Source organism: Hippopotamus amphibius, chromosome 14, assembly GCF_030028045.1.
Source record: "Hippopotamus amphibius kiboko isolate mHipAmp2 chromosome 14, mHipAmp2.hap2, whole genome shotgun sequence".
NCBI classification, from domain to species: Eukaryota; Metazoa; Chordata; class Mammalia; order Artiodactyla; family Hippopotamidae; genus Hippopotamus; species Hippopotamus amphibius.
In genome coordinates this window covers 35,849,790-35,921,878 of record NC_080199.1, presented here as the reverse complement: position 1 = coordinate 35,921,878, position 72,089 = coordinate 35,849,790, and the positions used below count along the sequence as shown (strand labels likewise).

The window sequence follows — 72,089 nt, the reverse complement described above, 5'->3', positions numbered from 1 at the left end:
GAGCATATTTCCACTCTGGCGAAGTCAGATAATTTTAAAAGCCATTTTATGCAGCACACACTGAAAGTGACGTGAAAGGGACATCTATTTTATGTACAGGATTGTACAAATTTACCTTTTGTGAATTCCTTTATTCAGTCAACCATTTATTATTTGATCAATATGAATTGAGCATCTATTCAATACAACATGCAGGCATTATTCTAGGCACAGGGCAAAGCAGATGATGAATTTCTTCCTCCATGGAGCCTACGTCTTAGAGCTTGCTCCTCATCCTGCTCTCTCTGCCTCCCAGAGGCCACAGGCTTGCTGCCCATCTTTGGGCCTTCAGATTGATATCCAATCCTGCCTGTTTCAGTTTGAAACCTCAACTCCTCTGTCTTCTCTCCTTTTGTCTTTCTTTCGTAGTTTTGTATACTATTGGAGAACTTCCAGAGTAAGACCGAGGCTCTCAGAGGTACTCCTTTTACATCCTAGCCTTCCTGAAGAACAGTTCCAAGTTGGTCTCAGTTTCCTAAATTGGGCCCAAGCCCAAGACCTTGTTAGGGTTGGGAAAAAAGTCACTGGAAATTAACCTACTTTATTTTGAACAAACCAGTGATAATGTTGATTAACAGCTTCTATTTTAAGACATAGTAAGGATTTTCTATGACATAGGTAGTATAATGCCCCACAAAGTTTTCCCTCAGTCCATTAACTTAGTGCCTCCTCTTTCATATTATCTCCTTTGTTGAAATAAAGCAACAACCAGAAAGCCATCATACAATTTTATTGTTTTATTTCTCTTTTATAGGAGGAACAAATAATGGTAAAATGAATCCTAATGTTCCCTGAATTGTTATTTCTTGAGACTGAAACTTCAGTATAATCCTGTACAACTCCAATTCAAGATAGATCCCAAAGCGACAGAACATAGCATTGCACTTTGATCTTCTTGTATTCTTGTATATCAGTGACCTACATGTACATTTCAAGAGAAGCTCTGAGCCAGTAGAGTCCAGTGCTGAAAGCAGAGCAAGTGACTCATGGCTTATGAAAACTATTCTTTGCTGGCTTGATTTTTAGAAATCAGTTTTATCTTGGGCTGACTGTACTGATATCAGTACCTTGCCTGTAGACTTGCAGGCATAGTGAGAAAATAATCTCACGTCGTGTTCATGGACAGGACATAACATTTAGCCCATTCAGTGGATTTTCTATTACTAGTGGCAAAGAAGTTTTCATGGCAAAAAGAAACCTGTATGTAACCACATTAATTTAGTTGAAATATCTTAACAAGTTTCATAAAAATATTCTAAGTAACAGTGGACATGCCAAGAAAATATTTATGAGGATGACAAATTATATTTTACTTTCATTTTTGAAAAAGGGATAGTTTCTGCTGTAAATGAAGAACACATTCCAGAGTAAAATGTCTGAGTGGAACATTTAACATCTTCTGAATCTTAGCTAATATGACTTTTAAATTTCTTTTTTCACAGTGGGCCTTATTTTCTCCTTTATATCCAGGATCTATAAAAAACATTCAACTGTATAGTTAACAATAAGATTTTGTGCACTTTATTTTTTATTGAAATTTTTTTGATGTACAATATTATGTTAGTTTCAGGTGTACTACATAATGATTTGACACTTGCTTACATTATGAAATGATCACCACAATAAGTCTAGGAACAGCCGTCCCCATACAAAGTATTTATAACGTTGTTGTCCATATTCCTTATGCTGTATATTACATCCCCATGACTTATTATATAACTGGAGGTCTGTGCTTCTTAATTCCCTTTCCCTATTTCCTGATTCCTAACCTCCCTCTTTCTGGCAACTACTCATTTGTTTTCTGTATCTATGAGTCTGTTTTCATTTTGTTCTGTTTGTTTTGTTTTTTAGACTCCACAAGTGAGAGCAGCGATATTTGTCTTTCTCTGACTTATTTCACTTAGCACAATACCCACTAGATCCACCCATGTTATCACAAATGACGAGTTCATTTTTTAATGGCTGAGTAGTACTCCATTGTATATATATAAAACACATCTTTATCCATTCATCTGTTTATAGACACCTAGGTTGCTTCCATATTTTGGCTATTGTAAATAATGCCGCAATGAACACTGGAGTGCATATATCTTTTCAAATTAGTGTTTGTGTTTTCTTTGGGTAAATACCCAGAAAAGAAATTGTTGGATCATATGGCAGTTCTATTTTTAAATTTTTGAGAAATCTCAATGCTGTTTTCCATAGTGAATGCACCAAGTTATAATTGCACTAACAGTGTGTGAGTGTTTCCTTTTTTCCATATCCTTGCCAACACTTGTTATTTGCTGTCTTTTTTACAATAGCCATTCTGACAGGTGTGAGGTGACCTCTCATTGTGGTTTTGATTTGCATTTCCTTGATGATTAGTGATGTTGAGCATCTTTTTATGTGCCTGTTGGTGATCTGTATATCTTCTTTAGAAAACATCTATTCAGGTCCCTCTGTCCATTTTGTAAGTGGGTCGTTTGTTTGTTTGATGTTGAGTTGTATGAGTTCATTGTATATTTTGGATATTAATCCCTTATCAGATACATTGTTTGCAAATATCCTCTCCAATTCACTAGGCTGCCTTTTCATTTTGTTAATAGTTTCCTTCGCTGTGCAAAAACATTTTAGTTTGATGTTGTCCCATTTCTTTATTTTTGCTTTTGTTTTCCTTACCTGAGGAGACAGATCAAAAAAAAAAAAGAAATGCTAGACATATAAAAGAGCTTACTGCCTGTGCTTTCTTCTAAGAGTTTTATAGTTTCAGGTCTTACATTTAAGTCTTTAATCCATTTTGAGTCTTTGTTTGTATATGGTGTAAGAAAGTAGTCCAGTTGATTCTGTTGCATGTAGCTGCCCAGTTTTTCCAACACCATTTATTGAAGAGACTGTCTTTTCCCCATTGTATAATCAATGATTAATTGACCATATAGGTATGGGTTCATTCCTGGGCTCTTTATTCTGTCCCATTAATCTATGTATCTATAGTACTGTGCCAACACTATACTATTTAGATTACTATAGTTTGATAGTATAGTTTAAAATTAGAGAGCATGATACCTCATGCTTTGTTCTTCTTTTTCAAGCTTGCTATGGTTATTCAGGATGTTTTGTGTTTCCAAACAAATTTTAGAATTATTTATTCTAGTTCTGTGAAAAACACCATTAGTATTTTGATAGGGATTGCAATGAATCTGTAGATTGCCTTGGGTAGTACAATCATTTTAACAATATTAATTCTTCCAATCCATATCTTTTCATTTTTTTCTATTGTCTTCAATTTATGTCATCAATGTCTTTTCCAAGTATAAGCCTTTTACCTCCTGTGTTAGATTTACTCCTAGGCATTTTATTCTTTTTTGATGTAATTGTAAATGGGATTATTTTCTTAATTTCTCTTTCTGATAGTTCATTGCTAAGCTATAGAAATGCAACAGATTTCTGTACATTAATTTTGTATCATGAAATTTTACTGAATGCATTTATTAGTTCTAATGGCTTTTTTGATGGTGTCTTTAGGATTGTCTACATATAGTATCATATCATCTGCAAACAGTGATGGTTTTAATTTTTCCTTTCCAATTTTGATTCCACCACTCAGTTTTCCAATTCATTGATCTGTTTCTCTATATCATCTAATCTACTGTTGATTTCTTCTAGTGTATTTTTTATTCCATTTTTGTATTCTTTAGCTCTATTTAGTTCTTTATATTTTCTAGCTCTTTGTTAAATTTCTCACTGTGTTCATCCATTTTTCTCCTGAGTTCACTGAGCAGCATTACCTTGACCTCTTTATCAAGTAGATTTCCTATCTCCATTACATTTAGTTCTTCTGGGTGTTTAATTGTTCCTTTGTTTGGAATATATTCCTCTATCTCCTCATTTTGCCCAATTATCTGTGTTTATTTCTATGTATTAAGTAGGTCAGTTATGTTTCCCGATCTTGGAGAAGTGGCCTTATGTAAGAGATATCTTGTATGGCCAAGCTGCATACTCCTCTCTGGTCACCAGAGCTGTATGCTCTAGGGGTGCCCTCTCTGTGGGCTGCATTGGTCTTTCTGTTATGGCAGGGCTGATTACTGTGGGTACCCTGGTAGGCAGGGTTGCCCCTGGGCCAGTTGGCTGCCAGGCCCTGCCTTGTGTTGGAGTTGCTGGCTCACCGGTGGGTGGCCATGCCCCAAGGTGGCTGACCATGGGGACTGGTAGGGACCCGAGGCTGCTCTTGGCCTGCTGTTGGGTGGGGCTGGGTGCCAGGGTGACTGGCTATAGAAGCTGTGGGGGGCCTGAGGTTGGTGCTGGCCTACTGGTGGGTGGGTAAATCCCTGGAGGACTAGAGGGAGGACTCCAAAATGACACTTATCAGTGTCCTTGTGGCAGAATGAGCTCCTCAAAATGGCTGCTGCCAACAGCTCCATCTTCAGCTTTAACACCAACTGGAGTCTCAGTTCCCTACTGCCTCTCCGGGAGGCTCTCCAAGATCAGTGAGTGAGTCTGATCCAGGGTCCTTTCAAATTACTGCCTCTGCACTGTTACCAGGAGTGTGTGAGTATTTGCACACACACTTTAAGAATGGAGTCTCTGTTTCCTACGGTCCCCTGCCTCTCTCACATGCAAGCCTCATCGAGCTTCAAAGACAAATGACTAGATCTCATCTTCCTAGTGCAGGACCCCTGAGCTAAGAAGCCCAATGTGGGGCTTGAACCACTCGTTCCTTGGAGAGAAGTTCTGCAATTGTGATTAACCTCCCATTTGTGGGTCTCCTACTCAGGGTTGTGGGTCTTGACCAAACTGTCAACTCTGCTCCACCTACCTGCCTAGTTGTATCTTTAGTTGTGGTAAAATCTTTTCTGCTAGTTTTCAGGTAGTTCTCATGGATGTAGGTGCTCCATAAATAGTTGTAATTGGTGTGTCTTGGGAGGAGGTGGATTCAGGGTCTTCTTACTCCACCATCTTGGCCACACCTCCTCGTGCACTTTAAAATATGTTAAGACAAGAGATCTCATGTTAAGTGTTCTTAACAAAACAAAGCAAAACAAAAACCCAACAATAATAACAGCACAAAAGAACACAAAGAAATTTTGTGATGAGGTGATGAGTATGTCCAGGACCTAGATTGTGGTGATGGTATCACAGGTGTATACACATGTCCAAACTCGTCAAGATGTAGACATTAAATATGCACAATTCTTTATATATCAATTTTACCTCAATAAAGCTAAAAAAATGCAACTGCATTTAAATCTACCTGACTTGATCAAATGGTAAAGTTGTTATTCAGTAAAGACAGTAGAGATGACTCAGGGTTCCTCATTATGAAAAGCTCTTAGAACCCGCAAACCCTTATTCTCCAATTTCAGATCTCAGGCTACCTCAATTCTGTCTTACTGGCATGAGTGGGATGCAGGAAGCCTGAAAATATAGTCTGCATTTGCAGGATGGCATGTCTTCCATTAGAGCAGCCTACCCCATAAAATATTTCGTAAGTATGAATCCAGTGGAATTAAGAAGGGGAAGTTAGATATATAAACATGATGGTCATATATTGGGTTATCTGACCTCCTTTCTTAGGGATTCATCCTTTATCTTCACCCACTCAGTCACAGGGGCAGCAGGTTTCTGACAGCCATCCGTATGCATTATGAAAATGTCCAACAGACTTTAATTTTACTGGTCCAGGAATAGGCATCTGAAATCAGCTGAGCTTACCAAACTCCCTTTCTTAACAATTTTGAATAGAGTCCAAGAGAATCCAACCTCAATCTAGGCTGGTGAAAGAAGATGTAAACACTGGGTCATGTTTTCTGCCACGTAGACCAGAGAGAGAAGAAAAAAAAAAAAGTTTGGAAAGACAGAGGGAGAGAAAGAGAAGTAGAAAGATGGTAAGACAACTTTGGCAGGGAGTTGAGGGCTTTATGACTATCCCCTGTCTGGCATACTGTAAATGCCCATAATATGTTTTCCCCAGAATCCATATAATAAATTCCTTTTTTAACTTTAGCTATGTCAAGTTGATTTATATGATTTTGAACCTAAAAGTCCTAACCAATACAAGAAGAAAATTTAATCCTAAAACAAAATTTCTACTACATTTAAAGAGTTCATTAGCTATGTCCATTTTTCCTATTCATGTCAGGTACATTCCCTTTGTCTAATTCACTTGGGAATTTCATGCCCTAGACTTGTTAAGTCCTTCTTGCCTTAACATGCCCTTCCTTCTGCTTGTAATGCCTCCCTTTTTCTACCTAACCATTAAATCTGGGTCAAACTTGAGGTATTCCAGGAAGTCATCAAGACAACCCAGTCTATCTGGTTTCTTTTTAATTCTGTTTCTAACATGTCTTCACACTTGGGAGACCATATGATATTACTTGCTATGTGTTTAAGTGCTGGCTCAAAATTATTCTTAAGTTTTTTTTTATTAATTAATTTACTTTTATTTATTGGCTGCATTGGGTCTTCTTTGCTGTGTGCAGGATTTCTGTAGCTGCGGAGAGTGGGAGCTATTCTTCCTCATGGTTGCGGGCTTCTCATTGCAGTGGCTTCTCTTGTTGCAGAGCTGGGCTCTAGGCACACGGGCTGCAATAGCTGCAGCACATGGGCTCAATAGTTGTGGCTTGCAGACTCTAGAGCGCAGGCTCAGTAGTTGTGGCACACAGGCTTAGTTGCTCCACAGCATGTGGGATCTTCCCAGAGCAGGGATCGAACCCATGTCCCCTGCATTGGCAGGCAGATTCGCAACCACTGTGCTACCAGAAAAACCCCTTAAATTGTTTTTTGTGCAAATATTTTTTCTCCAAAGTGATAAATAATTTGAGAAAAGAGATAAAATATTTTACTCCATATTTTACAATTTAACTGTAAATAATTCCAGTACTATGAATTATATACCACAGGTGCCCATAAGGATATGTGAACTGTCTCTAGCACATCCTAAATGAGTCACCAAAATCTTAATTTTATAATACCAGAACCAAATCTTTGAAAACTATTGACTTAAAGAAAATAAGATAGCGATGACATCTGGAAAGGCCAAAATGTTAATCCTCTAAAGTTTACCTATGATGCATTACTTCACTCGCAGATTTCCATTTCTAAAAGAGAAGCAAGGCAGGGTTCTAATGCAAATTCTTTGATGCATAATATATTTGAATAACTAACCACAGAAGTCCCTCCTTCTAAATGAAGCCGAGCAAAGTGCAGCTCTCCTACGAGTCTAGTGTACAGTACTGGATTCGTTTTCCCAGGTCTCACTCATCAATAGATGGAGTCATTGATGATCTCTGTAGAAAGAGCACACAGCAAAACTATGAAGATGGTGAATGAGACATCACAACGTCTGTAAAATTGTTTGAATAAAGCATTGGGGAAAAATTTTTAGATTCTACTTTATCATCTACAGTGGGTCATTAAAAAAGATATCATCCCCTACTAATGAGACTATTCTTTCATTTTTGTCCTAAGACATTAAAAGAAAGTATCAGTCATTAGGGAATAACATACACTCTCTACAAAAATACTTAATCTTTTCCGAGGATCAGGAAGAAGCTATCATTTAAGGCTGAAATACAGAAATGTTCTCTGATGAGTCTCAATTTTTATATTGTCCCATGCCCTGAAGCTGCTGGGATGAGAACATTTTTGCAAATCTAAAATAAATAACTGGAGTAGGTCTGTTACTCACAGAAAAACACAGCGTGTTTACATGAATACTTCTTCTCCTTGATTCCTTTGACCTGAGAACTTGAGTGAAACTCAGAAAAAGCTGCCAAGTTCCAAAGCTGGGAACAGACCCAGCCCAGCATGATTTTTATTCTCTTCCTCTAACTACCTGGAAACATTATCTTGAGTAGATAGGTGTTAAAAATTTACAATTCCATTTCCACCAATCAATATTTGTGATACTTTGGAGCCTGCATACACACCTAGAATGACAAGTTACTCTGCCTTAATCAACTGTCAGGTGTGAACAGATTAAATATAACCGGTCTTCTTATTTTTTCTTCTTAGTTCTCCATCTCCACCTTCTCAAATCTAATTCTCCTTGGATTTTGACTCCATGTTTGCCTTTGCCCCAACATATTTTGCTTTGTCAAATCTGCTTCTGCTTAAACTTGCAGTCTGCTAGTTTTCCCCCAGCTGTGGCCCTGATTGAATGGCACCTCTCATCCTCTCTCAGGTCAAAGGGCCTTCAGAAGACTTGTCTGGTTAGGTAAAGCCAGGAGGGAGCAGGCAAGGGTATCACCTGAGGATGGGCTATGGAAGATCAGTGGAGGAGATATGCTGGCACCTGGTTCTTCTCCGGCCACAGCTCCTCCTTTATTCCTGCTGCCCTGAGACCCTCAAGGCCTCTCTCCTTTCATGGAGTCTGCTCAATGGCCACTGTACCCACAGGTATGTCAACTGTTCCTTCTTCTGGTCTTACCTCAATACATTTGATTTCACAATCAGCAAACCAGACACCCTTGCTGTCTGACTCAGAGGGTACTTTATTTTTTTACAACAGCAGTTCATTACTTCTCCCAAATTACAGCCCTTTTCACTAACTGGACATCCATCAAAAGGCTTGCCTGGTTCTTACTCGACCAACCATAAATTAAGATGTCTCCAGGCAAGGTTTCATATGAGGGGCCATGGAGTTTTTAAGCAAAGCCAATCCACTGCAGTCTAGCAACTCTTAGACAATGTTCAGAAAAATCTCTCAAAGATATTTGCCCTCCCTTCAAGAATAAAGCCCCCAAATACTCAATATTCAATTCCTCTCTCCCTTCCTCTCTAACTCTCCTTATCTTAACCTATCTCATGAAAAGCTCATGAAAATGTAGACATTTCTTTTTTTTTAATAGTTGTTTATTTTTTAATTTAATTTATTTTGCTGTGCTAGGTCTTAGTTGCAGCACTCAGGATCTTCGTTGCGGCACGCAGGCTTCCCAGTTGCAGCATGTGGATTCCTAGTTGTGGCGTGTATGTGGGACCTCGTTCCCTGAGTAGGAATCGAACCCGGGGCCCCTGCATTGGGAGTGTGGAGTCCTAGCCACTGGAAGTCCTAGACATTTCTTATGACGTACTTTTGGCTTAGGGTCACGGTAAGCTATAATGATGAACACATAAATATTAGATCTTAAAATAATCTAAATAAGCAAAATGTAACTTTGGCTCCATAGACAACATCTCTTTTCTTTTTTGTTCTTTGATATCTCCTTTCGTTGGGCCGCACTGCAGCCTCATTTCAGTGGAATTTCTTTTCTTCTCATTGGTTTCATCATCCCCATATTTTGTGAAGGATCTGCTATTTTTTAGTATATGTTGGATTTCACATTTTTAAAAAACAAAATTATCTAATTTGCTCTTTTGATAAAGTTTTGAGCTATCATGCCTGTAATAATATTTTTCCCATGTGGGTCATTACACTCTTTATAAAAGGAAGAAATAACTTTCAGATGTAGGGAGTCTTTGGAATGAAAGTTTGAGTCTTTTAGAAATTCAAATAACCCCAACTTTTGGATGCAAACAAAATACAGAGACTTGAAAATGTTTGTGACTTGTAATAGAAATGTGCCCTCTCGTCCAAAGAATTTTTCGGCATTTAAAAAATGCTGGTGAGAATGCAAAATGGTACAGCCACTTTGGAAGACAGTTTGGCAGTTTCTTACAAAACTAAACATACTGTTATCATACCATCTAGCAACTGTCCTCCCTGGTATTTACCCAAATGAATTGAAACCTTATGTCTCTACAAAAACCCACACACAAATGTTGATAGCAGGTCAGTTAGTTATTGTCAAAATTTGGAAGCAACTAAGATGTCCTTCAATAGGGGACTCTATAAACAGTCTGTGGTATTGCCACACAATGGAAAATTATTCAGCAATAAAAAGAAATGACCTATCAAGCCACGAAAAGACATGGAGGAAACAAATGCATATTACTAAGTGTAAGAAGCCAATCTGAAAAGGCTAAATCCTACATGATTCTAACTATATGAAATTCTGGAAAAGACTACAAGACAGTAAAAGTTTGCTAGGAATTCAGAGGAAGGGGAGGAGGAATGAAAAGATGGAGCACAGAGGATTTTTTAGGAAAGTGGAATTATTGCTATATACTCTGCAATGGTGAATACACGTTGTCATACATTTGTCCAAATCCGTAGAATGTATAGAAAAAATGAAGCCAAATGTAAACTATGCACCTAAGTGAAGAATAATATATCAATATTGGCTCATTAATTGTAACAAATATACCAGAATAATGAAAGTTGTTAATAGTAGGAGAAACTTTGGGAAGTAGGGGTGGGGTGGAGAATAAATGAGATCTCTCTGTACTTTCTGCTCAACTTTTCTGTATGCCAAAAACTGCTTTAAAAAATAAGTTCGATTAATTACTTTATATTTTTTAAAGTTTTATTAATTTAAAACAAAATAGAATAAAAATGAACTTGCTTCTTCTAGACTATGACAGCATAAGAAAGTCTGAAGGGCTTTCAGGGGCACTTTTGGTCACCTCATGGCCCTTTAATAGAATGGTGGACAAAACAAACATGAATGGGTAAGTGATCTCAGGGGCCAGCCCCTTTGCCAGGTGTTTTCCATGCATTACTTCGTGGAGCCCTGTAAAGTGGGTGTTATATGAGGCCTTGAGGCTTACAGAGATTAAATACTTTGCTCAAGGCCACCATGACAGGAAACAGCAGAGACAAATTTCAAATCCAGGTCTTTCTGGTTGAAAGAAAAAAGGAGGCAGGCTCCCTTTCCACTCCTGCGTGTTGGGGCAGGGATGCCATGAAGGGCCAAGGAAGAGTTAGTCACTATCCTGCAAAAAGCCCACCCTAGTTGTAAGTACATGGGCCTTCAGAAACCAGCAGCACAGCAAGGCCTATGACTGCCCTGTCCCCTCCTCAAGGGTCCCCTGCTGGGCAGGGTGCAGCTGGGATTTGGGGTGCCTCCTTGAGGAAGCTGTGAGCTCCTGAGTCAGGAGGAAAACGCAGGAGGGGAAGAATATTTATGCGGAAGGCCTGTGTAGATGATCTGGCATTAATATTATATAATTCAGAGAACACTTGCAACATCCTTTACGATCCTCTCAGGATATTTTTATTACAATTACGGGTAACAGCCCTTGAAAGGTAACGCCTGCACTTCCCAATTTACCCAAGCAACTGCCATATTCTTTTCTTTACTTCTGCTCTTACATTAGAGAAAAAAAAAAAAGTTCCAGGGCTTCCATATTACCTTTGCTAATTTTGAAAGAGAAGGAAAACGTTGCAGAATCAAAAGCTCAAATAGCTCACTTTAAAAGCACTTGAGAACAAGAGAAAGTTTTATGTGATTACATTAATAGCAGTGACAAATGCATGTAAAACACTTAACCATGGTCTGTGATGCAAAGAAAACCCATTTATGTGTCATTCATCTTTTTCACATTAGTACAATGAGTACTCCCTGCTTTATCTTTTTCTCAGACAACACTTGAATTAGAATGCTCCATTTTTCCAGAAACTGGCATCCTAACATCTCCTTCTCATGCCCGTCTATAGACATGGTTAAGACTCTGAAACCCAAAATATAAAACGAAATCTTTTTTTCCCCTCCAATTCCATCTCTCAACAAACATTGTTGGAAATACTTTCTCTTTGAAGAGACATAATTTTCATTTACCAATTGGTTATTTCTAGTACTTTTCCTCCAAGAGAAATAAAACTATGCAAAATAAATTCTAACTCCTGATTCCAAACTCAGAATCTGGAACAGAAGGGACATAGGGAGCAGAAAGAAATCAGCGATGGGACGTGGAGAGATGAGGCTGAGGGAAAGAGGAGACAAGGGGGGAAGAAAAGACAGAGGAATGAGAACTGGTTGCCCTGAACGTGTTTCCTACATGCCCTGAACACAGCTTCCTGCAGTCATAGACTTGTGGAGCATCAAAATTCCAGAAACATAGCAATTGTCACCCCTCCACCCACCCCCTACACACACACTCAAGCTTCACAGGTGAGAGAAACTCTATGATGCAACGAAATAAATTTCTTTTTTATTGACAGTCAGGAGACCCGTGTCTAACTAACCATGACCTTGGTAGGTCACTTGACTACTCCAACCTTCCGTTTCCATACTGGAAAGAGTAAACGTTGGGCTTGAAGATTCCTTGTTCCTTTCATCTCTGGCTTATCTGAAAACCATTCCTGGAAAAGTCACTTGTGCGGAGTCGTATAGCTAGTTAGAGGCAGAGCCAGGCTAGATCTAAGGTCTCCTGAGGAATCATTAAGATTTTTATAGCTTCCTTTGGGTGGAGTGGTTTGTGAGGATGTTTATTCCGTGGGCTAATGTAGGCGCCCATCTTTCTGAGCTGTCCTGTGTTCCTCCAAACTTCTTTACAATTTTGTCCTGTTTTCAAATTTTCTTTGGCGGATCAAGTCTGCCTGTACAAGATATCCCAGTACAAGCAGCCTGGCTCATTTGTTACTGTGAAAGTGAGAAGCATGGAAAGAGCAGTCTGTTTACTAATGGGAGCAATGAGGCAGAGCAAAAAGAGGAAATCAGGCAGGTAAGTGAGGCAGAGGTAGAGAATCAGACCCTCTGTCTCCCCAGGCCAACCCCATCCCATCCCCCATAGCTGTACAGAGAGACTCTGGGGCTCAGTGGACAGGAGGTCCAATGTTGGCAGTCTCTCCTCTCTACCCTCCAAATACACATTTAAAGACTCCCAAAGGGGTTTCTTGCAAACTTAAGTTTCTGATGTGGAAGGAAATGTTTCCAGATATTAAAAAAAAAAAAAAAAATCACAACAAGCTCCAGCATCACATAAAAGAAAAGACTTCAGTTTGAAACTTTGAAGAAATAGTAAATGAGAGATAGAATTTTGGTTATGCCAGCTATGAATGCCAGTCCTATAGGAAAGACCCTCATAAAACATTATCAAGCCCAGGCAAAAATAAAACAAGCAAAAATAGAATATCATTTGAACTATATAGCAGGCCCATAAATTCAGCTCCAGAATTACAAGCCAACACACATACCATATTGTACAACTGAGCCTGAAAAAAGGGGAAATTAGCAATAAACCAAAAAGCTTTTAAAAGTAACATAGTGAAGTAGAAAAACAAAAGAAGTCAGAATAAGTACTATCTGGGAAGAAACAGCAACAAAATATGCGATTTTCCTTTTTAAAGATTCTGGACTGCATAGCACATCTGAGACGGTGGATGAGTCAATTTGGGTGGGTAGGTTCAGTGTGTTTGACAAATAAGTTTCTCTTCTCACCAGGACATTTGGATACTACATAAATAGAAACCTTCTTTTCATCTAGAGAAGCATAAGGAAGTGCTTTCTCAGAGCGAATATTTTCCTCAAATCACTTGGAAAAGAGAAAGAACATTTATTTCCATGTTTCTCATATCTAGCAAACTCTATTGACCTTAGGTTGAACTTGAAAACATTGTTCTAGTGCAGCCTCTCTATAAATTCCGAACTTGCCTTACTTTACCATCTGTCCCTGGTCTTAGAAACATCAGCTCTTGCAGTACCTCCTACATTTAAGAATGTTTTTTGTTTGTTTGTTTGTTTGTTTGTTTGTTTGGGGGAGGGGAGGGGAGGGTAGACTCCCCTCTGGTGTAAATGCCAGTGTATGTGTGAAGTTGGGCTTCAGCAAGAGAAGGTTCGGCCAGCTTCACAACAGTCCTCTGGTGGAAGCAGGGGGCTTCGTGCTGGCTGCTCGGGCTCTGGTTCTGAATGTTGAACATGACAGTCTGCCCCAGCAGCTGCTTATTAAATCAAGATGTTCTTGGTACTTGATTGAGCCTATAGCTCATACTTTCTGCGACGTGGAGAAAACAGAGAACCCTTCTAACACTCACGTGAGGCCCCAGGGCAGATCTCACGGTGTCAGGGTGCCGTGTCTCGGAAACGCTGAGCTACCCTCACATCCGTTTCCGCCCTGTGTAGACAGCAGTAGCAGACGCAGCTCCCAGGCTGCCATGTCACTAACCTCCTGTGGCAAAGCCCAAAGTTTGTGTGCAGGAGGTGGAGTTATGTTTTCGGAAAATGATACTCTGCGCTCCGGTTGCTACCTGCTTCTTAGCGGCAGCGTTCAGAGCCCTAAGAAATTTAAAATTCAAATTTGCTGATGACATCTGGTGTTGTTAGACTTGATTTCAAAAGGGATGGGAAAGAAGATGAATGTATACATGCCTTAAAGTCTGCAAGGAATTGTCTGAAGGAAGCAGATCAGGTGCCTGTGTGTTTCAACGTATTTGTTCCTCCGCTGCCCTTCTCTGAGTTTCTCTTCATTTCTGTCCCGCAGTTGGATCTGGAATACAGATCGGTATCCTTAGAAGGAAACTGAATAATTAAAGGTCATTCAATATACTATCATTCTTTTATATAACCTCTAAAGGAAAGGCACTTAGAGCTAACAATGCTGTATGGTTCAATTTTGTAAAAGAATTTTCATTGTAATCCTAGAATGTCATGCTTTCTACTCGTAGCTCCAGATGCTCAGACAAATAGTTGCCTTTACACTTATTTGCCAGCGTATGTAATAGGGTGAACATTCTAAGGCATTTTCTTTCTTCAAATGCTTGAAAATCTCAAATATTTGTACTTACCTTAATTGTCAAATGTATATATATATATATGTAATTGGCAAATATATATATTTATTGCCAAATATATGTGATATATGTATATCATATATGTTTTCCCCTACAACACACTCCGCTTTCAAAACAAATTTAGATTTCCTCTGTTTTCTTTTAGATCAAATCTTAAAAATAAGACACAAAAGCACTTGTTATTCACCTATTAAATACAGAGACTTCATGAGTAGTGAATATTCCGTGGGTATGGTGCTGAACATAGGAATTCCATGGCTTTTGCATGGCAGCCATTTCTTGCCTGCCTGTAGGAAAGGTTGGGACTTACACACGCATATTTCTCCTCCTGGGGAATGTCTGGTTGAGTAGAGCAGCAGGATTTCTTCACTTTGGGGCTGAGAGCGTACACTGAATGATGGGGAAACTGGGATCTAAGCTCTCCTGACAAATCTAGGTACTTTAACTCTGGGTTGGGCCATGTACAGTAGAAATCTTCAATTTTACATTAGCTCTTGGTTCCTGTCTAGAGGGCTGCCAAATTTTTTTCACATGGTGCTAGAAAATTGTGCTATTGTAGAAAATAAGAATATTTGTATCACAAACTTAAGAGTATTTGAAACACAGCTGAGGATCCTCTATGCTACAAGTGACTTACTCAAGGACTTGGGCCACCTCTGACCCTACCTGATTGCCCAAGGGCTCAGTTTCCTAATTTCGCAGCACACCAGTTGGAATCCAAACTGTAATTCAGCAGCCCTGGCGAGGCAGGTTTACAAAACAGGTCAAGATTTGTGTTATCTCCCATCTTGATCAATTCTATTAAATACTATGAGTACTGAATCAATTTTATTCAATACTATAAATATTGGATGAAATTCTAGCAGACACTGTCACTGGACTGTTAAATGTCTGCCATGTAATGATCAGAGCTGTGCAAAGTATGAAACACAAATCTGGCAGTTGCATATCTGGAATTATGCTTATTTATCTTTAAAATGTATCAAAGAGAAAAATGGATTATTTTTCATCTTTCCCTCTGGTACTTCACATCCTGGTTGTCCCGCACATCTTACCCAGGCTTACCACTGTTCAGAAGTTATCCCTTTATTGGCTCCAGTTTAAATTTCCATTCTCCAATAATTAAAGTAACTCAGATTAAGATGAGAATAAAGTTTAACTCCATCCATCTAAGAGTTTGTGGCCATAAATCAATCTTTAATTATTGGAACATGAAGTGAAACAGCGGGTATTCTTCATTTCCTCACAGACTCTCTGGGACTCTCTTTCCTTATTTCATTTTTCAGGGAGTAGAATATAGGGAAGCAGTTTTTCTGTGCCAGAGACTGTCATGAACTTCCCTGCCCTTTCTGCCTGGAATCCCTCCCTTTCTTCCCAGGTTCAGGAAGAAAAGAGTCACCAATTTGAGAGCATATGCGTTGGCACAGGGAGCTGAATTTGTAAAACCCAAGTCTGAATTGAGTGAGAGGTGTTTCTTTCATGTCTTCTCAAATTGTATTCAGAGGTTTACTTTGGGGCTAAAAACACCAGAGTATCTGAAAGTTTATCTCTGTGCTCAAAAATGGAGACAGTGGTCATAGTGTCCTGGAGACAAAACAGGTTGCCTCTTGCCCACAGCTGCTGTTGACTGCTTGCTGGCAGCATGGCAGGATGGTGAGGGCTGCTGTGCAGGCTCATAGGAAAAATGGGCCTCAGAATCGGAAAGACTGGAGCTTAAATCTTGATTTGGCCACTTCCTAGAAGGGTGATTTTATTGTGATTACTGAAGCTCTCTGAATCGTTTCTGCTTCCTCATCTGTAAAATGGGCTATTAATCCCAGCTCAAAGAGGTCGATGTGCCAATGAAATGAGATGGGAATGTTGCTGAGCACAGAGAATCCCATCTATAAGAACTAGTCTGAAATTAAATGGCTGATGCTAAACTGTGGTTTCTCTAAGACATTTCTCCGGCCTCCACCCTGCCACTTGGTTTTGAATTTTGATGTCAGGGAGTCCGGAGGTAACTGTTTCTTTCCATTCCAGTCTTGGGAGAAGGGAAGAGATAAAGTAGGACTTGTCTCTACATCCAGTCTGGCCCCGAATTCATAATATCAAGCCAGGCTTCCCCAGAAAGCCAGAAATCCCTGCAGGGCTGGTTCCTCCCTCCTGGACGCTTGCTGTCTCAAAAGCAAAGCCTGGGGTCGAGAACTTGGGGATGTCTCTTGATCCCTCTTGGCAGGACCCGATCTCTATTCCCAGGGCACATTAGAATTTTATGTGGAAATTTAAAAAATACTAATAACAAGCCTCTAATCCCAGAGATTCTGATTTAACAGGTCTGAATTAGGGCCTCAGCAATAGTAATTTTTTAACTGCCTCAGGGGATGTTATTATACAGCCAGAGCTGAGGACCACTTCTCTAGATATTGCAGACCTAAGTGACCTGAAGATGTTAGAGGTCAAGGTTGTAGCTGGAGAGGTCAGATGATCTGATACTGGAGACCCCTCGCTTTCTCAGATGCTTCAAACATGGTGGCAAGGACAAGAGAGGAGGAAGTGGGGTAAAATTAGCTGCCCCTGGAGCAAGTCTTGGGCAATGATAAGCGGCATTTTCTTATCTGCTGTGGGTTCCAGTTTTCTGAGTAGCTGTTGAATAAGAGAATGCTGCAGGTTTTTTACAACATAACTCCAGAAGCCTCATTTAAGCTGATATCATTATGGACTTTTAAATCTCCTGCACGCATTTAGTTCCTTTATTTCTGAATTAAGAAGTACTTAAAATGTAATGACTTACTTGAATTGCTATTCTCTAATGGTGGTTACAGAGCTGTGCTCTTAAACCCCTGCACTTGGAGGATATTTTGATCAAGTCAGAAAGAGCAACGTGAAAGCATTCAAATTATGGGAACAGAACCAAGATGTCTTGATTTCCAGTTCTCTTATTAAACCCCATAATAAAACTCAGAGAGGGCTGCTTCGCTCCTTGAAACTGTGAGATGTACATGTTTTTTTCTCTTTTGTTTTTACTGAAGTGGATCTCTGACCAGAGTAATGATCCCATTTTTCCCAGCCTTATCTGATGAAACTCTTTCTCAGCCAGTGAAATCCAATTTCTACCTTCATTCTTGTTTATTCACACCCCAAATAAACTGAGAGTCCTTTCACTGGATACCATGGCTCCTCCTCTCCTTCCTGGTGAAAAAAGCCTCAAACTGAGTTAATAGTCATCTTAAGTATCTTAAGGCAATAGAAACAATAGTTACTCTGTCATTGTTGAATAATTAGGATCTACCTTAAGGACTATATCAAAACTAAAATTTAATGCAAAAACAACTATTTCTGATTTAGATATCTGCACAAGGAGGGGATACATTTAATTACCTGATCCCAAATCAAAGTCAAGGGCTTCACTGTCCTAATACTCCCCCCGCCCCGCCCCACTTCCAAAGGGATATTAGTATCAATTGTCAAGGAGAAAACTTATAACCCATGGAGTTCTGATATAACCAGGATGGATTTAATTACCTGAAGTCAATTTGGACAAGAGAGCATAAGAATAGTCGTGAAAATAAGCTCCTACTAAATCAGAACCTGTTTCTAACCCTAATGACAGAAGGACTAAAGAAAAATTTTTAACATGTAACTTGAAGATGGTGGCTGTCATAGGCAATGTGGGTGACATTCCCATTGAGGAGAGTGTTTCAGAAAGTGAGCTCTTCAGGCTAAATACTGGTTCACTCTGCATAGTGGATTCCTTCATTCCACAAGTATACATTGAGTGCTAGGCACTTATTAGACACAGCACAATGAGTTTGTTGGTGGTGTAATATCGCATTAGGCAGAAGTGGGTTACTCTGTTAAGCAGATCAGCTGGACCTGCTTGGGCTTCGTGTACCCTGAACTTAAAATGATGTTTGAGTCTGTGGTCCCATGGCAGCCTTACAAATTATCTCCAAGTTTCTTGGGAAATCATCCATTTTTTTCCTCTTTCAACTTTATTTTCATGGAGTTGAGCGCCCTATAATTAAAATTCTTTACATTCTCTATTTAGAATTCCTTCACTGATCTATTTCCTTGCTTTTGTGTTCTCTTCTTATATTTGCTAGAGGCTTACCAACATGTTGTAGTATTTAGCAATATAAAAATTAGTTATATATACAGATCATTGTATGTCATAAATATATAGCGTATGTATTATTAATTAAAAAACAAGGAGCAGAACAATATGTATATTGTAATAGGGAGTGTTGGAGAACCAGAGTAAGAAATTAGGTTTTTTTCCCCACCTTCTGTACCATTTATATTCATTACTATGATTAATAATAATTTTTTAAAAATACCTATTTTAACTGAGTGAGAGACTCCAGACTGACATTAGACAGGGTTCATTCAGCGCATTGGGGCCCATTTTCAAAGTCCAGTGGTGTCAGCCCTGTGTACTTCGGCTTCAGTTCTGCTGAACTTGATTGTTCTTTTGATAACTGGCAGTGTGTCATCAGGGTGGATTGCCAAAACACTTAGGGGAAGTCACTTGATCAACTTGTCCTTGGCACAATGGCCATTCTGAAAATAGACATACTCAAGTGAAATGAGTTATACTAAAAACTGATTCCAAACATTCAGTTAACTGAGTGCATGTGGTGGTTGAAAAAACATGTTTTAAAATGTGGAATTGTTTCATGTTCAAGTGAAAACCCCTGCCTGAATTACAGTATTCCGTTTTGAAACATGTCTTCCTTTGATCGGGAGTGCCCTTCTGGGCTGGCTCGCTCTTGCCCTGGTCCATTTAGGGATTTCCAAGCGCTCAGGGCATATGCCAAAGCAGCAAGGAGTCCTGTGTCCGGAAGTGAAAGAAAAAGAACATGCAGACAAGTTTGCTGACACAGACACACACATACACAAATCTAGGAAAAATTTTTTTGCAGCAAATGTGACAAAAACAGGTTTACCGTTTTTATTGTAAGATACTCTTTTACAAGTTCATTCAACACAAAGATAAATGGACAAAATCTATAAACCAACAGTTCTCAAAAGAGGAAATATGGTTTGTTCATTCATTCATTAACTTAATACAGTTTTGGTTGAGTCCTTGAGACAGGGGCCTCACATATTTGTCATAAGGTCCTTAGCAAGACTAGAGTTCAAAACCAGGAGGGAAGAACCTCCCCTCCTACTCACTGGGAGCCTCTAGCAGTATTCCTGGTCTTGTGACCACAGAGAACATCATTTTAACTGCAGACAAATGAACTTGCTAAGAGCACTGATAACCGCCAACGACAGAGGAGTATCGTGTACTGTGCTCACTTTGGAGTTTTCAGAGAGCTCGACCCACTGTAACTGTCAACACAAAACATCAAGTCCAACCTGGTACCATTGCTTAGCTATGAGCCTCAGTTCCCACCCGCACCATTTCCACTGTACCACAAATGCCTGCTACCCTCCCCCACCTCCTCTTCGGCTGGCTAGTTCCTACGCAGTATTTAAGGACATAGAGATTAAGGGCATAATTCGGGACATAAGAGTAAGGTAGAAGCAATAGGGACAGAGCGAGGAGATACATTCATGAACTACTTCAGAGGCTGTCTTGACAGAACTTGGCAATGTATTGGATGGGGCTGTGGGTGAGAAAAAGGGAGGAGTCATGGATGGCACCCAGGTTTTTGGTGTGAGCGCCTGAGGGATCGTAATGCCAGTAACTGAAATGGGAAAATTGCAGGAGAACGAGTATGAGGAGATGAATTCAGTTCTGAACGTGTCAAATTTGAGAGATCTGTGAGATGCCAGAGAAGAGATGTCGCGTAGGCTTTGCTTACATTCATCTGGAGTTAAGCAGACAGATCTAAGCTGGAGATACATACTTAGCTGTCATCAGCATAAAGATGGGAATCAAGCCATCCCTGGGTGTGGATGAAATTGCTTAAGATTTGCTTGTGGTGTGAGATGATAAGTGGCCCAGGCTAGAGTCCTGAGTAACCCCCATTATTCAGGGATGGGTCAAGGAGGAAGAGCTCATAAAACAGTGAGAGGGGCAGAAGGAAAACTGGAAGAGTGCCTTTGTTCATACTGGTCCCTTTCCCTGGAGTGACCTCCCACTCTTCTTCACTCCGTTAAAAGTCAGCTAATCCTCCAAGACAACTCAAACGTCTCTTTGATGAAGCAAAATGTTCTTGATTCACTCTCTACTTCCTCAAGCGCCATAAGAACCGCTCTCTTTCCCCTGCTTCTGTAGCACTTCAGACAAAAGCCAAATTGTGACATAGCCCCCAAGGACACCTCCCGCCCCACCTCCACCATTTTCTGAGCGCGTATAGAGTAAGAATATGACAGGTGATTCTAATTTACTTTTGTTTCCTAGGACCAAGCAGCACATATGAAAAGGTCAGTAAGTGTTGAATTAACTTTGCCTGGCATTGAAAAGGTCCTCATTCTGACAAAGATTTCAGCCCAGTGGGACACATTATTCAGAAAAAATTTAACTTTTTAAGAACTCTTGCTTTATAATGAAATCTATTTCTAATACAACTTTACAAGTTAGTTTGTTATTATTCATGCCTCACCTACTTCCAAAAAGGATTTGTGATCGCTTGCAATGAGTCACATGAATAATTACATCTTTAAAAACAGCATGAAAGCATCTTGCAATGGAAAAAGGTGATAACATTTACCTGATAAGTTAGACCAAGGAAAGTTGCTGCCATTGAGATTAAGATATAGTTTTGCACTTCTTAGCAGATAAGGTAATACATTCTCTTTTTTTGAACAGCCTTAGGATTTTTGTGGGACTCTGTGTAGGTGGAGGACGGCACACAGGCACATTACTCAGAACAGCTAAAATTCTGCTAGTCTTAATTATATCTTTCAACTGTTTATTTGTAATGTTGTATATGATATGCTTATGAGTGGCCTGTGGATTAGAATGACAAAAAAATAACTCACTTGCATAAAAAACTCACCAGGCCTTCTGTCCTGCAGAATGAGGATTCTTTTTTGAGGTAAAACCATTTTAAGTTGTCTCATAGTTGTACTTTTAGAATATATTGCTTGAGAACATATGACAAAAGAGTGCCATAAATTTAGTAACCTCTGAATGCTTTCTGTTTATTAGAACACAATACTATTGGAATAATTCTTGAAGTGTTTTTGCAGTAGCTCCAGGAGTCTTCTGATCAGAGATTGGAAACCACTATCTAGATTAGTGGTTTTCCAAGTTATTAGTGTAATTAGCTTGTTTGTTTAGTTATAATTGGCTATGTAGCTCTCATATTCTGGAGATCAACAAATCCCAGTTCTGATTAAGACTGGAATTGGAGTCTACCTGATTGGGGCCCAGAAAGGTACTTATCAAAAAGCCTATGATCATCCTACCAAAATTATACTAGAGAGAAAATATTATTAAATACCACCACTGTTTCTGCATAATGATGAGGAACCTAGAATTTAATGTTAGTTTCATCATATTCATTTAAGTAGCCATGACTTTAAAATAGGCACTGCCTTTATTTCTGTATCTCCAAAATTGGGAATGTCTTCTGAGAACTTTCCAAGAGTCCTAAAAGAGTCTTTAAGTTTAGACATTAGTCAATCCTGTGGACTTTGAGGAAAAAATGATCCTCTCTAGGTATCTTATAAAATCAGATGGAATTCAGATTTTTCAAACTTCTACCAAAAGAAAGGGAACTTTGAGGTCAGTTCTTTCTCTAAGTTTCTAAGTTCTACCTGCTCTTATTGCATTAGAAAGTACACACTGTAATTTTCTTCTGTGACAGAATTTCCCTCATCTCAATAGTTGTAGAATTCAAAAGAGATTATTTTGGTTCATAATTTCTTTAGATTGTCTTCATCTATGCTCCCCCCCAATGGTATCATAGATTCTTTTTTTTATTGGCATAGTTGACGTACAATACTATATTAATCTCCAATGTACAGCATAGTGATTTGACATTTACATATAATACAAATTTAGGTCACCTTCATTTATTTTTTATTTTATTTTATTTTTTAATTTTTAGTTGAAGTACATTTAATTTATAATTTTGTGTTACTTTCATGTGTACAACAAAGTGATTCAGTTATATATATATATTCTTATGTATACATTCTTTTTCAGATTATTTTCTATTATAGGTGATTATAAGACATTGAGTATAGTTCCCTGTGCTAACCTTCATTTCTTAATGTTGGTAAAATGCAGAGAATTTGGGAATATCTCTTGATATGTTTTAAACATCTACACATACACACCCTCAAATCACATCTAAAATCCACATGAAAGAAAGATTATTCTTACTTCACAAACTGGCACTTCTGAATCAGCACTCAGTATCATTGTGGGACATCTCCCATCTCGTGGATTATCTATTCTCTGATTTGACATCTAGATCCTGGGTCCTGGGAATTTGCTACTGACTCAAGCTCCTTGAGGGCAGAGACAGTTTCCTAACTGAGCCTTGTATTTCTGGCACCGCTTCGTATAGTTTGTAGATTTTAATTCAATTAAATGCAGATCCCTATCCAAGTGAAAAAAAGGACAAGTGTCTTCTTGCTGTTCCCTCTACCCTTCCAATCTGATCCTCCCCTCTCTCATCCTCAGCCCCAACTCAACCACCAATCATCATGAACTTCCTTTAGTTCCCAGTATGCCTCTCCTGGGACTTGTCTTGACATTTTGCAAGTGCTGTTCCCTTCTCCTAGAAGATCCTTCCCCACCTTTGCCTGGCTAAGTCATACTTATTTTTCAGGTCTATGCTTTTGTGTCTCTCCTTTGGAAATACTTTACAACTCTCCAAGTCTGATTAAGTATCCTTCAAAATTTGCTCCCATAACACACTGTGACATCATAATATTCATCAAACTATTGTACTGAAATATCTCCACTAGATTGTCAACTTGAGGGCAGGCAGGATATGTTACTTTACCTGCATATCCTTAGGAACTTAACACAATGACTGAGACATAGTAGGTGCTCAATAAATACTTCAATGAATAAGCAAACAAATGAATGAATAAATGCAATGACCAGGAATCCTCTCTCAAGAATTCCTTCCCCCAGAGGAAGGAAAGATCGCAGCAAAGTGGAGTGCATCTCTCTCCACAGATGCATCGGGAGTACTTCAATAGATGAACCAATTCCCACAGAAAATGAGCTGAACCCTAGCAGAAGACCTTGGGCACAGAAAAGCACTACAAAGATCCCAGCATAACTGGGTAGGTCAAAAGAATTCCTTCTCCCGAAATCTCTTCGGCAATTACGACTTCATTGTAGCACAGTGGCATTGTTTTAGGTAAATCTCTGTTACTGTGTTTATAAAAGAAACTGCTGAAACTGCTCATGAAGCTGGAAGTGCCATAGAATCAAAATCTTGCAGCTGTGTTTGCATCATTCTGTTCTGTGTAGGTAAGGATGGAACTCAGGCACCTTGCCTTCCACAGGAGATACCAACATGGCCTTCCTCCTGCAGTTTCTACATTGTCAACTGCTATGCCACTGGGTATGGGGATATAGTCTTTTTATTTTCATTCACTCGGCAAGTATTGATTAAGGGTCTTGGGGGGAAAAAAACCCATGGACTTGGCAGCCACTTAAGAATCAGAATTCCACTGAAGCCTGTCATCATCCCAGCAGTCATGAGCCAACAAATGCCAGGCAGAGATGGGGAAAGGGAAAACCCTTACAAACCATCTGAGAGTGCTAAGTTATAAATATGTATTGGAAAAATCCTTTGATCAAGTCTCAATATGTGCCTTTCCTTATCGTAAGGAATCATCCCCACCCTCTCTTAAAAAACAGATGAAGGCACACTTAGAGCCATCTGGAAGAAGATGCTGGTTGATTAGGGTTCAGTCTCTCTCTTTAGAGAACAGCTTACACAAAATTACACTGAATAGAGTTTCAGAATCAAGCTGCTCTTCCCTTTTCCTTTTACAACATGTACTTTACAGAATACATAGTGCTCTCTCTTAAGACATTTTTCTCTTTTATTTCCTAGTCTCTTTCTGACAGAAATTCCTTTCTTTGCAGAGAAATAAGGCTTTTCTTTCATTGCCTCTATTCCCTTGATGACATGAAGTATTCAATCACAACCAATTTACAGATAATGTTGTGCTAGTTTCTCGTGTATGTTTGTCAGTTTCGTCACCTGTGCCAAATTGTCAAATGCATGCCCTAGATAACGTGGATACCTCAGTCAACAAGTTTCATCATGCTTCGAAATGGAAACGTTCTGGAAATTTTCCTCTTGGCTCTTTTCCTCTTGCCTGTACCTTTTCGGATGACTCTGAATTGGATGTTCTCTGCCTGGTCAGTGCCTCTCATTCCTTGGGTCACAGTAGGTATCAGCCGGGAAAGGAGGGCAAAACAAACCTTCCATCAACAGGTCAGAAAAGTGTCTGGAGGGTCTACGTTCAGCGAACCTTGCTGATCTGTATCAGTGGCAGTCAGCTGAGCCGAAGCTCTCCAGGTGGTTCCTACTTTTCCCTATCAAGGAAAGGAAAAATACGAATGATAGGAAATGCTGCAAAGAGTCTAACAATCCAATTGTTCAGTGTCATTTGGGTAAAGTGGTTTGATAAGTTTTACTCTCAAGTGCAGGCTGGGAATAATTTTGGTCCGGGTATGGGGAGAAACAAGCAGAGGGGGTAAACTTAGTGCTGGCTCTGTTGATCCCACCAATATTAGTGACCCAAATTACTTTGCTAAAAGTAAAGCAAAAGATAAGAGGCAAGGTAACTCCAGACTACAGATTTCTAATCTCTAGATCTCTATCCATGTATTTCTGCAGCCAGACTCTCATTTTCTCTTTTAGTCAATAGGACCTGCATGGGCATGCTTGATGCCTCTCCCTCCATAAGTCGACAACCACAACAGAATAGTTGGCATGTCCCTACATTGTGGCATGAAGGTGGAAACTCTGAGTTCTACGACCAGCCAATGATTAGTCAGTGGGAAGCAGCTATAATCGAGACAAGAACTAGAGGCAAAAGTACTGCGTTCATGGAGGGCTGACTTCATGCGTATGGGCTTAGAGGAACCCTATGCTTGGTTTAATACTCTGCTGTCACCTTCTTGAAATTCTTAATAAGTGTTGAAGAAGGGGCATCGCATTTCCATTTTGCACTGAGCCCAGAATTATGTAGCCAGTCCTGTCTTCAAGACATATTGTTGAGACATTAGAAGAGCAGTACAGAAAAGTGTGTATGGCATGTGTAAAACCCAGCTCTTTGGGCTTCCTAGGTGGCACAGTGGTTGGGAATCCGCCTGCCAATGTAGAGGACATGAGTTCAATCCCTGCTCCAGGAAGATCCCACATGCTGCGGAGCAACTAAGCCCGTGCGCCAAAAAAAAAAAAAAAAAAACCAAACAAAAAACCCAGCTCTTTGTACCTATGTTTTAGACCATTCCCACTGCTCTCTCACCACCACCCCCCGAGAAAAAAAAAAAAAAACACTTATCATGTCTGGAGAGACAATTTTGTGGGTAGCTAAGAGTAAAAACTGCTAGATCGCCTGGTTTTGAAATTCACCATGGGAAAGTTACTATACTTTCTGTTGCCTCGGCGTCCTCATCTGTAAAATGGGGTAAGGACGGCACCTGCCTCATAAAATCACTGTAAGGATTCAAGTGGTTTAATAAATGGAAAGTCTTTAGAGCACAGCCTGGCCTTTAGTCATGCTAAATTATCTATTAGGTTATTATTATTAAATTAGGTTATGTTGTTATTTAGTAAAGAGATTATCTCTGGACGGCTATACCAGCATACCTCATTTTATTGCACGTTGCTTTACTGTGCTTCACAGATATTATGATTTTTCCAAATTGAAGGTTTGTGGCAGCCCTGCGTTGAGCAAGTCCATCTGTATCATTTTCCCAACAGCATTTGCTCACTTTGTGTCTCTGCATGACATTTTGGTAATTTTCACAATATTTCAGACTTTCTCCTTGCTATTATATTTATTATGGCGGTCTGTGTTCAGGGACTTTTGATGTTACTATTGTGATTATTTTGAGGCACCATGAACCACGCCCATACAGGACGGTAAACATAACCGGTAAATGTGTGTGTTCTGACTGCTCTGCCCACCAGCTGTCCCCCATCTCTCTCCCTCTGCTTGGGCCTCCCTATTCCCTGAGACACAACAATATTGAAATTAGGCCAATTAATAACCCTACGGTGGTGTCTTACGTGTTCAAGTAAAAGGAAGAGTCACGTCTCTCGCTTTGAATCAAAAGCTAGAAATGATTAGGAAGGCAGGACAAAAGCTGAGACAGGCCAAAAGCTACCCCTCTGCTGCTGAAGCATTAGCCAAGTTGTAGATGCAAAGGAAAAGTTCTTGAAGGAAATTAAAAGTGCTACTCCAATGCACACACGAATGATAAGGAAGCAAACAGCCTTACTGCTGATATGAAGAAAGCTTTAGTGGTCGGCCTAGATCAAACCAGCCACCGCATTCCCTTAAACCAAAGCCTAATCTGGAGCAAAGCCCTAATTCTCTTCAATTCTAAGGAGGCTGAGAGAGGTGAGGAAGCTGCAGAAGAAAAGTTTGAAGCTAGCAGAGTTTGGCTCATGAGGTTTAAGGAAAGAAGCCATCTCCATAACATAAAACTGCAAGTGCTGATGCAGAAGCTGCAGCAAGCTATGCAGAAGATCTAGCTCAGATAATTAATGACAGTGGCCACACTAAATAACAGATTTTCAGCTTCCCTGGTGGTGCAGTGGTTAAGAATCTGCCTGCCAATGCAGGAGACACGGGTTTGAGCCCTGGTCCAGGAAGATCCCACATGCCGCAGAGCAGCTAAGCCTGTGCACCACAACTGCTGAGCCTGCACTCTAGAGACCCCAAGCTACAGCTCTTGAGCCTGAGTGCCACAACAACTGAAGCCCACGTGCCTAGAGCCCATGCTCTGCAACAAGAGAAGCCACCGCACTGAGAAGCCCGTGCACCTTAACAAAGAGTAGCCCCCACAGCTAGAGACAGCCTGCACACAGCAACGAAGACCCAACACAGCCAATAAATAAAAATAAATAAATAAATAAAAACCAGATTTTCAGTGCAGATGTAACAGTTTTATATTGGAAAAACTTTCATAGCTGGAGAGGCGAAGTCAATGCCTCCTTCAAAGGACAGGCTGAGTCTCTTGTTAGGGGCTAATGCAGCTGGTAACTTGAAATTGAAGCCAATGCTGATTTATCATTCTGAAAATCCTAGGGCCCTTCAGAATTATGCTAAATCTACTCTGCCTTTGCTCTATAAATGGAACATCAAAGCGTGGATGGCAGCACATCTGTTTACGGCATGGTTTATTGAACATTTTAAGCCCACTGTTGAGACCTACAGCTCAGAAAATAAGATTTCTTTCAAAATATTATGGCTCATTGACAAGGCACCTGGTTGCCCAAGAGCTCTGATGGAGATGTGTGAGATTAGTGGTGTTTTCATGCCTGCTAACACAACATCCATTCTGCAGCCCATGGATTAAGAATTAAGTTTGAGTTTCAAGTCTTATTTAAGAAATACATTTCATAAGGCTATAGCTGCCATATATAGTGATTCTTCTGATGGATCTTGGCAAAATAAACTGAAAACCTTCTGGAAAGGATTCACCATTCTAGGTGCCTTTAAGAACATTTATGATTCATGGGAAGAGGTTAAAACATCAACATTAACAGGACTTTGGAAGAAGTTGATTCCAACCCTCATGGATGATTTTGAGGGGATCAAGGTTTCAGTGGAGGAAGTAACTGCAGATAAGATGGAAATAACAATTACTGAAATGAGAGCAAAGAATTTAGAATATTATATAAACTTGATAAATCAGTGGTAGGGTTTGAGAGGATTGTCTCCAATCTTGAAAGAAGTTCTACTGTGGTAAAATGCTATCAAACAACATTGTATGCTACAGAGAAATCGTTTAAGAAAGGAAGAGTCAATCAATAAGGCAAATTTCATTGTGCTTTTATTTAATAAATTTCCACAGCCTCCCCAACCTTCAGCAACCACCCCCTTGATCAGTCAGCAGCCATCAGTATCGAGGCAAGAGCCTCCACCAGCAGAAAGATGATAACTTGCTGAAGGCTCAGATGATGGTTAGTACATTTTAGAAATACAGTATTCTTAAATCAAGGTATCTACATTTTTTTAGACACAATGCTACTGCACACTTAATAGGTTATAGTATAGTGTAAACATAACTTATATATGCACTGGGAAACAAAACTTTTTATGTGACGCTTTCTTGTGATATTCACTTTACTGTGGTGGTCTGGAACTGAACCCACAATATCTCTGAGGTGTGCTTATACAATAACCCAGTAAAAGTGGTTCCATGTAGAGAAAAGGAGTAGGGAACAGGAATAGAAGCAGAAGTGGATTTTTTAAAATTCAAACTTACATAATTTTAGGGGTCCCTTTAAGAAAAGCAATACACAAATTATAAATTTTTTAAAAAGACATATATATTTAAAAAGAAAACGTTTTTGATGACAAAAAATACTACAAAGTTCAGAAAAAATAAAATTATTTATTTATTCATTGACTAACAAACCTTTAAAACACTTCTCCCTACCTTTTTGCTGCATAATCTTTGCCTCATCATGTGATAATTTGATAACTTTTATGAGAAAAGAAAGATATTTCTATTTCTTATGAGAATAGAAAGATACATTTTTCTGTCTGTAAGTTTTTAATCAGGGTTGTTGAGGCATAGTTAACATACCATAAAATTTATCATTGAGTTCACAGCTTGGTGATTTTTAGTAAGTTTATATAGTTGTACATGTTTCTTAAAATTTCCATCATGCCCATTTGCCTTTGTTTTGTTAAATTTATTCTTTATTGTTTTATTGTTTTTGATACCACTGTGATTGGAATTGTTTTCTTAATTTTACTTTCCGATTGTGTGTTGCTTGTACTCTACACAATTGATTTTTTTTGTTTATCAATCTTGTATCTTGCAACCTTGCTAAATTTGCTTATTAGTTATAGTAGGTTTTTTAAAAAATATATGTATGATTTTCTGCATATAGGATTATTTTGTCTGCCAAAAAAGACAATTTTACTTTCTTTTTTTTTTTTCCAGTTTGTATGGCCTTAATTTTTCACTCCTGCATTATTGCACTGACTAGAAGCTCCAGTACTATGTTTGATAGAAGTTTTGAGAGTGGACATTCTTACGCGTTCCTTTTATTAGGGAGAAAGCACCCAATCTTTTACCATTAAGTATGATATTAGTGACAAGTTTTCTTGTTCTGTCTTTTTTTGTATATATATATATACTTGATTTACAGTGTTACAGGTGTACAGCAAAGTGACTGTCATGTGTATACATATATACAATTATATATATATATATATATATAAAATTTTTCAGGTTCTTCCAATATAGGTTATTAACAGATATCGAATATAGTTACCTGTGCTATACTCTAGGCCCTTGTCTTTTACCTATTTTATACATAGTAGTCTGTATCTGTTAATCCCAAATTCCAAATTTATCCTTCCTCCTTCTTTCCTCTTTGCTAACCATAAGTTTGTTTTCTGTCTGTGAGTCTATTTCTGCTTTGTAAATAAGTTCATTTGTGTCATTTTTTTAGATTCCACATATAAGTGATAGCATGTGGTAATTGTCTTTCCCTGTCTGACTTACTTCACTTAATATGCTAATCTCTAGGTCCACCCATGTTACAGCAAATGGCATTATTTCATTCTTTTTTATGGCTGAGTAATATTCCACTATATATATATGTATATATATATATAATATTCCATTATATGTATACCACATCATATATATATATACACACACACACACACACACACACACACACACACACACACACACACACGTTTCTTTATCCATTCATCTGTCAATGGACACTTAGTTTGCTTCCATGACTTGGCTATTGTAAGTACTGCTGCTATGAACATTGGGGTGCATGTATCCTTTCGAGTTTTCTCCAGGTATATTATATATATATATAGGTCCAGGAGTGGCAATGCTGCTTCATATGATGGCTCTACTTTTAGTTTTTAAAGGAACTTCCATACTGTTCTCCATAATGATTGCACCAATTTACATTCCCATCTTTTCTCCACACCTTCTCTAACATTTATTATTTGTAGACTTTTTGATGATGGCCATTCTGGTTTGTTTTGAATCCCATTCACAGGTTGCAAACATTCCTTTCTATTCCTCATTTGTTGAGAGCTTTTATCATGACTAGGTGTTGGATCTTGTCAAATATTTTTGCTGCATCTATTGATTCTAGTAATATTATATATTATATTGATCAATTTTCAGATGTTAAACCAACTTTGCATTCTTTGGTAAAAATGTGTAATCCTTTTTTATATGTTGTTGAATTTTATTTACTAATATTTTGTTGAACATTTTTGTATCTTTTTTCATGAGGGACAGTGACCTTTAGTTTTCATTTCATGTAGTGTTTTTGTCTGGCTTTGACATCAGGGTAATACTGACCCCATAGAATGAGTTAGTAAGTGTTTCCTACTCCTCTATTTTCCAATTGAATTTGAGTAGGAGTGGTATTGTTTCTTCCTTAAACATTTGAGAAAATTAACCAGTGAAGTCTTCTGGACTTGAACTTTACTTTGAAAAAAGATGTTTAGTTACTAATTCAATTTCACAATTGAGAAATTCTGATAAATTCAATTTTGTTCAATTTCATCAAAAAGGGAAGAAAAGGGAAAAAAACTATAGAACATTTATAATCACATACACTATATGTTTGAGTATATTCCTGACAAGAGAGAAATTCTGTTTTGCCTAAACGTTGATAAGAACAGAAACCTCTGTTTATAATTTTACTTTTCTGCTGTCTCTAAGGTTTTGCCACAGACTAGCTTCTGGTGTTGTATAATTCATAACTAATTTCACTTGCACTACACGTATGCCTTCAGTGCTTGGTGCTGGGTACTCAGCTGCACCTTCACAAAGTATGAGCTCTGGTCTAGATACCATCATGTCATGATACTGTGAAGGCTGGAAAAATGGTCAGTAGGATCATTTATGGAAGTCAATTATACACTGAGCCTGATAGTAATAATGTAACTATATATAGAAGTGATTATAAACCACATAAAAATATCCCACAAAATCCAAGCTGAAATTTTCCCCAACTCAATGTTTTTTTTAGCTGGAACCCTAAAATGCCTGTAGCCACTTGGATGCCAACAAAAAGAGGAAAAGCATGACAGAATAGAACTGGAAAGAAATAGTTTTCAATACCAATTGTGATTAAATTATCCAACTTTTGCAAATGCTATGAAATTTTTGGCTCTGTGAACATATTGCCTTTCTGGGTCCATCTTAGAGTCTTGTGAGGGGTCCGTGCAAATGAGCGACTCTGAAACTCAGTACAATTTCATGATACATGGTAATCAACCTCTGGATAAAAGAAAGACTGACTCCGAAAAGTATTGGGTTCCTAATCTTCTTCTCAGCATCTTACAAGTTGTGTAACTGATCTATTGAATAGAATTTTCTGAGCTTTAATTTTCTCATGTGATATAAAATTAGCAACAGTAATTTTTGACATTATTAACCACTTCCTGCATGCTATGCACTTTAAGTGCATTATCTCAATTCTCCCTACATTTTGAAACAGGTTTTATTAAAATCCCCATTTTATAATGAAGGGAACTGGGTCACTTTCTTGAAACATACTAATGATTACCTGTTATCATTGTTCTGTGCAGTTAATGTGAAAACAAATAATCAGTGTACCTTTTACACTCTGCAGCATTACAACAACCCCCATCAGAGAGAGCCCTTGTAAGTGTGAGAAATTCATCAGCTCACCTGTAAGTCAGAGGACCATTAAATGGCCAATCAGACTGAGCAAAATCAGGTCCTAGAGCATCTCCAGCCTATCATTGCTGCTCATCAAGACACAAGTCCGGTGGGCAGAATAATTGCACACAGTATAGTGCAAGTTTTCCAACTTTACTCAACAGTAAAATCATGAAGAGGAAATTGTGCTTGTTGAAATAAAAATTGCCGTGACTTATCTTCAGGTATTTTGATTCCGTCAGTCCAGAATTTGGCTTCAAGATCTGCATTTTTATTAAATATCCTGGGTGACAATTTACTCAGATATAACCAGTATATAATTCAGTATATTTAACATAATGGTTTTTCCAGAAGGATACTTCAATGTCCTTATTTATTTCCTGGCTACATAAACTTAGGCAACTCACTTTAATTCAGACTCTCAATTTTGTATATATAAAATAAAAGCATTATGACTGGTTTTGTCAAAATTCAAAAAAAAAAAAATATCCTGGGTGATTTTGATGTAGAGGTTCTTGGGTTATAGATTAAGCACAGAGGAACTAGCTCTTAGTGGAAGAAGCTACTAGCTTACTTGGTGTTATTTTTTTCTTTATAACCTGACCTCAAAGAGAGAGAATGAAAGAAAAATTGATTTACTACTTAACTTGCTGATGCATCTAGGGACTTTGATCCCTCTGAAGAGGTGATCTTGTATTGTTATATATTATTTTTATTTTACTCTGATTGAGTTTATTATGTTTTCTTGTGAGGGCAGGTTTTGATATGAAGAAAATCTGAGGACACTAGGCCATTGCAATTAATGAAATCTTTCAAAGGAAAAAAAAGCGTATGCAACTGGGAGGACAAACTTGCCAACTTCTTCATTTTACCTGCTCAGAGTATTGCCAAGCAAGGCCAGAAAGTAACTTGTTACTTTATGGGACAACTACAGGCATATCATGGCAATAATTCTGCCATCTTGCAATCCAGCTAAAGACATAGGAAGATCTGAGATATAAGACCAATTACTAAAGCTGGTGCCTATAAAACAGACTGTAATCACCATCAGATGGGGACTATATGTCACATTTCACCAGATTAAGGATATTGATATTTTCTGTCAAATTTGTTCACATATATTACGGTGACCAAATATCTCTGCGGTACCTTGCTTGCCCTTTGAGATGTAAATAAAATTCAAGTGGACCATATTCCAGGTGAATTTTGTGAGTCGGGAGCCTCTGAGTTCTCGTCTTCCTAGAGCAGGAGTCAGCAAACTTATTCTGTAAAGGGCCAGATAGTAAATATTTTCAGCCTTGTAGGTCATACAGTCTCTGCCACATTACTCAACTCTGCCAATGAAGCAGCCTTAGACACAATGTAAACAAATGAACATGGCTGTGTTCCAATAAATCTTTATCCAGACTTGGCCCAAGGGCATAGTTTGCAGACACGTATTCTAGAAGGTGGAAGCTTACTGCTTACCTGCATCTCTCTCTCTCTTCTTTTTTTAGAACTTTTGTTGAGATATAATTGACATATGATAATCTGCATATATTTAATATGTACAATTTGATGTTTTTTCTTATTAGTAATGTATATATGGCTATTCCAATCTCCCCATTCATCCCACCTCAACCCCCTTACCTGTATCTCTAGTTCTGAGTTCCTGCTTCTGCTGAATTAGTTTGGTTTATGGTCATTTTATCATCGCATGCATGTCTCCCTATTCCACAATTTGTAATGCTAGAAATGGAGCTCAAGCAGCCTGTGTGGGAGATTATTCTTACTGAGATCCGATCAGGCACCCATGTCTAACCATGAGACATGTTTCTCGTTGGTTAACTTGCTTGGCATGCTTCAATCTGTTATATAATTCTCAACTGACTCATTGATTTTTATGTGGAAAACAGGTTGTACCACGTCATTCATGCTGGAGGAAGCAAGAATGGAGCTGATGGCTTCTCAGCAAATTCTTGGGGTAGGGAGAGACGTATGGGCTCCATAGATTACTCTGTGAGCCACCAGTTGCCAGCAAGTGCCCCAGATTGGGATGGTCTGCCATCTAATTGTCTCCTCTGACTGAGAAAAGTAGGAGTTGCCCCATGACAGTTGGAATCCAAGAAATGTCACATTTCTGCATATTGCTAAATCACGTTAAAAACAACTTGAGCTTTTTATTTCCCACAATTTCTGAGAAGTCCAAACTCGGTGATTTTCAGTGCTCCTTACTCTTGCCTTGGGCTATAGAAGGACCTCAAGATTTATGCGGCACAGAAAAATAGAGGACAGCGCCATTCCTGAAGTTCTGTGTGCTTATGGTGGCTATAGCCCGTGTTTTAGTGGTTTGTTCAAATATGGGCAGCTGTCAGGTAGCCCCTATTGTTCCATCCATGAGTGACTTAAGGGCCTTTCACCAAAGCTCCCAAGATCACTGGGCTTAATTCACAGTCCTTCCAGCTGCAAGGGGCTGCATTTGAATGGGCTCTGATCTATGTCACCTGTACAAACCGATGCTCTTACCCTCCTCAGTAGTAAGAATCAAATCAATTTCATGGGAACTTGGTTGCTCTCCTTATCAAATTTTATATCACCAAGACTCTGAACATCTTTCTTTCTCAGGAGATCAGTTTAATATTCTTGTTGGATCCAGAAGGTCAGAGGTACAAATTGTTTGTCCTCCATAGTGATTTACTTTGTCTTAATTGAACTTGAATACTTTAGACTGGACATGTAATCTCCAGTTTACAAGCCCTACCATTCTCTATGATCTTGCTCCAACCAGCCTTATTTGTTGCTACCTGTCTGGTCTTGGAGGAGTGGTAGAATAATTCCTCTTGATTCTTCCTGAAGAGTTTATAGTTAGTAGGAAATCAAAGAATTTGTTTTCTCTATAGGGAATTTTACTACATAAATTGTTAAACAAACCACTCTGTTGTACAAGTCTATGGATTCCAGCCCACCAGTGCTTCTCAAGGTATGGGCCCTGGATTAGCAGTATCAACACCTCTTGGGTACTTGCTAGATATGTAAATTCTCAAGGCCTACCCCAAGTCGACTGAAGTAGAGTCCTGGGAACCCAGTAATCTGCATTTCAACAAGCCCTCCACGTGACACAGATGGATGTGTTAAGCTTCAGAAGCACTGTTTTAGAATATGTTATACAGTGGGAGTGATCCCACAAGAGAAAAATCTGTCATTTAGAACTAACAGTAATCCTCACGTGAGTCTTTAGTCCTCTGTCCTTTTCTTTCTATACTCTCTTGGAGTGCATATTCTCTCAAAATTTTAATTGATGCCCTCTTGTGGCTATGAGAATTCCCAAGTGTAGAACTGACCTATTATTTTCCTTCTGGCTTTTTATTACTGTTTCATTCCAGGAAAGCTTGATTATAATGTTCTGACATAATTGGAAACTATATTCTTCATGTAGGCCTCCCACACAAAGTTTCCTTCCTTCTTTTCCCCTTAATCATGAACAACCCTGTCACAGGACTGGACCAAGCTAGGGTAAGTTGAATGAGTCACTGATTTCAGGTGTGAAGTTTAAGGGGACACCCCAGAAATAAACTTACATACTTCTGGTCAATTAATCTATGACAAAGGAAGCAAGAATATACAATAGAGTCAGTCTCTTCCATAAGTGTTACTGGGAAAACTGGACAGCTATATGCAAAAGAAAGAAATTAGAACATTCTCTAACACCATATACAAATATAAACTCAAAATGGATTAAGGAGCTAAGTGTAAGACCAGAAACCATAAAACTCCTAGAGAAAACATAAGCAGAACACTCTTTGACATAAATTGCAGCAATATTTTTTTGGATCAGTCTTCTAAAACAAAGGAGATAAAAGCAAAAATAAACAAATGGTACCTAATTAAACTTAAAAGTTTTTGCACAGCAAAGGAAACCATTGACTAAATGAAAAGACAACCTACTGAATGGGAGAAAATATTTGCAAATGACATGACCAATAAGGGGTTAGTGTCCAAAATATATAAAGAGCTCATACAACTCAACATCAAAAGAACCAACAACCAGCTTACAAAATGGGCTGAAAACCTGAATAGACATTTTTCCAAAGAGGACATGCAGAAGGCCAACAAGCACATGAAACAATGCTCAACATCACTAATCATCAGGGAAATGCAAGTCAAAACCACAATGAGATGTGGCCTCACACCTTTCAGAATGGCTATCATCAAAAGAACACAACAAACGTTGGATGTGGAGAAAACCTCCTACACTGTTGGTGGGAATGTAAATTGGTGCAGCCAGTGAGGAAGATTTCTCAGAAAACTAAAAATAGATTACCATATGACCCAGCAATTCCATTCCTGGATGTATAGCTGAAACAAACAAACAAACAAATAAAAACTACTTTGAAAAGATACATGCACCCCAATGTTCGTAGCAGCATTATGTACAATTGCCAAGATATGGAAGCTACCTAAGTGTCCATCAACAGATGAATGGATAAAGAAGATGTGATATACATATACAATGGAATACCACTCAACCAAAGAAAAGAATGAAATTTTGCCATTTGCAACAACATGGATGGACTTGGAGGGTATTATGCTTAGTGAAATAAGTCAGACAGATGACGACAAATACTGTATGATATCACATATGTAGAATCTGAAGAATACAACAAACCAGTAAATATAACAACAACAAAAAAAGAAGCAGACTCCGATGTAGAGAACAAACTAATGGTTACTAGTGGGGAGAGGGAAAGGGGAGAGCAAGATAAGGGTAGGGGATTAAGAGGCACAAACTATTATGTATAAAATAAGCTACAAGTGTATATTATACAGCATGGGGAATATAGTCACTATTTGATAATAATTATTAATGGAGTATAACCTTTAAAAATTGTGAATCACTGTACTGTACACCTATAACATATAACATTGTATAGCAACTATACATCAATAAAAAAAATTTAAGAAGGCACCAAGAAAAATCTCAGTAATCCAGATAAATATTTTAATGAAATGCTTTTTTCTACAAAGTTAAAATTAATGCAAGAAAAGCCATGCTAAACAAAAATTTTTTGAAAGAATGGATTAGGACCTTGCCATACCAAGCCACATGAGCTTGAGGCAGAAGAAAAAATCAGTAATACTGTTACTGATCCTGGCTTTATTTAAAATTTTGATATTTTGTTTATTATAGACGTCTTTGCATAAATTTTTATTTTAAAAAGTATTGCATTAATTATTTTTTATCTTGGTTACTCAGTTTTTTGGTGCACACTTAAATTTTGTGCCTCCCTTGCTTCAGCAAACCTCTAAAGGTTGAGTGTCAAGGTTTCTCATACACCTCATAGCCAAATACAGTTCTTTGAGAAAGGTGCCTCTTGCCTTTCTGTTCTCAGAACTCTGCTGACTACAAATGGAACCAGCATGCAGGAAAGAAAGTTGATTGTGTGCAGTGACTTGAGAGGCATTGAAAAGTATCTGATCTGTCAAACTCATCTTCTCCTTTTGTTTTAGGTTATTATATCATAGTTGATACTTTGGTCTCAGAGGAAATAAAACACATTTTGGTTCCAGGCTCCAAAGGGGATACAGAGAAAAGACTTGGATCCTGTAAGTCTCCCCTGTATTGGTTTAACAAGTGGTGGGGCTCCCAGAGAGCAAGTTCCCAGGTAAAAGGAGCGTTGAAATGGAAGGGAGAATCCTAGAGGAGATGAAAAAAATCACCCCACCTGCCCAGGGCTGATGGCTATCTGCTCGCCGTCTCTTTAACAACTGCACACTCAGTATGTAGTAAACAATCTCACACTTGCTCACAGACTGCTTTGTAATTAGTCTCTAGATGAATCAGATGTGTATATTTATATTCAACTAGATTGCACTTCTTCATGATAGGGATCAGTTTTTTCTCTCTCTTTCTTTTTATTTTGTTATTTTTTTTCTTTAAAGAGGATGAACTAAGCAGCCGTTCCAGAGGCATTACCTTCATTACATTTGACCTCATTCATTCAGTCTTCTTTATTCAGCACGCAGTACACTTGAGAGCAAACAGAATTGAGGAGATGTCATTGAATGAAGCAACTCAGCATTAGAAAAAGTTAAAAGCCTGGTTGCCTTTGGTGTCTACTGTTTGTGACAGTTACATGAAGATGATGTCAACTCTCCGAGAGCTTCTAAAGCTTGGAGATAGATGCGTCCAATGCAGAAGTGTATACATAGTACATTATAAAATAACTTAAAACAGTAAATCAGTGTATCAAAGTAAATTGGCAGTTAAATCACATTCTTAAGGAACAGCAGTGTTTCTTTCATATGTTTCCAAACCAAATGCTACACATGCCCATAACCAAACTCATGGGTCTTTGAAGAGGCAAACATTCTGAGTGCAAATTCACCTTTCATGCAAAAATTCCCAAACCCAGCTCATAAACATGGCCTTCATAAATCACCAAATAGTCTCTTTGGTTGTAATACTATACGAATTAAATTGTCAAGAGTGTTTTCTTTTATAGCAATTGATTCAGTATCTTTTAAAGTCCTCAAAGCTGTCAGCTCTCCAAAGTCTGAACTCCGATAAATAAACTTATGCCTTCCTTTGTATTTAGAAGTTTACAACAAAGAATTTCAAGCTCTGACCTGTTGAGAAACTTACCTTCCTAGAGTGAGATTTTATTACTATGGTAACTTAACAAGACAAAGGTATTAAGAGTAATTTTCCCTAGCACTTTCAGGAGAATTTGCCATTTCTGACTCGAAATCACTGTCTTACATTAAAAAATGAGAAAGTAGATGAATCATTTATTTTTATATTCTTTTATGTTCTAGAATAAATGTACAAGCATATTAAATAGAGCAAGTATCTTTTGGAACATTTTTTGCACTGGTGAAAAGTTGCTCCGCTTTTGTGAGGCTTTGTGTCACCAAGACAGTAAAGATGCCAGTCCACTCTGCTTGGCTCAGCAATTGCAACAAGTAAGGAGGAAACTGCATCAACTGCATGACAACTTAATTTGTTTTGAGCTGATGAATAGGCATGGTAGATGCCAACAATTGATGGATGAAAGTGATTCCCACATCACTGTGAGTCCTAGGGATTCACCTAGAAAGTCACGTGTATAAACATCTCTTGGAGGAAACTGCTCCATTTCTCAGTTCCCTGGGACATGGGGCACACAGACCTCACCATGGCTGCCCTCTAAATCTGTGGAGCATGGGAGCACAGGCGTACAGACAACAGACACGATGTCTATTTCTCTGTATTATATGGGGTTGGCCAAAAAAAGTTCGTTCGGGTTTTCCTGTAACACCGCATAGACAAATCCGAACGAACTTTTTGGCCAACCCAGTTTTATCGAAGACTCAGTGGAAGGGCTCCTGGCGGTATCACGCAGCTACTCTTCTAGTCTGTGAAGCCCATGACCTAAAGGAGGGAAGGTCCCTTCCATGGGCTCTGCTGTCCTCCTGAGGAAACCTTGAGTTACACTAGGAAGAAGCCAAGGCCTTCAGAATCATCTTGCCCAGGACGATGTATCAGCAAGTAGTCATAAGGTAATTTCGAATGGTATGAGGTTGGAAGGAACTTATTTTGAAAGTTTTAACATGATCTCCAGGCAGCATCACAGCAGAAACAGGAGAGAAAAGTTATTCAAGATACGGGTGTGTGTACGTGTGTTTGCCTGCGGATGTTTTGCGTGGTTCTGAGTTTATTCCTTTGAAAGCCATCCTTCCAGGGTTTGTTCCCTCTAACAATATCTGCTGAGGGTGAGTCCATTCCCTTTCAGTTGGATGTAATTTGCAGCCACGTTATCCCGTCTAATAGGAACAAAAAGCAGCCAGAAGGATTTCCTGAGCAGCAGCTGGCACGTGGAAATGTGTTTTAATTTTGGGTGTCATGACATTTCCTCAATTACCTCATTGACCTGAATCACACTTCCTTACACTGCTTTCAGCCTTACTGTCTGGAAGTTACAGACACGTTTTCTTATTTGGATAGCCCAAAGAAAAACCATCTGCAAGTCTGGATGCTATGGTCCTTACAAATGTTGGACATATGCAGAATATGTCATTTGAATTTGTAACGTCCCAAGAGTATATTTGAACAAGCCCGCCAGTCAAACATTCACTGGGTTTATTTCTTTGCCAAAGAGCCATTCCTGGATGATATCTTCATTTTACAAATCGAGATAGATAGGCTCATGAATGATAAATGTGGATGGTAGAAAGTACATATGGCTAAGAGAAATAATAAAACATAAAGATATTTAAGTGAAATCTACTGGACAGCAAGGACACAAATTTATGTATGTTCTATAAAGCAATCTGCTCTCATTTCTCCTGGTGGATGCTTAAGAAATACTATTCTTCATCGTCACCTATAGCTGGCATAAAAAGTTTGGTAATAGCTCTCCGTTGTTTTTCAAACATACTGCAGAAAAAAGATTGGTCAAATCTTTGCAATCACTATAACTTGTCCTTAGGAAGACATTCAGTGCATATTTTTGCTCCTTCTTGAAGGTAAATATCAAAGAGTTTAGTTTACATTAGACAAATATATTAACCAGTCATTCACACATAAGTGTGAGAAACAAATTGAAAATATGATGTGTTTCATTGCAAAAGATATAGCATGGTTTTCAGTAATAAAGAGAGAAATAATTAGCCCTGACTGATAAATATGTAGCCTAAGAGTCATATATAATTAGCCTTTTGGGGGAGCATTATTGCAAAATAGATGAAATAATGATTACTGCAGTAAATATCCGCTTACATTATGAATGCATGTGAAAAACTTTGATTTCTTTCCCTATTAGTTGTTTTCCACTGTGATTGCTAATGAATGGCATTTACTAAGCTACTTACTGGTGGAAGTGTCGACATACAAATAGAACCTCTGTTCATTTCATTATGTCCAACCCATAAGAAAATTAAGGCTGGTCTTTCCCAGAAGTGTTGAGGGTACATTGTGTCTGAGATCAGATGGTCAGGTGTGTAGCTTTTGTGAATAGGCTTGTTCTGCTAATATTTACCAAAAACCACAAGTTCCTGTAGCTGGAAGATCCAGGAGTTAGCCTATTGTTTGAGCAAACTGAAGCTTTCTTTGGAAAATCTTGGCAATGGGAAGTGCATTTGCGTATTTATTTATAAAAACTGTCATACAGTTTTCTTTCTAAAGAAAAATAAGTCTTTAATTTCCTATTGAACTTGTTCAGTTGACAGAAAAAAATTTTATGCAGCAGCCCCATGCATAAAACATGAAACAGGAACAAACTGCTAGTACTATATGGAAATCTTCTGAAAGAAGGATCTCTTCTGGTTTGAGTCATTTACATTGAAAATACAAAGATAATCTTATTGAAAGCAGTGCTGTATGAGGTGGGTGGCTGAAATAATTTTCATGTTTCTTGTCTTTAAAGGCCAGAAAATATGGTAGTAAATTGAAACAGGCACATGGTGATAATTTTAGGAATGGATTTGCAACCCAATCATGACAACATTTTTTTTTCATAGCACCTCCTAGCATGATATTTTTCAAATATCAGAAAATACTAGAAAACTCATCATAGAGATATACAATCTATATTATCTGCATGACTTTTAGTAGCTCCTTTGCAGCTACCAGCCTATATCATTTCCTAGACTGTCTTGGTACTTCAGCAGTGTCTCAACCTACAACCTTGCTCACACGGAGATGCCATTTCAGGAAGGAATCTAACTTACCACAGCACTCTGGCCTCAATCTAGATTCTAGAAGGCTAGCAAACCCCTTTATTTTTTCAGATGCTCCTGAATTTGCCTTACTGGCTACAGCCTGGCCTCGGGTTTCCACAGTTACTCCTTTAAAGCTTTGAGACTGGGTCAAGCCAGAAAGCCCACAGTAATACCAGCAGGTGCTCTTAGCCTAATACATTTAAGAAATTCTGAATGCTGCTTACTTCTCCTGTCCCCTGTCCCTGACATTTATTGGGGCCAGAAGAAGGACTCAGTATTTATTTGCTTATTTATTTTTAATTAATTTTTATTGGAATACAGTTGCTTTACAATGTTGTGTTGGTTTCTGCTGTGCAGCAAAATGAATCAGCTCTACGTATACCCATATCCCTCTTTTTTGGATTTCCTTCCCATTTAGGTCACCACAGAGCACTGAGTAGAGTTCCCTGTGCTACACAGTAGGTTCTCATTAGTTTATCTATTTTATGCATAGTATCAGTAGTGTATATATGTCAATCCCAATCTCCCAATTCCTCCCACCTCCCAGAACTCAGTATTTAGACCCAGGCTAAAAACACATTTCAACAGTGACCTGGAGCCCTGAAAATAAACCTAAGGCCTCCAAAATGGACCTAAGATTTCTGAGCAGGTCTTGGCTAGCTGAAGCAGCAGTACAAGAACTCTTTGGAAACAAAACAAAGCAATACTTTGCCAGCTAATTAGCTTTCTGGTTACTGATAGGGAATTTTAAGTTTCCATCTCTCCCTCATGCTAAATTGGCCTGGTATTAGCGTAGCCATATTATGGCAAAAGACATGTGTCTTAGCCTATGTGTGTAAATATCATCTTCTGCCTGAGTCGATCAAATATTTTTAATGCATTCCTTCCATTGCTAAGCACTGTGTAAGGTGCTATGAGTTATACAAAGAGGCAGAAGATTCAATCCTGAGTTTCAGGTTTGCAATTGAGTTGATAAGACCAAACTAATAGAAGTCAAAAAAGCAATATATTGCTAAATTATCTGGCACTGAATTTAGCATGATAGAAGTTCACAGAATAATGAAATGATGTATGAGAGTTGAGCTGGGGAAGTTTCAACGAGAAAAGAAACACTGGAGCTGTTTCTGAAAGGATGGTCTCAGGCAGGGTGGTGGAAAGACAGCCTTCTGGAAGCGAACAACAGCGTTTTAGCAAATTCCTCCAAGTGGAATGAGCATCATAAAACTGGAGAATATGGAGGACATCTATTTCACTTTTATTCCATATTTATAAACGTGGAAGACAAGTCATACTCTTTTCCCAGACATAATTGTCTGGCTTAATGATGTAACTTTTCTTCCAATATAATAAGTTATTCCAAATATAAAATGGTCATCTGAAAGAGGAAGAATCTTTTCCTCAGCTTGTCTGGACTGCAGTTTTTTTTTTTCTTTAAGACATAAAAATAGTATGTTAAATACACTAAATTTTCTTCTTCATGTAGAGTATGATTTTGGAGATATAATCTTAAACAGAGCCTAATACATGGTAACTTATTGCATCAAGTTTTAAATTCCTTAATGAAGTTACTGTATAGCACAGGGAACTCTACTCAATAGTCTGTAATGACCTATATGGGAATAAAATCTAAAAACGAATGGATATGTGGATATATGTATATATATAACTGATTCATTTGGCTGTACAGCAGAAACTAACACAACATTGTAAATCAACTATACTCTGATAAAAATTGATTAAAAAATAAATTCCATGATGAAAAAGAAAACATTTCTTATTAATTATGTCAAAATAAACTACCTTTAAAAGTACCTTAGGCTTTTCAGGAATCTAAAGATGCAGAAAATAATTATGATGTAGTTCAAATCTAGGTTGCTATAGAATCTTACGTACATGCATTATGTCATGTAGGTTAGCATGTCCTAGGTTTGGTAAAGCTGTGGCAACCTTCCCATGGCTACTATTTTGTGTAAGAGCAGTACCCAAAAATGTCAAAAAGACTAGTTTCCACGCATTTTTTTCACAATTGCAAAAGTCAAGTGAAACATCACTAAGGATATGATAGTGTCATAGAGTTTTAGAGTGTGAAGACATCACAGAGATGATCAGCCACCTTTTCAGGTCACAGTGGACGAGTTAAGCTGTGTTAGAAGTCCTGTCTCATGTCTGCTTTGCTGTAGACTCTGACCACACTGGACTCCCTTCTGAACCTCCTTACCTATAGGTTCAGGGGAGCAGGGAAGGGGAGGTTTCCCTGTGTCTAATGACCCTGAGTAGAGAGTAGAGACCACATCACCCCCAGGTAGTCAACAGGGGAAGGAGCAGCTTAAGCCAGTGCACGAGTGGCAGTGACCATGGTGAGTCAGAGGCCAGAGGAAGGTCCTGCCTTACTCTCGCTCCACGTAAAATTCCGTCCTGTAACTAAAATTTTAAAAAACAGATCTTAATAAATATAGATGTGGAGGAAGACATTTAAAATTTGCAAGCTATGTTCTACCTTTAGAGATAGAGGCTCAAGTGTATATAGCAAACTAGGATAAACCACATAATAGGCGTTTTTTGTTATGTAAAAGATAAAACAGAACTTTATCCTACTTCTTAAAGGGAAATTTGAATACAGGGAAATAAATTAAACTTAGATATTTCAATCTAAGTGAAGTTCTCTGTTTAATGTAAATTTGGTTAAAGTATGTTTTAGCAGTTGCTACCTAGAGGCCAATGTGTGTTTTTTTCTCTGCTGAATTAGACTCTTCTGGCATATTCATTATCGAGAGGCCTTGGAGAGTGATTTCTTGTCTGAAGTTCCCTTTCCCCCCACACCCTCCCCAAAGAAAGCTGGAGCCATTTCAGTGAGGAATGGCTTCAAATAAGAAAATTCCTTACCTAGGTGGAGTCAAGAAGTTCACGGGGTTTGATGGTATGCAACCTGGACAAAAAGATTGGTATCTATTGAAGACTGAATAAGCCAGATTTGGGAAAACAATTAAAGTTGCAGTGCCATATATGGGTGAGGTTGAGTCCATAGGACCAGACCACACTCCTAGCTGTGAGAGCTGTGGTTTCCCCTGAAAGTAGCAGATGACCTGCTGTCCATCACCCTGGGAAGGGGTCAATCTTGAGGCACGAGTAAGAACTCAGGACTGTCAGGCTTGGGGGGAGGTACTAGGGTCTTTTCTCCTCTCTCTGAAACCTCATGGAATCCAAGTAAAGCAGACGTGCTAGAGGGCCCCCCTGTTGAAGGGTGGCTGGCTGTCCCTTTCCAGATGGCAGCAGACTGGGAGGAAAGTGGAAGATTATCATTTAGGAGCTCCCTGAAGAATGTCATCCTGGCTTTGAGGTTGAGGGTGCTGAGCACACCTGTGTGTAACTTGTAATTTATTCTGTACGTGGGCAGTTCCTTCTATTTTCCATAAACTTTCAGTGAAGACTGATCAGAAGGTACCACCTGGTCTCTTCTTTGCTGGAAGGAAAGAGCAGTGTCCCCTCTCAGAAGGAGCTCAAAGACACTTTGAAGTTGACTAATTTATGGTAAACAAGTAGGTAGGACACAAGCTATCATTTTTGAAACTTTAAATGGAAATAGGACCTTATTTTATATTCATATGTATCTGAGGCTTAAGCATTTAATTATACTTACTTGTGTAGTAAGTACCAGAGACTGCTTCCTTCTTCTTTTCTGGTGATCATAGTAAATCATCATGTGACAGACCATTTTCTGGAATTTCTTGAATGGTTTCTTTAGATAAATAGATATAGGATGACTACTGGGCAGTCTTCAGCTGGGTGAAGGGTATAATGGAATTCTTTGTGGCCTGATCAAGGCTAGCTCTTCACCACCTTAATTGCCATGTTCGGTTACTAGAGAGAAGTTTAATAAATTATAGAAGGAACCTAGGGATTTTTTTGAGAAAAAGGGCCCCCAGCCCTCTTCATCTCTTGGACCAGGACAGGTAAACCAAAGTTGGCAAGAAGCACATCAGGATTCTTCAAAGAGAAGCATACAAAAAAAAAAAAAAATAGGGTTTGTGTGGTTACCCTTGGCATATTACCAGAAAAAGCCTATTTTAGAAAAAAACACGCAGCTGAGATTGGCGTGCATTTAAGATCCAGCTATGCTGGCACACTGTTGTGGTTTTAGAGCAAAGGCTAAGCATTTGAACATGGATGATTTTGGTTTATATATAAGGTATCATTGCAGGATTGACACCATTTCATGGCATGGTAGAGGGTTGATTTTGAACAATGACATTCAGTGGTAGCAGAAATGCAGAGCAGTACTGCAGGATCAAAATCTTTCCCCCATTGTACCGAGTAAGGCTCGAGCTCTTAAACTTAAAACAGGTCCGAATGTGTGTGGGAGGGGAAGGCTTTCCAGGGGAAGTCTCAAGAGTGAGATACTAGACTTCCCACTAACAAGTCACGTGGATACTCACCAGAAAAATAAAAGAATATGACTGCTTTGTGCCCCTGTGTTAATGAATCATGATATGTTTGCTACATTTGTAAAATTAAAGCGAAATCACAAAGGTACATTGTGTAGGGTAATCCCAAATCACAATACATACTGTGATTTCTCCTTTATGTTTATTCATTTAAATGTGGGGTCCAGGGACTCTTAGATCAGCAGAAACCCTAGAAACCTTAAGAAGATTTGGTCTCTTCTTTGAGGTCTATGAAAATAAGTCACAGCTAAGAAATTCCCTTGCGTGGATCACTGCGGGCTAATTCCGAAATCTCCCTTTTAACTGATTTCATTGGAAGTCAGGAAGAATATAATATGAATGCTGAGCACTCTGTCAACCTGTGGCTTCTCGTTCTATAATTGATTCAATAGTTTGTTGTATTCACATACCTCTTCATAACTGACAGTGCCCTTTTGCATATATTATGTTGTTTGTGCCTCATGGCCACACTGATGGATAAGTAGAGCAGTGACTACTAATTCCACAGAATACATGAGGACACTGGGGCCCAAAGAGATTAAATGATATAACCATAAATGAGCTCTAGGGAGTTTAAATTTAGAGAAAAGTTGCAAAGGGAAAAATAGCAATGCTAGTGTGAGGACATATGGCAGACACCACTTTAACCAAGTGATCCAGGTTAACATGACCTGTAATGAGACCTATTGATATCATGTACCTCCTGATATTATGCACTGAGAAAGGCACAGCATCACTTCTGTAGGATTGCTGCCAAAAACACTAACCTGAATCATGAGAAAATACCAGACACACTCAAATTCTGATCATTCTACCAGATTGGCCAGTACTATTCAAAAGTGTCAAGATCATAAAAAACAAAGAAAGACTGAAGACTGTTCAGGACTGTAGGAGACTGAGAAACCATGACGGCTAAATGAAATTTGAGAACCTAGATCTTGGGTCTTGAAAAGGACATTAGTGGAACAACTGGTGAAATTGGATGAGATTTGTAGGTTAGTTAATAGTATCATTGTCAATGTTAATGTCCTGATTTTGCTAATTGTACCTTGGTTAGGTAAGACATTAATATTTGGGAAAGCTGTGAGAAGGGTATACAGGAATTTTGTGTTCTGTCTTTGCCACATATTTAAAAGTCTGAACTTATTTCAAAATCAAAGTAGAGAAATAAATAGGTTTTCTCCTGCAGCCAAACCAATTTTAAAAAAAATTTTATTGGCATATTGTTGATTTACAATGTTGTGTTAGTTTCAGGCGTACAGCAAAGTGATTCAGTTATACATATACATATACTCATTCTTTTTCAGATTCTTTTCTCGTTTATATTATCACAGAATATTGAGTAGAGTTCCACCAGTTTTTATCTGCAATAAAAATGTACATAAACTTCAAAACTAAACTGGTAATCTAAATACATGGTTTATTCATTATTCAAATGAATAATTTGAATTTTTTTTTATTAATCAAATCCATATGTGATGCTCCTAGGGGAATTTTCTATGTTCCACTGTAGAATTCTGGGGAGATATAGACCATGGCAGTAAAAGACTATAGGACTTCAATTTAGAGAGACAAATCCCAGCCCTGCCAATTTCTATGTATGTAAACCCCAGTTTCCCTTCCTGAGAAATGGGCATAGGCAATGGTATCATAGGATTGTTGTGGGATCGAATGAGTCAGTGTATGCTTGGTCCTTACCACTGTGCTAGGTACCAGTTCTAGCTTTTGAACTATGATTTAAATAAAAGGGTGAGAAATGATAGCTTCCTGGGCCAGTCATCACTTTGTGTCAGAATGGCTCCTTTGGTAGATATTTCACCAACATAAATGGACACACTTCCTCAAAAGCTGTTTAAAGCAGGCTCATTACTGATAAAAAAAAAAAAAAAGGGAAAGGTTGCCATTTACACAAATTCCCCAGGGATATGTTGACCATGATAAGTGAATCACTAAAAGCTTGCCATGGAAAAGATCTCAGCCGTCACCACAGCATCAGTAGTCGGTCGGGGACTGTCCCTGGAAGAGAGAGTGGAAAATGGAAACTCTGCCCAAAGTTTCAGCGCCTGTGATGGAGAGCAGGGAAGAAACCACGGCTGCTCCAGGAGCCCAGAAAAACCTGCCCGAGTGGGCCGACAAGGCTTTAAACAACTTGGAAAGGCTCTTCAAAGAACAATTAAAAACAACCTCCCGCGGTGGGAGGTGAATCTGGCTGGGAAACTCCTGCTTTCTTTCCCCAGGGTAGAATTCCCAGGCTTCTGGATCCTGGTGGAGTGCCCTTGGCAGTGGACATGGATGTTCTCTCTTCACTTTCCCGGGACTCGGAGTGATGGTTTTGAGAACACAGGGTGAAGAACATCTGGCTCTCCTGAAGCTGAAAGAGATTTGTAGTCAGCAGGTGGGGGTTGGAGGTTTATGAAAATAGTGGGGTGAAGTTCATTTTGTGGACAACTCTTGGCCCTGGGTGTTATTTATTTCAAATTTTATACTGCTGGGCTCCTGTGGGCTTATTACAGATCAATTCATAAACAAACACTCTAAGTTGTGTCCTGGGGATAAATGATGAGTTTATGTGACTTTGGGGTTGCATGTTAGAGGTAAGAGAGGAGCCACAGCTAAGAACTCAGTGTAATAAACTGAAATTCCAAGCTACACCCCTATTTGGGTTAGAGATTACAGAGAAGTCCATGAACTATACACAGTTTTAAGGCGCTGAATTAATGTCTTCAGCATTTCTGAAAAGAATTACTGCGGACTGAGGCAATAAATAACCCCACAGAGCACCCAGCTTTCCTTAAGAGTGTATGAAAAGATAAAATAAATACTTTGGAGACTTGACATGTTCTATAAAATAACTTTAATATGCATTTAATATGAATTTAATGTAATATGTATTTCTAATAGTAATGATCCAAATCATCATTTATTCAATCATCTTGCAAATATCTATCAAGTGTCTACTATATGCCAGAACTATACATGAGCCAAGATTCTAACTAATTTATATTTAATATTTTTTGATGACTTAATCGTTTCCCTTTCATAAAAAAGCTTCTACTTTCTGATGTAGTGAGCATCGAGAGATACCCTTCCCAAGATGCCTGTATAGCAGTTTGTGTGCACACACTGTTATCTTTGTGTGTTTAAAGTGGTGGAAGCTTATTGGATGAAAGTTTGAGTCATCATGAGAGGGTTATGTATGGCAGTCCTGTCTGAGCAGAGCCGTAAAAGGGAGGCTGTACATTCCCAAATTATACATGAAACTGAGAGATGTTTATTTCTCACTGTGAGGTCCATCTCAGTGAGATCTCGGGAAGAAAAGCCATCATCAAAGAGGAAGAATTATGATTCCAGGAGATCATTTCACTTGCAAGTCTAGTGTCTTTTTGCAACACAAATTGTAACAGGTAGACAAAGATATAATTGAAAGAGAAGAATGAGGGGGAAATTATATTGGCGAGGAAGAGAATCAGACAGAAGAAAATAGAGATTAAAAATAAGAGAAAACAGAAAAGTGAACACACTTGGAAGGACAGAAAGTGCCCCCCCACCCCTCACACCTCCCCAGGTGCGATGCAGTGGTCCTTGTAGCATAAGCCGCCCTTCCTGCTTCCATCCCTCACCCTCAAGAGAGACTCCTGCCCAGAAAGAATGGTCAGAAGCTCTAAACAGGATGCAAACCCAAGATTTGACGTCAAGATCAGGGAAAGATCACTCTATGAAACTGACTCCAGATGAACAGCAATATTCATTGGGTCACTTTGTTGTCTCTGGGGTAACCCAGAGTGGGAAATGATGTGTAATTGAATTGCTGGGATCGACATGGTTCTCAGTTCAATCAATCAACAGAACACTTCATTATATTACCACATGTGCAGCATGAGATAATAGTGATTTTGGTAACGGATAAAATAGTAATTGTACAGTTAACAAGTGATTAGTGTTGATTTAGCCCAGTGCACGGGAAAGAGGTGCTCTATTCCAACCACTACAAGGGTAAATTTGGTACTTGGGACAAGGATTTCTTTCATTCATTCATTCATCCATTCTTTCTCTCACACACACATCTTGTATATCAACTGTATTCAATTTCTTCTTGCCATTTCAAATTTCTGGGCTTCAACATCAGCTCAGTGTTCCCCGATGCCAGGTGGCTTTCATGACCTTCACTGAGTTTATTACTCTCACTACCTCTGCCCTTGAACTACGCATCCTCTCCGTTTGGGGACACTACCTCTGATTCTTTAGCCCAGCCTTCCTTTTCGCTAGAGCTCTGTCCTGGGCTCTCTTCCCTCTGTGCGTTCTCACTCAGAAATTCATCTTTCCTCCATGGAATTCATATATGTGCTCAGCACTCTCCAACACAGACCTCTGGACCAGTTTCTTCTCCATCATTGCAGACCAAAGTAAGTAAAACTCAACCTGTCTGAAAATCAATCCATATTTGTCCTCCCGAACATGCTTCTGCCATCTTTCTTAGCTTGGCAAATAGTGTGTCCATCCACTAAGTAACCTAGGGCCAAACTTGGGTTTCTGAGACTCACCTCCTCTACCTATCTCTCACATTCAAATATTCACCTTCTTAACATTTCCTGAATTTGTCTTTTCCAGGCCATCCTCACTCCTAGGCTTCAGTTCATACCCTTATTTTATTTTGGAGAATTTTAATATTTTCCTAACTGATTTTCCTGCCTCTGTTCTTGCATACCTCTAATTGATTATCCACACTTCAGCCAGAGTGACTGCTTTAAAATTCAAATCTAACTAAATTACTTCTCCAATTTACTACCCTTTAGTGGCTTCTCATTGCTTAATGGTTCTAAATGCTCCCAGCATGATATATAAGGCCTGATAGGGCCCGCCCTCTGCCTGACCCCCAGCCTCTTTTCTTCCCTCTGTCACAGGCCATGGTCCAGCCATAGCCCAGCAAAAAGGTCGTGAACTAAACAGCTGGAGCAGAAGATCCTACAGGCTTTTATCATGTCTAAAAAGATGGTCTTAAATAGCTAAGAATAAGGGGGCTTGATATTTCCTATGCCTCCATCAGCATACACTCCGATTTATACATTTTGTCCTTATTGGATGTTCTTTCCATAGGCTTCAATCTTTCCTATACTGGCTGTTGAGGGCTCATGTGTTGATCTTACAGCATAGCTGATATTTGCTCCCACTAAGTAAAGAAGGCTTCTTTGTATTCTAACAAAAAATGGAAACATTTCACATCACATTGCCAGGATCTGAGCATCTCTAGCAATAGCACATGTCATTAATTTCAGCCTTTGATAATCCAAGAAGTATGGAAAATTCCCACCTCCTACTCTTTTGCAGAATTCGCAGCTCTGCCAAGCTTTGTAGCTCATCAGGATATTTACAAGCTAAATGTTGAGCTGTGGAAAAAAAGACATCTTCACATCCTTAGTTAGAAGCTGTACAAAAAACATTCAAATCAAGCCGTGTTGTGAGGGAGGCGGAACACTGGATTCCATTTCCAGCTTTTCCAGGAAAAAGGGGTGTGATCGTAGACAAACTCCTAAACCTTCTAGGACTCAGTTTCCTCATTTGTTAAACAAGAGCCTTGGCTGATCTCTAAAATTCCTTCCAGCACTAAAACAAAACAAAACAAAAACTTTGCCAATTTTCTTGCAAATTCCTGCTCAGCTAGGTGACTATAGACTGTTTCCTTTGTGGGGAAGGAAAATATAAATAGGTTTTTGTATTTTTCCAAACTAAGTAGTCCTTCTTTAGAGCCTTCAGCCCTTCATTGCCTACAAATCAAGTTATGTCCATTTTTAAGTAGTTGCTGAAAAATTGAGGGCACTTTTTTTTCTCACCAACTGACCCTGTGAATAACATCCTTTCACAAACACTGACAGTGTAATGTACAGCCTGAAGGGAATTTCTTTTGCTTGCTTAAAAAGGAAAATCAGCTTTTCATCTGGGTAAGAAATATCCTAGAGCTTTTACTACCATGAATTTAGCGTGGAAAGATGAATGTTTAAAAAAATCGTAACCAGGCTAGTCCCTGACCCTGATGAGCATGAGAAGTGAAAGGAGGGAGGTAAGTTAAGCAGTGACTTTTCTGTAGAGGTTTTAGCTTGTCACCTTAACATCCTCAATTCTGTAACACTCCCCCCAAAAAGAACACAGGGTTCACCTCTTTCTTTTCAAAAAGTTATAATGATTGAACTAAAGCCAAACAGAAAACACCGCCTGCATTTCAGCCTCATCTAAAGTGGAAGTCACGACATGCTCTGGGTGACTATGTTTTCTGTCACCCAGCAATACAATTACTAGACAATTTGATGACAAATCACTAAGACATATAATCTGAAAAAAATCTCATACATTTGGAAATTAATACACAAAGCATAAATAAATATAAGGAATAATAACATAAATGAGAAAATACTTAGAACAGAAATATTAAAAAATTACACATCAAAATTTGTGGGAAGAAACCAAAGTGATAATGAAAGACAAGTTTAATTTTAAATATATATTAGAATGAAAATTAATGAATTTAATGACTAACTCAAGAAGTTAGAAAAAAAGTACAACTGGGTAAAACCTAACGGAAAAAAAGGAAGAAAAGAAACAAAAAGATCAGAAATTCCTTTAATTTCTTAGAGAAAAACAACCAAATCAATAGCTTATTCTCTGAAATGCTAATAAAATAGACAAATCTTTGGTGAGAACTCTCAAGAATAAAAAGAAGAGAAATGACAAACAATGTTGGGAGTAAATAAAAAAGGTAAAGTGTATCTGCAAATGCAAACTTGGTAGAAAATAATAAGAAAATACTATCAATAATTTTGTGTTGATAAATCTACATATTTGAATAAATGGACAACTTCTTGGAAAAAAAACATAATATCAAAACTGACTCAAGAATAAGTAATACCCTTGAATAGTACACACCTCAACACACACACACACACACCCCCCCCAAGAACTCTCCCAACCATTTTATGAGTTACACAGAATATTCACAAATCAGATCATCTACATCACATCCAGGGAATACTATAAGAGCAAAAGCTCCCTGATACGTTGTATGGTCTCATGTAAAACTTGCTCCTTTAATCAGAAAAGGATAACGTTAGAAAAAAAATTATACATTCATCTCCTCTGTCCTCATAAATGTAAACTTTCTTTTAAATAGAGTAAGCCAAAATCTAGCACTACATTCATTTAAATACATTTCACTACATTCACAGATTAAAAGGATAAAAATTATTATCTTCATACATGTAGAATAACATGGATAACATTTAGCAACTTTTGGTTTGATGAACACTCTTGGCAAACTAAGGATAAGATAGCATGTAATTCTCTTCAGGCAAAATTTTCAGTGGGAGATGTTTATTAGTCAGGGAAGTGTCTTGGTGGCCAATTGAATTATCAAGTTGCCTTTGCTTCAGCTCACTCTCCTGCTTGGATCTGCCGAGTACTGGCTCTACCCCTGCTCTGAAACAGAGGGAGGAGCCTCGCTGTGTTTGGTTCCGTTGGGTAGTCACAGAAGCTACAGATTACTCACTCCTTTGCACACGGCTGGCTTTCTACCTGGTGAGGCGCACAGGAGCTTCTAGCCAGGCATGGTCCACCTTAGCCTCAACCCACTAGCCTAGAGAACCCTGTCCCATTCCTTCCGCTTCCCAAAGGAAGCCATAGGTCAAGGTTAAAACGGAAGTAGGGCTTCCCAGAGAGCTGGTGGAATCTAGCCTTTCTGCTTGGCTCACAGACGTGGCTGGGAGACAGTCCCCTTGCTCAGGACTGAGATTGTCCCTTTCTCAACAGGCCTGTGACTAGTGCTGTCCATGGGCTGAGGCAGCACCAGACGTCTGATCCCAGGATCGAACACCAGGGGAGAGCGTTGTGAGCGTTTCACGCTGTCTCTCTGGAAGCTTCTGTCTTCTACTGTTAAACGTCTTTCCTTTCTCTTTCTTCCCCTCTATCTACAGCCCTTTTTCTCCTCTCATTCTCATCTGTACAAATCTTTCCTGTCATTTTCATTCTATTTCACTATTCTCTTTTTTGCCCTTGCTTCCCTCTCCTTCTCATCCCCATTTTAAAATTTCAATCCTCTACTACCTCTCCTTGCTCCATATTCTCCAGTTTCTGGGTATATACCAATTTCCCCAGGTTCTCTTCCTCCTGAACCCTATTCTTGAGCCCTTCTAGCATACACTCTTCTAAAATTTTTCTACTTATTTCATGACAATATGTAGGCCACCAATCTAACAAGAAACACAGCAGATGCGTGTAACAGAACAACAACATCATCCAGATGAGGGTCTGTGCTCCACGAACATCCAAGCTTCCTCCTCTCTTGGCAAACATATTGCTTTATTTTCTTTTATGTGTAGGCAGACAACGTTTCGGATAACACCCCAGAGATTAATTACCATGAATTAGCCCAATGTAGTTTTTATAGCTATGTTTTTGATTATTTTATAGTTAATATTGGCTTAGTTAGGAATCCAGAAAGTCTCACCAGAAATCTCTACCTAAAGGTGGTTTTTGTTTGTTTGTTTGTTTAATCAACAAGGCAATTACACAAATAACTGGATTCTCATATGTGCCTATGAAAGTTGTAATTATTTATATGTGTCTCAAGAAATTAAAGGTCAATGATTAGCCTGTATTTTGCAGGGAAACAATATCTTGGCTGATCGACTTGGAGAATCGTTTCATTTTGTATCCACAGTACCTAACAGTTCCTGGTGTCTAAGAGAATCTCAGAAAGTGCTGTTGAAACAAATATTGGTTTCCATCCAATGTATCCTCTGGGGATCCCTAAATACATAACTGAAAGGGTCTCATATGACTATGTATTTCTACCCTTGCAACAAATAACAAAATTTGCACGTAAAAGATTAGCATGACTGAATTATTTCTTGGCATTTGAAAAGTCATTTACAATTGCAAGTCACTTGGTAGTTTTTACAACTGGCTATTCATCATAAAGACTCTACAGAAAAGGGAATTTTACAAATCTACTGATGGAAAATCCAAGGAAGAAAAATTCACAGATACTCACTGGGGACAGTTTTCCCCTTAGCTTAAAAAAAATACTAAAGACATAAAGGAAAATAATCTACTGTGACATATTATACAAACCTAGCTTTTCTGAGCAAGGAAAGAACATGAACAAATGGTATGAACAGGAAAAAAATATTGAAGCAACCCCAAGTAATCTCAAGAAATCTCTGTATTTGCCCAGATCACTTGACCCCTAGCTTTCTCTCCGTTTCCCTCTGGATAACAAAAGATAAAGAACAAATAACCACAAAAAAAGCAAAGCCCAGGGCTGGATTGCCTGGTAGATACTAATAGCACATGCTGGTAGCACCAGCAATGCAGAAGAACTATTTTTTTCAATTATTTATTTATTTATTCCTGAGACATGAGAATTTCATTTTACTGCTGCTCTGAAAATACATCTAATTACTCAGAACTATTTTTTAAAATAATACTTCGAAAAGAATTTCAAAATAGACACCCCAAGAATCAGAATTTTTTGTCTTCTTTCTTATAGTTTATGGATTTTTAAAAACATCCTAAATTTTATATAGCAGAGGGTGGGGGAGCTGTAGTGAGTAACAGTGCAGGGTATAAAAGGCCAATCCAGGCAGGACCCATTGATAAAACTTGGCCATTGGTTCCCCCCTAAAGTTTTTATTAAAATATTTGTGCTTTGAGCAGACAATCTTACACCTGAGCAAAAATGAAAAGGCCAGGTATCCAGAAAGAGAGTAAAGAAAACTGCCAAGAATATCGATCTGACCTGTACTGAATATTATGCATAATTATTATAGTACTATTAACAATATTAAGCAAAGATAGTGTGAGAGGGTTGGTGGACTCCAAAACCAGTCTTGCTCACAATTATGCCCAGGACCGTTTCTGGCACTTAGCTCTCTCCTCCCCACCCCACTATTATGAGGTTGAAACTAGAGATTTGTTAGCTAGGCTGATTCTGGGTGGATCCATGGACCAGGCTGGTCCAGAAGAGGACAGCAGTATAAAGTCCTAAAGAACAATGCACTTAAGGGGTCAGACAGACCTTACTTTGTGTCCTGGCTCTTTTTCTTATAAGCTAGCTGTGTAATCCTGGGCAAATTTCTTAAAGTACCAGACTTTTTAGAGACAATAAGACCACTTCATAGAATTGTTGGGAAGGTGAAAGACATAAAATATGTGGAGATCTAGAAAATATGTGACCTAGTAGAGTGAGCAGGTGTTCAATAAATGGCACCTGTTGCCACACAGTAATCACAGCTCGGTCATCTAGACAAGAAATAATTCATTTGTTTAACCAATAAATATTTTTTAAATTTATTTGTTTATTTACTATTTATTTATTTTAGTTTTGGCTGCGTTGGGTCTTTGTTGCTGTGCGTGGGCTTCCTCTAGTTGCCACTAGCAGGAACTACTCTTCATTGCAATGCTCTGGCTTCTCATTGTAGTGGCTTCTCTTGTTGCAAAACTAGGGCTCTAGGTGTGTGGGCTTCAGTAGTTGTGGCTCTCAGGCTCTAGAGCACAGGCTCAGTAGTTGTGGCGCATGGGCTTAGTTGCTCTGCGGCATGTGGTATCTTCCTGGACCAGGAATCGAACCCATGTCCCCTGCATTGGCAGGCTGATTCTTAACCACTGTGCCACCAGGGAAGTTCCTCAACCAATATTAATTGTGCATGTACTATGGACCAAACACTGAGTTAGGTGCTGAAATGGGCTGTAGATGATTCCTGATGTGGGGGGAAAAGTAGTATGGAAACTGGAATTGAGGAAAAGGTATGTGATATAACAGAAATTTGCCCTCAGCCTCTTGACAGAGAGAGTGAGCTATCCCTGCTTCTACAGAACAAATTATCAAGAATCAGAGGTCTGTAAAGTTGATGAACACAACACCAGGTATTGGTAAAACAGGTATTTCCATTTCATGCATGATTTCCTTATTTTAAACTCTTCCTCTCATGAGTAAGTTAGTTCCAGTCATTTGGATGCTAAAGCCAGGCTCCTATCAAGTTTGCTTGGATCTCAGCTCCAAACAAAAATTGACTGAGAAGAGAAAGGAAGAGAAAGCAAAGTAATTCTTACCCATTCCCTACGACAGAGAAAAGTCTATGAATTTTTTTCCCTCCCTCTTCTGTCTTTGGAGTGGATAGGTCTACTTCAACAAGAACAATCTAATTGAAATCAAGACATATATATCTACATATGTCTTCTTCTACAGCCAGATATTCTGTTAGAATTTTTTTTAAGGTTTATAATTCAGTGCCACAAAAAACTATAGACTGTCAGCCCTTACAATCTTAGTGTGAATTTATTTCACTACTTTCTCCATAATTCTCTTATCCAACAGCTGAGGGAATGAGAGTTTTGCTGGAATGACAGTCTTTATCTCCTGTAAGAGCTCTAGATACCTTGGTGCAAGAAACAGAATAATAGCCCCCAAAGATTTTCCTAATCCTCAGAACCTGTGAATATGAAAACTTACATGGCAAAAGTGATTTTGCAGATGTGCTTGAATTAAAGACCTTGAGATGGGGAGACTGTCCTGGATTATGCAGGTGGGCCCCATCTAATCACATGAGTCCTTAAAAAAATGGACAGCCTTTCACAGCCATGATCAGAGAAAGACATGAGACAATGGAAGCAGGGTCAGAGAGATGCTACCTTGTTGGCCTTGAAGGAGGAGGAAGGGGGCCACAAGCCAAGGAATATCTGTGTCCTTTAGAACCTGGAAAAGGCAAAGGAAAGGGTTCTCTCCTAGAACCTCTGGAAGGGATGTAGCTATTCTGAAACCTTGGTTTGACCTCAGTGAGACCCATGTTGGATTTCTGTCCTACAGAACTGTAAAGTAATAAACTTGTGTTAAGTCAATAAACTTGTAATTTGTTACAGCAGCGATAGAAAATTAAGGCATAGGGGACAAGGAAGTGAGGACTCTAGGCAAAGAGTGAAGAAAGAGGGTTCAAGACACACTCTAAAGATCTCTATCTTTATTGTATATCACCGTGTCTGTTCATTACCTCCCTAGAGTTTCTCATGCGGTCACCATTTTATTTCTTTTCTGGATTACTTGTTTAATACTTATGTCACATTAGAATACAAGCTCCCTTATTCCACATCAGAGTGCAAGAGTGCAAGGTCCAAGAACAAAAGGACTGAGTGTATCTATTCACCATTGTGTTTGCATTGCCCATTCACTGCAGAATGAATGGGAATATTCCATCTGTCTTCTCAGCCAGTCATCCCCTCCAGACCTCTACCATCCTCTAAGCTCATACGGTCTACCGTGGAATTCTAAGGCAGATAAGCATGAACAAAGAAGGAAGTTTGTCCTTCAGTATTTCATGGTCAAGGAATTGATTTTACAGAGGCTAAATCATTTATTAAAGTTCATTTTGTATTATTCTTTGGGGTTAACCTCAATTTTCAGATACGTGAACCACTGAGTGTTAACTTTTAACATGATCACAGAACAATTTTGAGAATCAAAACACTAGTCACCAGACAAGGGCAAGAAAATATCTGGTTTCATTCAGTGACTCAACATGACATTCAAAGTCCTTGAAAATTACAAGGAAATTGATCCTAAGAGGAGCCAAAGGCTAGCAGATTGGACCAGCCAAAGGTCATATATAAAAAGACTAGGTGGAGCTAGAAAAAAATCTAGGCCTCGTGATTTTCAGTTCAGAAATTCTGGGTTGTTTTTCTTGTTTTCCTTAGGCACCATCTTTCCCCAGCAGGCCTATCTGAAAGTGGGTGGGACGCACACAAATCCTGGTTGGCTTTTTTTTTTCCAACACTTCTCTCCCACTTCTCCAAAAAATATGTTTATACCAGTGAGAACGGGTAAAATACCTATGAGCCTCAGTTCTTAATGACAGTAATTGGCAGGGGTAGAGAGGTGGGAACTTACCGCTCCTTCATCAGGCTGGGGCAGGTGCTGTGAATCCCTTCTCTACATCTTCCAAGAGGCCCATGTTTGGGCCTTTGAACGATGCCCAAGACAGTCAGACTGACCCACGGGAATTAAGTTTATTGCTTTTCCCTTCTCCATCTCTTCTCATTTCCTCCCTGTCACCGTGTTGGTGTCTCATGTTTGCCCTAAGTCTGGTACCTGCCCTAATTCAGCTGTTGGCCTTTCTCTGTTCAGAAAACTGATTCTGGCCTTGCTGGACGATTCCACCTCTGGCTTCCCAGACAGGGCTTGATATTCCTCCCCAGCTTCCCAGCCAAGGACAAGCCTGCTCCAAGTTTCAGTCTCATTAACTTAGCATGTGACAGGTTTGCTGTGCTAGGGACATCTCTCTGTTTTATTATTTTCCTTATTTTTCCACCTCCTCTGATAATCAATGGGCGAGGTACTCATGAGAGAATTCTTCTCTTGCCTTCCCTTAAAAAAATGTTTTCTCCTTAGAAACATAAAATAGAACGGTGATTATCAGGGACTGGGGGAAGGGGAAAAGGAGAGTTGTTGTTTACCAGATATAGAGTTTCAGATTTGTCAGAAGAAAAAGTTCTGGAGATATGCTTCCCAACAATATGAATATACCTAGCACTACTGCACTGTAGACTTTTTAAGTGGTTAAGATGGTAAATTTTATGTTATGTGTGCTTTTTCAATCACAATTTATTTTTATTTTTTATTGAAGTATGGTTGATTTTCAATGTCGTGTTAGTTTCAGGTAAACAGCAAAGTGATTCAATTATACATACATATATATCTATTTTTTTCATATTCTTTTCCCTTATAGGTTATTACAAAATATTGAATATAGTTCCTGTGCTATACAGTAGGTTCTTGTTGGTTATCACATATTTTTTAAAAAGGAAATTAAAAATTTATTTTTTCTCCTGAGCTCTGCTCTTTATGCTTTTGGGTGTTGAACAGGGTACCAAATTTAATCAAATGCCTCTTCACCTGAATTCTTTTAAAAATAGGATCTACCAAGCGGACCTACCTTGGGGTTTGCTCAAATCTTGATTTCTTACTTCACAGACTTGATCCTAACAATACAGAAGTATACGTTCCAGGAATAATCTTTGAGCACCAACTACTTGCTAAGCACTTGGCAGAAACTCAAGAATGAATTGCATACAAGCCACTACTTGCTGTAGTTTATACACCTAAACCATAATAATGAGCATAACTTATTATGGTTACTCTGTGCCAGAAACTATACTATGCCTTGTATTACACTCTCTCTTTTATTCTTTAACAACCTAATGAAAGGAGTAATTTTTCTCTGATTCTCTAGGCTTTCAATGGAGCTATGTATGCACTCAGAAAGTAAAAACAGAATGAAGAACTATTGAAATGAAATGAATGTGTATTCTCACGTCTATGTGCCAAGCAGAGTTCTGAAGAAAATTACACATAATGTTTTATCTCCATTTCACAGATAAGAACGTTGAGGATCAGCCAGGTTCAGAGACTTGCCAAAAGCCGTTTAGCTAATAAGACAAACAGATATATTTGAAACCCGTGTCTGGCTGATCCCCAAGGTTGCAATGGGCCGCCTCACTGTGGCCTTCCTGTTAGCGATAATACAAGTTGGAAAGTGGTTAAGTGCACTAGGATTCTACATGAAATAACATAGGAAACCAGAGAAGAAGAGATTTACCTTTAGCTGCAGTTAGTGAGATGAAGAAGGCATCTAACAACGGGGAACAATATATTTAAAGGAGCAGATGGAGGAGCGCAGGGTTTGTATGTAGCAAAAAAGCAGTAGAGTTGGCTGGAATCGTCCAGGTAAGAGGTAGAGCAGTAAGAGATCAGACCAGGAAGCCACACAAAGGCCTGGGCCTCCAGGACCTTCATGTCTGTCTAAGGGATTTGGACTTCACTGTCTATGTGATAGAAAACCATTGAGATTTTTCAAGCAGAGAAACTTCAAGACCCAGACCTATGTTCATTTAGCAAAAAAAGTGTATGAAATGAACTGGGGAAGGGTCAGGGGCATGAAAAAAACTACCTAAACTTCTCTCTCTTTAATTCTATCTCTTTTTAGGTTAACATTGGCCTTGACACTGAAAACATTCAGCATGTTGAAATCAAAGATTCAATAGTGTATTCGCCTGAAGCTACTTGTTTTTAAATGAATTAAGTATGATTTTTTTAACCTTTTCCCTTAAAAGTCTGTAGGTTTAAAACATAATTTGCAGTTCATTTTCCAGGGAGGAATCCAATTTGGCTTTTGTCTTTTCTGGTCAGATATTATATGATTTTTTTTTTTTGCAAGCCTTTAGAATGGTTCACAGATGTTGCTTCTAAAATAGGTCCTCCTGGAACTATTTGGTTTGAGGGAATCTTTGTTGCCATGGATTAAACTAATAGGAGACTTCATGTTTAAAATTCAAGACTGTACTCAAATTTAGGAAATAATCATTCTTCCTTAAATTTATATAAGGCAGTCATGGAGACAAGTGACATATGGAATGCTAACCATAGGTCCACATCGTTGCACTTACAGGTGAGTTATGCTTTGTTCAAATTAAAGACCATCTCTCCCAAGAAGAGAGATATCAGCTAAGTTAATATTATTAAAAATTAAGAAATTCAGTGTTCCTGCTTGGTCAGTTGTACTAAAGAAACATGGTTATTAAAAGAATACCTAAGGCTTAAATTATACATATGGGTATGATAAAATTTAACAAACCATTTAAAGTAACTTAACAAAATATGATCAAATTTAAATAGCAACTAAACATCAGTTGAGTCCTGTACACACTGTCATCGCACGTAGGCAGCACCCAAAATGTATTTCTTGGTCGTCTCTTTCACTCTTCCTTTTAGTGAGCTCAGCCATTGGCACTAAGCTCGAGTCCTCGTTGCCAACCACGTGAGGGATTTGCCTGTCTCCATCTCCAATCCTGATCTATCTCTCAAGATCCAAATCTGTAACCTTCTATTATGCATCTTCCCATCAGGCACCTGACACTCGAGATGTCCAAATCAAATTTACCATTTTATCCACAGTACTCTTGCTCCTACAGCTGGTGCCCAAAGTAGGACCTCTATGTTAGCATTTTCCAAATTGCGTTCCAGGAATTTCTTTTTTAATTAAAAAAGAGATGTATGGTCAACTAAGTCTGGGAAATTATACATACTATATCACACTTTCTTGGAGATTCACAATGAAAATTAAGCTTCTAAAGGCTCTTAGGTTTCCTGCGGTAGAAAACGTTTGCCTTATCTTAGTATTTTATTTGATGTTAGACCCCTTTTGTATACAATATCTATTAACATTCTGAAAACACTAGTGTTTAGCAAAGATACTTTGAAAACAGCTGCTATTGATCTTTTTTTATATAAATTTATTTATTTATTTATTTATTTTATTGGCTGTGTTGGGTCTTCGTTGCTGCACACGGGCTTTCTCTAGTTGCAGCAAGCGGGGGCTGCTCTTCGTTGTGGTGCGCAGGCTTCTCATTGCCATGGCTTCTCTTGTTGTAGAGCACGGGCTCTAGGCACATGGACTTCAGTAGTTGCGGCACATGGGCTCAATAGTTGTGGCTCACGGGCTTAGTTGCTCCGCGGCATGTGGGATGTTCCTGCAGCAGGGATCGAACCCATGTCCCCTGCATTGGCAGGCGGATTCTTACCCACTGCACCACCCAGGAAGTTCCCGCTATTGACCATTTTCGACTCGTCCTATCCCTTAACCACTGCATAAAACTCATCACCTGCTTCTACAGTTACACCTAAGAGTACATCTAAAATGAGACTACATGAGTTTACTTCCTGACTTCATCAGTTACTAGTCGTGAGATCTGAGCAAGTTACTTAATCTTTCTTTGCTCATTACCAGATCTTCAAAACAGCTGACTCCTCTTAAAAGATTATAAGAATTAAATAAAGTAATGCATGCAATGCACTCAGAAAAGTGCCTGGAACATAGTATCTGCTCAATAAGTGTTCACTTTTATTACTATTATTGTCATCTCTAAAATGTTTCTCAAATATTTGCTGTTTCCCATTGCCTTTGACACTTCCATGGTTTAGGTACTCATCAGTGCTTTTCTGCGCCATAATAATAGTAAGAGCAATTTGAGAAAGAAAAATATCATATGATATCTCATATGTAAAATCTAAAAAAAATAAAATAAAAAAGATACAAATGAACTCATTTACAAAACAGAAACAGACTCACAGACTTTGAAAACAAACATGGTTACCAAAGGGGAAATGTTGGGGCGGGGAGAGGGATAAATTAGGAGTTTGAGATTAACACATACACACAACTATATATAGAATAGATACAAGTACCTATTGTATAGCACAGGGAACTCTACTCAATATTCTGTAATAACCTTTATGGGAAAAGAGTAGATATGTGTACATGTGTAACTGAATCACTTTGCTATACACCTGGAACTAACACAACATTGTAAATCAACTATACTTCAATATAAAATAAAAATTAAGTTAAAAAAGTAAGAGCAATTAACATTTAGTTTGGTGTTTTATAAATTTACTTGATGTTTTCATATACTTTATCCAATTAACCTAATAAATACTTTATTTACTATGTTCACAAACTTTCTACTTTGCAATTTATTCACCACACTGCCATTCAATTCTTTTAAAAACACAAATCTAATGATTCCATTCCTATAGGTAAGAACATTGAAAGATTCTCCATTATCTAAGTAACAAAGGGAAGTAACAACCTCATCACAATGCACACACCCCTGACTTCACACTCCCCAGCACAGAGTTTTTTAATCTAGCTGCACTGCACCACTCGAGTTTAGAGGACACATTAGGCTCTCAGACCACTTGGCTTGGTTGGTTCTGTTTTTTGTTTTGTCTTGAATACCCTTTCTTCCTTCTTCTACTTATTAAAGATCGTACTCATTTTTTAAAGTCCACCTCAAATTTTAGTTACTCCGTGAAATATTTCTCATGTCTACCCAGTTAGCATTCTTTTCATAATTCTACATTTTTCCCCCAAAATACAACTTACACAGTATTATGTTCCATCTCATACAATTAATTGCACAGAGACTTTCTCCTCCATTAAATTGTGAGCTCAATGAGAAGTGATGTCTGATTCATTCTTTTGTGCTTTGTAAATCAAACACAATGCCTCACACATAGTACACGTTCATACAGATATTTATTGACTAAATTTGCCTACAGAGAGAGTGTCTTACTACTCATTAATGTATACCATATCTTAGACAAATATTACATTTAAAAGAGTAAATTGGTTGGTAATTCTTTCCTTGCCAAAAGTTTCTACTCTTTACAAAAGAATTCACAGTAGGCTTCCTTTAAGAGGGAAATGAGCCAATATGTTTAGTAAAAACACAATCACGTGGAACTTTCATAAAACACGCCTACAGTACACACCTGTATCCACCAACCATCCCAGGATTCTGACTTCTTGGGATAATATGTTTTTGTTGGGATTCTCTTGGAATAAATATAAAGACCAATTAATATACTGGCCCTATTATAATATCATGTCTTCATTTTTCCAATGGAGACTTCCTGGTTGGCTCCTAGAGAGGTGACCTAATCTATAGTCTTGCTCCCTAATCTAAGTTCACTTGCAGGTCAGATGTCCCCAGCTTGTTTCCGATTCAATGATCTCATCTCCTTCAAGCGAGCTACTCTTCCTTCAGAGGGTGCTATTGGGAAATCACACTGGAGACTTACCTACTACAGAGACAAATTTTCCAGATCGAAGGACAGTATCCCTGCTGTGCATCGTTCTCAATGCCTCCTCTGCCTATTGATTGGTCTTGGAAATGCTGGCTGGAAGTAGGAAGAGTAACTCTTTAATAAAACTTCCATCTTCCTAAAAGTGCATTTAATTAATCTGTTTCCCAAGGAAGTTTAAATGCTTATGTTTGAAAAGCATATTTTCAAATATCTTCTTACCCTATGATTGCCGTAGGACTCACATGGCCTGTTTAAATAGATGTCTCTGTGGCATGAAGAAGTTTGGCCAGTGTTATATATCACATTCTCTTTATTCAGCCTCATATTTACAGGTGCACACCTATTATGCTCAATTTAATGCTCTGGACCTCTTAGCTATTACTGCTTCCCACGACTAGGGTATTTTGACTCCATTTTGCTGGTTAATGATCAACTATTATCTACCCCTGCTATACCTCTGCCAAGAGCTTTTTTTTCCAGGTATTACTTTATAGTTATTATCTAATCTTTATAAAACCATGGAGGAAGTTTTCCCATCTAACAGAGGGTAAATGATTAAGGAGAAGACAGTTAAAGAGCCTGCTCAAGGTGACATGGTAATTCAGCAATGGAATAATACTGAGTGTTCCCAATGCTCATTTTCTAACTGTTCACTTTCCACAGTTCAACCTGCAACCTTCTTAATATTTTCTGAGTTCGAGCTTGTTTACAGTTGCCTCACATTTCTTAAAGGTCAATAAATGGCTAAATAAAATGAGGAGATGCATGTGAATCTATGGAATAGAGTTAAAAGTGCTCTGTAAAGAGTTATGTGCTGATTCTATTATTGCTCTTCATCAACTTGGCTGGTATTCCCATGTTTTTTAAAAGAATCGCTCAATTACGAAAGCAGTTACAACCATAGGTACGGTTAAGTACATAAAGCTCTTAACACTTTCCCTGGAAACTTCATAAATTATCAAAATAATTTTGAAGGCTACATTTTACATTTTTTTAATTAAAAATATAAGTATTTCTAGACTATGCTTATATTCACTTCAGTGGTACCTCTACTTTTTATTAACAATTATAACTTGTTATTGAGTACTACCTGGATGAAAGAAGTAAGAGAATGCTCAATTGGGGGATTGTTTTTGCAATTCTGGTAGCTATTCCTCATAGCAATACCTTGTGTATAAGCAGTAAATACACAATCAGTAAGTGCTACGTCATTGCTTTTCTTTTAAACAAATTTAATTTTATCAGACTCAACATGATCCTCTTTGTTTAAAAGATGTTTAAAGAGCCTAAAATCACCTTGCCTTTTATAGTTTATAGTAGTTCAATTCCTTCTCATTCTATAAGTATTTATGATGTTTGAACACTGGGCTAGATATTGGAATGTAAGCCCACCAGAATATGTTCCACAATAGAATGTAGCATCTATAAACAAAGGGAGTTGGTCATTCCTGATGGGCCTCCAGTACCTAAAAAGTGCCTAGAATATAGTAGGTGCTCAATAAACATTTGTTGTATAAATAAGCAATGCTCTGGGGAGGGAGAAAGGGATACAAAGGTGAATATGATGGCTGCCCCATCTCCTAGGGGGTCTCGGGAGCATTTGGAGATGGTTCTACTATTGCTACTCAAGAGCAAACCAGTTTTTTAAATAAATATTTCATTCTACATTTTTTCAGACCAACAACATTTTGGTGTGTGCCGTTATAAGCAATGCATATGGTTTATTTTTGATTTTGCGTTTTTTCTTTTCTTTTCTTTTTAGTTTTAAGATACCCTTATACAAAACATATATGATGAAGAAAGGAAAATTTTAAGTCTTTTCAGATGCATTTCATACCCTGTAAATCTTGTTGTTATAGAGTTTCCCATGCATTGTGGCAGGCCACCTCAGCATAAGCACTCAATTTTAAGTATTAAAATAGTTTTTAAAAAAACTCACATTGAGAAACCAGGCTTGAAAGTCAGTCACTTCCAAGAAAGATAGACTCTTCTATAATATCTCAGCTCCTCCTACACACTACAGTAATAGCTATGCCTGGCTGACCTGACTACAGTGTGTGTGGTGAGCTTGCCCATCAATAACTGTTCCCATCTTTTTCCTGGGTCCAGAGAGAGGCTACACTCTGAGGTTTCCTTGCACTCAGGTATGATCATGTGGCCAATGGAATATAAGTTGAAGTGCTGTGTGCCACTTCCAGCCCAGGTTAAAAAAATGCTCCTTCTTTCTTCCAGATTTCTGGTATGTAAGAAACTCCCAAGATGACCTTGGAAGCTACATGGCAAAGCAACTGCCAGACTAAATCCCTGAATGACAGCATGGAGCATACAGCATCTTATTTCCAAGACGACCACCATCAATTCCCTCCCTACCCATATGTACATGCCATTCCCCACTAAGAAATAGAGTTTATTCCTCCATTCCTTTGAAATCTAGGCTAACCTTATTGACTTGATTGTTCAGTAGAATGAAGGGTCATTCTGTGATTGCCTTGAACTCCCATTGAGGGCTCTTGGAGCCTAGGCACCATATTGTTAGGAAGCCTAAGGAGTCTTGTAGAGAGGCCCCTAAAAACAAGTGTCAACTTGCCAGCCATATGCGTAAATTTTCCTGGAAGGCTATACTCCAGGCCTAGTTGAGCTTCCCCAGCTGATATCATGCAGAGTAGAGAGGAACTGCCTAGCAGAGCCTTTCCTAAATTTTGAATTTTACGGCAGAATAATATTCCACTGCATGTATATACCACAGTTTCTTTACCCATTTGTCAGTGGACACTTAGGCTGTTTCCATGTCTTGGCTGTTATGAATAATGCTGCAATGAATATTGAAGTGCAGATATCTCTTTGAGATACTACTATCATTTCTTTGGATATATACCCAGATGTGGAATTGTGGGATTATATGGTAGTACTATTTGTAATTTTTTGAGGAACCTCCATACTTAGGTTTTTCCATAGTGGCTGTACCAATTTACATTCCCACCAACAGCATACAATGGATTCCTTTTCTCCATATTCTCATCAGCTTGTTATCTCTTGTCTTTTTGGTAATAGCCATCCTAACAGGTGTGAGGTGATATCTCATTGTTTTGATTTGCATTTCCCTGATGATTAGTGATGTTGAGCACCTTTTCATTTGCCTGTTAGCCATTTCTTTGTCTTCTTCAAAAAATGTTTTTCAGTTCCTTTTCTCATGTTAAAAATTGGGTTATCTTTTTTTTTTGCTATTGAATTGTATGCGTTATTTGTATATTTTGGATATCACCCCTTATTGGATATGTAGTTTGAAAATATTTTCTCCCATTTCATAGGTTGCCTTTTCACTTTGTTGATTATTCCATTTGCTGTGCAGAGGCTTTTTGGTTTGATATAGTTCCACTTGTTTATTTTTCCTTTTGTTGGCTATGCTTTTTGGTGTCATATCCAAAAAATCATTGCCAAGACCAATGTCAAGGAGCTTTTTCCCTACTTTTTTTGCTTTTGTTTTTGTTTTGTAGAAGTTTTATTGTTCACATCTTACATTTAGGTCTTTAATCCATTTTGAGTTAATTTTTGTGTATGGTTTAAGATAAGCGTTCGTAGCATAGACATATATATACTACCAACTGTAAAATAGATAGCTAGTGGGAAGTTGCTGTATAACAAAGGGAGATCAACTCGATGATGAGTGATGCCTTAGAGGGGCAGGACAGGGAGGGTAGGAGAGAGTCTCGGGAGGGAGGGGATATGGGGATATATGTATAAATACAGCTGATTCAATTTGGTATGCCTCAAAAACTGGTACAAGAGTGTAAAGCAATTATATTCCAATAAAGAGCTTAAAAAAAAAGATAAGGGTCCAATTTCATTCTTTTGCATGTGGATATCCCGTTTTCCCAACACCATTTATTGAAGAGACTATCTTTACCACATTGTGTTTTCTTGGCACCCCAGTCCAAGATCAGTTGACTGTATATGTATGAGTTTATTTCTGAGCTCTCTATTTTGTTTCACTGGTCTGTATGTCTGGTTTTTATGCCAGTACCATACTGTTTTGATTACTGCTACTTTGTAATAAAGCATGAAATCAGAAAGTGCGGTGCCTCTAGCTTTGTTATTCTTTCTCAAAATTACTTAAGCTAATCGGGGTCTTTTCTAGCTTTAATTATTTTGAGCCTGCCTGTTTAGGTTTAATTGTTATTACAGGAGGAGGGAGAGGTATACTTTCTTCTCTTAGTACAAATATTGTGAGAAAAGTGGAGTGAGTAAGAAGAAACAGAGTGAGAGTGAAACTGTCCTGATCCCCCCTCACTTGATTGAAGTTCAAGAGGTAAGAAAAGGCACTTGAAAGCCACTGAGGAAAACACTTAGGGCAGAAGGGCTTCTGTTAAGCTCCCCATTCAGGATTCTTAGAGGAAATCCTCTTGTAGGTTATATTTGCCTTCTTGGGGTGCAGCATTGTATGATGTGCAGGGAGAGACCGTGCACACCCACAAGTTAGCCTCAAGTCACAAGTGGTATACTCAGAACCCCAAAGTTCCCTTGTGTTCTCAGAGTGGGGATGGGGTGCAGTTATCTGAGATTTAAGATGGAGAACTTTGGTTGGGGTTACTCTGGGTAGGGGAGGAGTGGATAGCAAAGTGGTACCAAAGCCAAGAGTTAGAAAGTTGACAGGTTTGGAGGACAAGTTTGGTGTCCCAAACATACCACAAAGGAGGTAAGAGGAGCCAGTTTTTAAAGATTAGGGTCAAGCCCTGTCAAATCAAGAAACCAGCCTATAAGTTACACCAGCATCAAACCTCAACAGTAGGCACTTCCAAATGTAAGGTGGTACAGCCACTATGGAAAACAGTATGGAGGTTCCTCAGAAAATTAAAAATGGAATTACTATATGATTCAGCAATCCCATTCCTGGGCATATATCCAAACAAAACTGTATAATTAAAAAAAATACATGCACCCCTATGTTCACAACAGCATTATTTACAGTAGCCAAGACATAGAAACAACCTAAATGTCCATCGACAGAGGAATGGATAAAGAAGATGTGGTACACGTATACAATGGAATACTATTCAGGCATAAAAAGAGCAAAATAATACCATTTGCAGGAAAACAGATGCAACTAGAGATTATCATACTAACTGAAGTAAGTCAGAAAGAGAAAGACAAATACTATATGGTATCATATGTGGACTCTAAAATATGGTACAAATGAACCTATCTATGAAACAGAAACAGAATCACAGACATAGAGAACAGACTTGTGGTTGCCAAGGGGGAGGCAGTTGAGGGAGGGATGGATTGGGATTTGGGGGTTAGCAGATGCAAACTGTTATATACAGAATGGATAAACAACGAGGTCCTATTGTATAGCACAGAGAACTAACTACGTTCAATATCCTATGATAAACCATAATGGAAAAGAATATAAAAAAAAGAATATATATCTATGTATAATTGAATCACTTTGCTGTATAGCAGAAATTAACACATTGTAAATCAACTATACTTCAATTTAGAAAGTAAAATTAAAAAAAGAGTAAACAGTACACCGCGCCGCTCCCCCCCCCCCCCCCCCGACTATGCAGGGACACACAGACAAGACAAGTCAGGCCACATCCGTTTCTAGTCCAGGCACAGCCCAGAGCAACTGAGATCCTGATCTCTCCTTTACCACTAGGAGGTCACTCAAACTTACTTTCCCATGTGTCCAAACCACTGAGGATAGGTCAGAAAAAGACAGTCTATGCATTTTGTCTGAATGAGACAGAATTTTTCTAGTGAGGCTGTTTAAATTATTGGATCAGAAAACACCCACTGAATTGGTCTATAATATCATATCACTACCTAACACTGTGGGGACTTTTGAAGGAAATCAGATCAGTTACAGGAAAAAATAAAGAGAACATATTTTTCTCTACACATTGGAGTTTAGTTTAAGTACATTTATGACCCCACTGGATATTCGTCATCATTTCTATTTTCTAGACAAGCAAACCAAATCATCAAAGTCAGAGTTATATCCATGACACAGCAGACATTAAGGCTCTTTTCAAAGCTCAGCCCAGTGCTTTTGCTGTAGACTCTGAGGCCTATTGTCCCCATACTCTATATTTGTTACCCAGCTTGTGCCTTAGACCTCAGATGGAAACCCTGGACTCAATTTTGGGACCTAGTTAAAAGTGTAATGGGGGAGAGAGAGAAAGAGTAAATGGTGTTTCTGAGGAATTTACCACAACATACACATGAACACACACACACACACGCTCATACAGATTTGAACAGTAAATATTTTCTATTTACACATACACACATAGGCAAACATCCCAGGGTACATGTGTGCATTGCACAAAGTGGTGTCACAGCATGTAAAGAATTTACTTGGCATACCTCTTCTGTGGAACTATGGATACCTGCTGATTTTCTTAGGCTTCGAGTACTTGCTGTGCCTGTGCCCTATGGAAGAATGTCTGAAGAGGAAGGTGCTTTGTTTGCGCAATACTCTAGTCACCTGAGGTCCACCACTTCTAGGCGAAAGTGAAGTATTCTCCATTGCCTTGCCCTTAGACGGAGATCCTTAGAGAGTGGAAAAGCTCCCCGGGACGAAAGAGAATTAGGGAATATGACCTGCTTCTGAGAATCACACATGAGTAAAAACAGCTGTTAAAAGTGTGATATCTTGCCACACCATGTAGATTTACTTCTCTGAGCAACTTTCTAAGACGGTGGACATTCTTTCTAAGAATCACATGGTCCTTGTGAGCTCAGTAAGATGGCTCTCTTCATGTGGTAGGGTAATCCTTAAGACGGTTCCAGCAGCTCTTGGCCATACAAGGAAGTGAGAAACAGTGGCAACCTCACAGAAGATTGGCTAAAGGAAAGTGCTTTTATCAACCA

At 38.6% G+C, this 72,089-nt stretch overlaps 1 long non-coding RNA gene across 1 annotated transcript; it reads left to right on the top strand.

Moving 5' to 3' along the window:
- Nucleotides 1–23,789: 23,789 nt before the first annotated feature.
- LOC130835906 (uncharacterized) lies at nt 23,790–68,882 on the top strand. Its single transcript, XR_009049061.1, has 3 exons — nt 23,790–23,809; nt 61,951–62,013; nt 67,446–68,882. It is a non-coding gene; the product is annotated as an uncharacterized LOC130835906 (long non-coding RNA).
- The last annotated feature ends 3,207 nt before the right edge of the window (nt 68,883–72,089 follow it).